The following is a 70921-nucleotide window of genomic DNA, read 5'->3' on the forward strand; positions in this document are numbered from 1 at the left end:
ACTTTGATTATTGACTCTCCTTATTTTACCTCACTTTGGTGATTGCAAAATAACCGTACTATAATCAAAAGCCATACCCTTAAAATATGAATTGAATCATTTAATCATTCATTCCATATCATATAAACTCAATTCACATGAGATAATTCAATTCAACAGCAATTCCAAAAAATACGTGCACAATTATGTATACAAAATTACAAACTTAATTCATCAACTAAAAATAAACATAGTAAGAGTGCATATAACATTGATTCACGGTAGTGAGCATACAAATGTGAATTGACAATTCATCAACTAAAAATATCCAAAACATAATGCGTGCATAACAAGATTCAAAATACACACAGTATAACATATTCTCTCGAATCTATGGCATCAAATAATCATCATCCAATTTAATAACTAAAAATATCCAAAACATAATGCGTGCATAACAAGATTCAAAATACACACAGTATAACATATTCTCTCGAATCTATGGCATCAAATAATCATCATCCAATTTAATAGCATTTTTTAATTGATAAAGCAATTAATGTCACGTAATACATGAATAATTGAATCAACAAATCTTGAATTTATAATATGCTGATCATATTAAAATAATCGATTCAATCCATAATAATTTATCAAAAAAATAAATTCAAAAAAATGGTTTCAATAATACGAAAATACATGAGTTCTCAACCATGCTCTGATACCACATGTTGGAATTTATTTATCATAATATATTCAAGAATACATAATTGAATATGAATAAAGCAAGATCTTTGAACATCATGTATTTCACGTATTAACCATACACATAATGGATCGAAACTTACCTTTATGATCCACAGCGGAAGCGATTGGGGAAGACGGAGAGAACTTCCTCGGACTTTGGTGTAGTGGCGCAACTCCAAGGATTTGTTTCTCTCTCTTTCCCTCGTTTATGTGTTCACTGTAATGTGTGTGATTTGATGGGATCCCACACTTGTATTTATAGGCAGAGAGAGGACAAACACTAATTATAAAATATTAAAGCCCTTTCCATCAAAGTGGCTATTTAATTAGGACGTTTCTTTTTGACCAAGTAATACTAAAATCAAATTCTATTTAGGATTCTATCACATGTCACATATGTGAGACACAAAACTTACAAAGCTCACTCTCATTTTCTTTTCTTTGATTGTGTATGGGTGATATGAAGCTGATTTGAGTATGTGTGCGTGAGTACATATATAGATGAAATTGATCTACAGGTTATTGGGATATTAGCAGAAAATTAAATCCGCAACTGTCTCTCTGTACTCGTGGGAAATAAATGGGACTGCTCCCTCTTTTGGTTTTTGCTGACTTTTGTTGGTCCTTCACTGCTCCTTTCATTAAAATAATTGTCACTTAGTGAGTACTAGGTTGTCTGACTCATAGAAAATCTTGTTTTGGTGTGGCAGGAAGAGTGCAGCTGTCATTCCTATTTAGGGCACGGTGCCTTTCGTCCAGCAATAGCTCAGCCACAAACTCCTCCTGCCACATCATCAGCATTAAAAATCCTTATGTCACATCATCAGGACAAGCAAATAGCCCAGTAATAGCCTTGCCGCATCACCTCTAATTATATAAAACAAATAATTGACAATCACACAAAATACGGAATTAAATGTACGACACAGATACAGGAAAATTCAATAATATTATTTAAATTAAAAAAAAAGTACAATAAAAAAATACATTAATTTAAAAAAAATTACATTAAAAAAATACATTAATTTAAAAAAATACATTATTTAAAAAAAAAACACGACATCTGCCTCACTCTTCGTCTCCGCCGCGTATATATAGTGTTTCGAAAATTTTAAAAAAAATTAAATTCGTTCGCCGAACGTTCGCCGGTCCTGAGCCTGCAGTGGCGGCGAGCGTACCGGCGAGCGCATCGGCGAGTGCTCGCGAATCGGCCAGCGATAGCTGATTTTTTTGCCGAAATGGCGCTCGCTGGTTCCAATGGTTCGGCGAGCGCCGGAAATCGGTTAGCCTGCCCGCTCGCCGCCATTGGAGATGCTCTTAGGCAAGTTGTTGAACATCTCAAAACCCTCCATTGTTTTGTAATCAAAGTAAAGCCCTATTCATTTATCATAAGTACATTGCTGCAGCCTTGTACCTTAGGGAATTGATGATATTTGTTTTCATTTTCCAGTTTTGCTTATAGAATGGGCTGGGGTGGTGACGAATTATTTGTGAGTGGCTGGCTGCCCTTGGGCCTAACATGCCAGGTGTGGATGGCCGAAGCTGTGGGCTCTTTTAGGTTGGGAGGAAGAAGTCCAAAAGTATATTTGTAACTTAAACGATTCATTTGTTAAAGATATTCCTTTATCATGTATACGTCCTTGAACAAATCTTTAAATTATAGTTGTTGGTATATCGATACTTAAATATTAGGTCAAGCCTAAGAAGACAGGGTGAACAATCATCTAATTAAGCTCCAAAAGAAAATCTTAGAACCGCATGCGTTTACATTTCAATTTGTCCCGAATGGTTTAAAGATCTACTTTTAGTAGATTTGAGCTCTCGATTCATTAATTGATGTTTTTGTATGGGTTTTGGTATGTGTTTTAGGTGTTTTTCGATTAATTGATGTTTTTGTACGTGTTTTTGGTATTTTTCGGTCAACATTTTGTCGATTGTACATTAGGAAAACTGATTTTGGTGGATTAGTTACATCATTGCTAATTTTTTGGTCAAGCCTTATAAAAAATGTTGCGAATTCTTTCGAGTTTGACTCATTTTGGGTGATTTGAATCGGTTATTATTGAATACTCCCTCCGTTTCTTGTTAATAGATGCATTTCTTTTCAGCACGAAGTTTAAGAATAGTGTTTTAAATTGATGGTGAAAAAAGTAAGAGAGAGTAAAGTAAGAGAGTTGAAGAGAGAATAAAGTTGAAGAGAGAATAAAGTAAAATGCAGAATTACTTTTTGCCAAAAGTAGAAATGACTCAATTAACTTGGAACTTTCCAAAATAGAAAAATGACTCTATTAACATGGAACGGGGGGAGTATCATTTTTGTCAACATTGAATTTTGATAGAGTTACTTTGGTCATTTGCAGTAGAATCCTATAGCAGAACGAAATTGACAACATGGTGAAGAGAGGGCGAACATCCAAGAGCCAACCAACCCAAAACACAAGTGATCGATAAGCTACATTATTTACTACTTAAATGCTACATTATTTCTGCAAAAAAGTACATTGTGTGCTACTTTTATGCTACATTAGGCATCGATACATTTTTTTTTCTGCAAAAATTTACATTATTTTCTACTCATGGGCTACATTAAATGGTTTTTACATTATGTGCTACTTTTATGCTACATTAGGCATCGATACATTTTTTTTTCTGCAAAAATTTACATTATTTTCTACTCATGGGCTACATTAAATGGTTTTGTAGTTTGGACTATATATAATTCATTTTTAGTTTACAATAGATGGCATTATCTTACCACATCGTGCTCTGTTACGTTATGTTGGTAATTGTTTACATTAGTAGCTACTCATATGCTATATTATTGTGTGCTATATAATGCTCTGTTATATTAATACGCGTTTTTACTTAAATTACCGGCTATATAATGTTACAGTAAATATGCATACAATAAGCCTTTACACATTGTTACATTAAATATTTACATTATTTTGCACTGGTGTGTTACATTATTATTTGTTATTGGTAGTAATTTGAATCTGTATTAACTAAGTAATATAGTAACATTTTGGCTAATCAATGTATCTGTTTATGAATAGATACAAAGAGGGCGCGAGTCAAATTCGATGATAGTGAGGAGTCCACTTGTATTGGATTTCCCTTTTATTGTGTTTGTTGTAATATGATGGAAACATAAAACAACGAATGCTTTGTAACTTAGTTTTTGAAAACATATAATGCTTTTGAAACTGTTAAATTAGATTTCAGGGATGTAAAAGAGGTGTGATGTACATTCACGTCTAAATAGTGTAACATTTATATATCTAATAATGTACATTTACGATCTAATAATGTAGACAGAGAGGATCCCAACATCATATGTTGGTGCCCCAATATTTTGATAATGTAAATATACTTCAAAGTAATGTAAATCTTTAGTAGTAATTAGTAATGTAGAATCACAATAATATTATGTGTAATATTATAATGTAACAACGCATGAAATAATGTAAGAGACATATACATTAAATCCCTATATTTGTACATTATAATCAGTACGAATTCAACGAAGACTAAGTCAAATACGAACTTTGATGTCTGTTTTGGTACTATGCCCTAGCTCCAGAGATAGCTTAACCCTAGGGGATTGGAACAATTGTAACACCCCAAAAATAGGCTTAGACGGAATTTGCTATTCCAATTAGAAAATCCGTGAATTAATTTTTTTTTCGATGAACAGTTTGATATAAAAAATGATAATAATTAAAATTCTATATTTTAAACTATAGTTTTGTAGGAAGTAAGTGATTGAATGGAAAGATGAATTAAGATGATGAGAATCTACATTAATATTTCAAAAATTGTGGAATAATATTGTTGATCGGTTTCTAAGAAATGTCCAAAAATTTATTAAAGTACTAAACTATTTTTATACCATCAATGAAGAATCAATATTGAAAATAAAATAGGAATATAGTATATACGTATGTGCGTGTGTCATTGTGTGCATGTACACTTAGATGTCATAGAGTATATATGAGATAACTATGTGCGTGTGTCATTGTGTGCATGTACACTTAGATGTCATAGAGTATATATGAGATAACTAATTAATGAGCATGTGCATGAAAGTATATATTAATAAATAAATTTGGTACATGGAAAACATATATTCATAAATATATGTGCATGGTATATAGATATGGAATCTTTAAATAATAACTCCCCATGAGAAATTAATCCCCAAGTTGGGCCTCCTAATGGTCAAACTTGTGACCTCTAAGATGACGCGGTATCCTTGCCTCCCTCCTCAACCACTTGAGCTAGGTTATGTGTTATATTGCATAATCTTCTTTAAATGGTTAACTATAACTAAGTTATAAATGATATGCATAATCTTTAAATTGTTAACTATAACTAAGTTATAAATTATATGCATAAGTTCTTTAAATCAAATGCTAAGATCATTCAACTCTAAATATCAATACATTAATACATTGTACAAAAAATATAAATAAGGGTATTAAGAGCATCCACAATGGGACGAATGTCCCAGTGGAATTTCCCAAAACACCTCCTGCCACGTCATAAGGACATCCCACTGCACTGCCACGTCATAAAGACATTCCACTACACAATGGCGGACATCCACAAAAAAATAATAAAAAATCGGGACGTCCGTCGTGTCAACCCGGAAAGCCGCGGAACTCCGGTGTCCGCAGCGGACGTCCGTATCCGTATGCATGCTGCCTAATGGCGGACGTCCGACACGCCGGTCCGACGTCCGCCGGGACATCGGATGCTCTAAGGTCAATTAACAACAAATTTGTTATAACTAACTTTTAAAAAATATCACAAAACTTTAAATGCATATAACTATCACAATTTAAATTATTTTTGCACACAACATATATCAAATTAAAGATAATTTTATAAGGATTCTAACGAGATCTAACTTGAATATCTTCCAATGTCAAATTTTTGAAAAAAATTCTTCAATTTTCGAATTTTTATGTAGCAGTTTAATGTCAATGTAATTATCATAATATGTATAAAATGTCAATTTGAATTTGTATTGACATATTCAAGACATCGTATTGATATGTTTAATACACTACATTGACATTTTGACCCAAAACCCTAATTTTGAGAGTTTTAATTATCCTTTTAAATTTAAATAATAAAAATAAATTTACACATGATAAATTATATACCACTAGATCTCTAAACATTTTATGATTTCTAATTAGTTGTAGATAGCAATTTAGGGAGAGTTAGCAATTGATCACACACACATGCGTACATGTGTTTACTTTGATCTAAAAGAAAATAAAAAATAAAAATATCCTAGAAATATGTAGAGAAATGAAACGTTGGCATGAGAAGATATTTTCTATTCATTTCTAGGAATATTCTGGAAGTATAATGATGGTTATAAATAAACATATTTTAATACATTAAATAAGAAATAAAGAAAATTCTAGAAAATTTGATATCCCTATATATATATATAGAATGTTAGCCTCTTATTTAAAGGGGAGGACACTTCGATCCCCACCTCCCCTACTCAAATTTTGAAATGCCCAAATAATTTTGAAATACCCAAATTTTAGAACAATATTTTGAGTTTGAAAATTTGAGTGTCAATAGCTTGTATAGTTCAAGAAGCTGATGGGTAATATAGTACATGAAGTTGTATAATTGTCACTTGAATTACCATGTGTTATTTCTTGTTCATCAATAAAATAGCTAGTAATTTAAATAGTATATATAGACTAATACAGAGTATTTAATATTATTATATTTTGAGGTATGGAAAGTTGTAGTTGGAGTTCACGTAGAGCGTGTGCTCACAGTGAGCGTGGATAATAGAGGAGACCGGGTGGAGGGAAGGGAGAAGGGTTGTGCGCACATCACTGTGGCGCGGAACCAAGTGTTTGTCTAACAATGGGTGGCACGTAACTATCTCCATTCGAAAATTTATCAGACAAATCGCAATATTCAGCATATACTCACCATATCACAAAAACACTAATACTGAAAATGATGATGTTCGCAGACATATTTACAGGTACTGAAAATGTCATGGAATAGAATGAAACAAATAAAAGACCAGTAACCAGAGTTACCACCAAGTTTGATTTATTTTCATACTAAGGCACTGATCAGATTCAGTTTACCTTACGACAGTGAAGAGGGACCTCGCCTTCATCAGCATGATGAGCACGGAGATGCGAAAGCTTGAACATAGCCAACGTAAATTCCTTGAGGAAGTTGTTAGCATCTTTTGCAAATGCTGAGACCCAAGACCTCGTAGCGTTTGTAGCTGGGAGCTGCTGGTCCAGGGGCGGAGCCAGGATTTCAATTCGACGGGGGCAAAAATATATCTAAGAAGAAATTTTAAAAGTTTGAGGTGGGGCATTTATAAAGGAAATCAAAAAATTTTAAAAATTACTCCATGAAATACTACTTGAAATATATTGAGGAGGGGCAAATGCCCCTTATCCCCTCCTAGTAGATCCGCCCCTGGCTGGTCCCCATCAGACTACTGTAGAACGCATCGCCAAAACCGTTTTGAGCTCTTATCTTCAGTGCTTGCTCCCCCGATTGATGGCTGCATCGTGATCTTAAAAGCCACAGATAATCTTTACTTGTTGAGTGGTCTGATGTTTTTGTTCCGTTGAAGTTATATAGCCGGTCTTCGATGAAATTGCAATGAAAATTTCCGATGTTGTGCGTACCTAAGACCAAAATAAGAATTTCAAGAGAAATCACATAACGTTTATTATGATTTACTATTCCTAACAATATATAGGTAGTTAAAAGGCTTGCAAAGTAGAGGCAACTCGGCTATTAGGCGTTAAGTGATAATCCCAAATTCGAGATAAAACTAAATTAGTAGATCGAGCGACTATTTCTCTGGCATCAAATCACTTGGCTGCTGCAAATGACTTGAGCGCTTCCCCGAAATTTGGCTTATGCTTCCGGTTAAAATAGGATAGACTAGCTTATTGAATTGGATACTCGAGAGGGAAGAAGTAGTAGACATGGTTGGGGATTGTTTTTGTATATTATTCATCAATGGAGCACGCCTCTTAATATAGAGAACGACTCTAATTACATATGGTAAGGGATCCTCTAATTTTGGTGGTGCTATCAATTACAATTAAGTACAAGATCCTTTCCTAAGTTACATGATTTGATTTCCCCATGATTTGATTTCCATATTCTAACACTCCCCCTCAAGCTAAGTGACGGCATCTCCGATGCTTAGCTTGCTTATTACTTCTTCAAACACCTTCGGGTGGACAACTTTGGTGAAGATATATGCCAGTTGATCTTCTGAGCGGACAAAGGGCAACTCAATAATCCCCTTCTCTATCTTTTCTTTGATGAAGTGTCGATCAATCTCCACATGCTTCGTTCGGTCGTGCTGGACTGGATTTTCGGCTATGCTGATTGCCGCCTTGTTGTCACATAACAGTTGACTTTTCTAAGTAGGTGGGAAGCCTATTTCTGTCAAGAGTCTTTGTATCCATAGGATTTCAGTTATTCCACTTTTTGCCCCTCGAAATTCAGCTTCGGCACTAGAAAGTGAGACTACCTTCTGTTTTTCACTCCTCCAAGTAACAAGGTTGTCTCCTATGAACATGAAGTACCCGGCTGTTGATTTTCGATCAATCAGATTGCTTTCCCAATCTGCATCGGTGTAGCCAGAGACTTCCAATTGTCCTTCACTCTTTAACAGAACTCCATAGCCAACTGTCCCTTTGAGATATCTCACTATCCTTATCACCGCATTCATGTGCTCTTCCTGTGGACTGTGCATGAATTGACTTACCACTCCAACTGCATATGCGATATCTGGCCTTGTATAAGCTAGGTAGATCAATTTACCAACCAAGAGTTGGTAGTGTTCTCTGTCCGCCGATTTTGCTCATTTCTCTATCTTCAAACCATGGTTTTGTACCATTGGTGTCTCTGCTGGCTTGCATTCTAGTAGCCCTATCTCCGTTAGGAGATCGAGGACATACTTCTTCTGTCGTAGGAATATCCCCCGTTTTGATCGCAGGACCTCAATTCCCAGAAAGTACTTCAAGTCTCCTAGATCCTTCATCTCAAATTCTTGGGAAAGATTTTCTCGTAGCTTCTTGATTTCTGCTGAGTCATTTCTTGTGATTATCATATCATCCACATAGATTAGAAGACAAGTCATGTTGGCACCTTCTTTCTTGAGGAAAAGAGTATGATCTGAGTTGCTTTGTTGGTATCCATACTTCTGCATTGCTTGGCTAAACCTTCCAAATCATACTCTGGGTGACTGTTTTAGACCGTACATCGTCTTTTTTAGGAGACATACTTCTCCTGGGCAGAATTCACTTGAATAACCTGGTGGGACCTCCATGTATACTTCTTCCTCCTTTTTCAGTTCTCCATGCAAGAATGCATTCGTAACATCGAGCTGATGTAGAGGCCAATTTTGATTTGCTGCAACAGACAATAGAATTCTTACTGTGCTCATTTTAGCCACTGGTGAGAAAGTCTCGGCGTAGTCGATCCCATAAGTCTGAGTGTAACCTTTAGCTACCAGCCTCGCCTTGTATCTCTCAATGGAACCATCGGCTCGCCGTTTTATGGTGAAGATCCATCTGCATCCGACCGGTCGTTTCCCCTCTGGTAGTACACATTTCTCCCAAGTTTTGTTCTTGAGAAGGACATCCATCTCTTTTTTCATGGCTTCTCTCCAGTGTTTGTGCTTTATTGCTTCCTCTACTGAGTTTGGTATTTCATCTTCATATAGGGCAGCCTCAAATGCTCGTGCCATTTCAGTCATCTGGGCAGTCATGGAGTAGGCAATGGGATAGCGAGCTTTTCTTCCCTTCCACTCCGGGGAGTATCTTTTTGGGGGCACTCCTCTATTGCTTCGCGGTGGAAGGACCTGCTGTTCTGATGTGTCTGGCTCATCTATGATGTTTTCCTCTCTACGCTCAAGGTCAGTATCAATAACAGTTGAGTCACTTGGATTAGAACTTCTTACCTCAGGATTATCAGTTGAGACGATTGCGAGTTCGTCACTAGGTTTAGTGGCCTCTGACGGTGTGGTTGAGGCCTGCTCTGTGTTAAAGCTAACCTTCTCTGTTGGACCCACATCGAGACTGGGACTTGGCGTAGGACTGGTAGGGATGCTAGGAAACAAACTTAGCGGGTCACTTACGATTTCTGTTGGTTGATTTCCCTTCCCCTGACTGCTAAGTTGGTGATAAAAATACTCATTTCGAAGAAATCACAGTTCATTGTGATAAACATGTGTTTGGTTTTGGGGTCGTAACACCGGTACCCCTTTTGTTGTTGGGCATATCCTAGGAAGACACCTTTCACGGCGCACAGTGAGAACTTGGATCTCTCGTGTTTAGGTATGTGAATAAAGGTAGAGCATCCAAAGATTTTTGGTTCAAGAGTGAGTGGGAGAGGTATTTGTGTATGGTTGGATAGGACTTGGATGAGAGATTTTTTGTTGAGTCCTTTAGTGGGTAGACGGTTTAGGGTGTAGACAGATGTGGCCATGGCTTCGGGCCAGAAGGATTTTGGGACTTTAGATTCTATAAGGTGGGCTCTGGTCATTTCAAGGAGTTTTCTATTCTTTCGTTCTGCTACCCCGTTTTGTTCTGGTGTGCGAGGGCAAGTGGTCTGGTATACAAGGCCCTTTTTGGCAAAAAATTATTGCATTTGGGCATTGACATACTCCCCACATTATCCGATCTAAGGATTTGGATATTTTTCTTATATTGGGTTTGAACGAAGGTGTAGAAAAGGACAAATTTATCAATGACTTCTGACTTAGATTTCAAAAAATAGATCCATGTCATGCGTGAACAGTCATCAATAAAAAGTATAAAATATCTAAACCCTTGACCGCCCGTAACAGGTGCTGGTTCCCACACATCAGAATGAATAAGGGAAAAAACTTGGTCCACACGGGTATTATTAGACTTAAAAGAATGTCGATGACTCTTAGCCAAAAAACATGTATCACAATCCATACGAGTAATTTTATCAAAACTAGGGAACAAAACTCTAAAATAACCTAGTGATGGGTGTCCTAATCGCCGATGCCATAGTCAAGCCTGTCTGTCCGCGGATCCGTGAGTCAGCATCGCGATACTTTGTTGAGCTACCTCATCCACATAGTAAAGACCACGTCGCTCAGTGCCACGCTCAACAATCGTCCCCGTCTGAATATCCTGTAACATGCAAAAACATGGGTGCATTAGTAAGGTGCAATTCAGTTCTTTCGTGACATGACTGACAACCAATAATTTATGGGACAAGGTCGGCACATATAGGGAGTTCGAGATTTTTAGAGCGGGTGAGATATGAATGGTTCCCGTTCCATGGACAGTAAGTAGTTCCCCATCGGCAGTTTGGACGTATTTTTTGTGAGGTTTGGACATCCCAGTGAAATCAGACTCATCAAAAGACATAGTAGCGGTCGCCCCACAATCAAAAATCCAATATGTATCCTTATATGAGGATTCTGACATACTACAGGCTGTAGACATATTCTCAAGGACTTGAAGTCTATTTTTGCAATTAATTTCAGGCTCAAATTAATTTTCTAGAGTCTAGGGGTCTTTTTCCAACAATGTGAGAATATATGGGGTCGATTTCTGATTTAGGATTATCTGGGGACCGCATAATTAAAGAGTGGGGTATTTTCTGATATTTTCCGGATTTAGGGGGACTCAATTGCATTAGATGAGAAGGTGAGGGACTCAATTGTATTAGATGAGAATGTGAGGGGTTTAATTTAGGATTAAACCCCTCATTACCTGCCAAAAACCTAGCCGACGCAATTTCATCCCATGTTTGCGCCGCCGCTGCATTTTCTGATCCGGCGGTTTCGCTCCTTCCGGTGGTGGTGGCTCCGGTGCTGCCCGTTGCATTCGCAGTGCCGGTAGCTCGGTCCCCCGCTCTCGGAGTGCTTCTGTTTCCCCTGTTCGACCAATTTCTCGAAGCTCTCTGTTTCTTCATTTGTCCCACCAATCGGGATAGCCAACGAGGAGAAAACGCTGATCTTTGGTGTGTTTTCTCCCTCCACAGTGACCGCACACAAGCCGGTTCTTATCCTCGTCGTTTCGCCGGTCTTCTCATCGGTTCGGGGTCTGCCTCGGTCGTCCGCCGCCACGTGACGCAAGTCCGATCCCGATTCCGCCGCTAGTTTGAAGGTCTCTTCCATCGGTGGCCTGGGGTTTGAGGTTTCCTTCGTTCGTCACTTCTCGTCGGACGATCGCGTAGGCGTCCCGTACTGAGGGCAGAGGTTCCCATTTGAGTATGTCTTTCCGGGTTGCTTCGTGTCCGTCATTGAGCGCCATTAGAAACTGGAAGAGCTTGGTCTCTTGTCTTTCTCGGTTGTAAATCGCAATGTCTTCTGGGTCCTTCATCGGATTCGGCTTCTTTCTATCAATCGACATCCAAATGCTTTGGAGTCTATTCCACAATTGTTCGAGGGTTAATTCCCCCTGTTTGATGTTGCTTGCTTTTCGGTGTAGGTCGTATACCTGGAGCGAGTCGCCTCCGCTGCCGTATGGCGCGGCTAGCCCCTCCCAAAGTTCTCGAGCAGTTGGGCATTGTGATACTTCATTCACGAGCTCGGGTTCCATGTTGTTGATGATCCACCCGAACACACAGTGATCCAATTTTTGCCATGTTTCATGGCTGGGATCGGATCTGCCGGTGGCTCTGAATCCTTCGAGATATGGGAGGTTAAGCCTTTTCCCCCAATCGTCCGTTTGATCAGGTTTGCCCACAGTGGGTAGTTATCTCTCGATAACTTGGTTGAGATGACTACTTCACCGAGGTTATCTGCACTCACGGTCGTCGGTCGTGGGGTGATTGGCGTGGTCTGAAGGTTTCGGAGGAACTCTACAAACTTCATTGTGATATCGTCGGGGACGTTCACCAACGAACTCTTGTTCCCATTGTTGTCCGAGTCTGACATCGTTTTTTCTGATGATTGCAGGTTTCTGCCTCTTGGTCTGGGTTCGGGATTGGTATTTGGACGATGATGATGTTAAAATCTGAGTCCCTATTGCTCAACCTGCTTTGATACCATATTGAATTGGATACTCAAGAGGGAAGAAGTAGTAGACATGGTTGGGGATTGTTTTGTATATTATTCATCAATGGAGCACGCCTCTTAATATAGATGATGACTCTAATTACATATGGTAAGAGACCCTCTAATTTTGGTGGTGCTATCAATTATAATTAATTACAAGATCCTTTCCTAAATTACATAATTTGATTTCCCCATGTATTGATTTCCATATTCTAACATAGAGGTTTTCCAGGAGGATCCACTATAACATACAATTCCGCTCTATTTCCAACTTAGATAGCATCAATGTATTTAAATGTTGTTTCCTTAGAGCATCTCCAATGGCGGACGTCCGGTCGGACGTCAGCGACGGGCGACCAGGAATTCCGCCATTGTGGCGTCGAAGGTCGGATACGGACGTCCCGTGAGAACGTCGGGTGTCCTCGGACTTGCGGGCGACGGGCGGGCGGACGTCCGCCATTGTGGAGTGGGTCGGACGTCCGGGTCGGACGTCCGGTAATTAATTTTTTTTTAAACTCTATATATACGGCTCGTTAAACTTCATTTCATTCGCACCACTTGTGTTAACAAGTTTCTCTCTTCTTTTACTACAAATTTCATTTCTACTTAATGGAGAACGATAGGAACTCCCCTGCCACGAGCGAGTCGCAGACTCCGGCGTTTCCCATCGACCTGGAGGGAAACGTTAGCAAAAATGCGATAACAGTTCCGACAATGTCGGGGATGGGTGGAATGGGTGGGATGATGTCCCCTTATATGTACAATTGGATGGGTGGGATGGGTGGTATGATGCCCAGGGCTGCGAGGATGGGGGGCATGACCCCAAATATGATGATGCCGGGGATGGGGATGGGGATGGGGATGGGGGGGCATGACCCCAAATATGATGATGCCGGGGCCGGGGATGGGGATGGGGGGCATGACCCCAAATATGATGGGGATGGGTGGGATGATGCCGGGGATGATGGCAGGGATGATGCCGGGGGGAGGGGGTGGCAGGGGCCCACAAGCGGACGATGTCTATCGGCCAGTTATCGATATGCTGTCTACTGATACCCCCTCCACTTATGTTCCGGAGACTCAGTTCACCAGCTTGGAAACTTTCTCTTTAGAGGAGTTGGGGCTATCTCCAGTCAGAGAGACTCCAGGCAGGGGGAAGGGACGTGGCAAGGGCAAGGGAAAAGCCCCGGGCTCTTCCTCGCGAACGGTGCCAGAGGAGGAGGATGAGGATGAGACGGGAAAGAGGACGGTATGGAGCCCGTGGGAAAATGTCGCGCTTGCGAAGGCTTGGGTTTCAGTAGTCGAGGATCCCTATGTCGATGCCAACCAACATATTGACAGACTGTGGTATCGCATCGCTGAAGCCTACCACACACACAAACCGGCTGGGGCGAAGCGTCGCGTTCCCGAACAGTGCCGAAAACAGTGGGAGCGGTTGAGGCCTAAGCTTAGTCGATTTGCGGGCCACTACCAAAACAATCTCCGCCAGGCAAGCAGCGGTATGTCCGAGGAGGATGTCCGGAACCGTGCCTTTGCTCAGTACCCCTACAGAGCCTTGAAGTTCAAACAATTCGATCAGTGGGAGGCCTTTCTCGTGGTGAAGGATTCCCCAAAGTTTTGTGGGGGAGTCGAATCGGGCTGGGCGAAGCGGACGAAGATCAACGCTTCTGGTGAATACAGCAGCAGTGCTGGTTCGCACGAGCTCCCAGAAGCCGACGAAGTGTCCCCGCTACCTCAATCAGATTTTGGCCCCGTCGTCGCCCGGTTGGGCAAAAGGCTGCGCAGCGGAGGGCTAGGGGAAGCAGCAGCGGGTCGTTCGAGGTCCAATCGGAGGCCCCTGCTCCCCCAGAAGATATCGACCGACTCGCCCGCGCGTAGTTAACGACTAGCTTGGTCCGGACCATGCATAGGTGGCATAGCACGACCGATCCCGTGTACAAGAGGATGTTGAAGGATGCCATCGATGGATGTCGGCGCGATTTGGGGATGCCACCCATTGGAGATGATGGCGCCGAGATTAGCGGCGGGGACGACGGGGCCGGCACAGGCGACGGGGGCGGCACGGGCGACGAGGACAGCGCGGAGTGAGCAGGGGATATTGGACTATGTATTTTTCTTTTTTTGAATGACTATGTATTTTGTTTTTTTTCTAACTATGTTTTTTTTATGTTTTATGACTATGTATTTTTGCCCGTATTTTGCTTTCCCGTATTCCGTGTCAAAATTATAATTCCGTTTTTACGTAATTACATTATTGTGATTTTTTTTATTGCGGGAAGTCCTAATGGGAAGGGCGGATTGTGCAGGGGATGTCCTAGTGACATGGCAGTGGGATGGGAAGTCCTAGTGACGTGGCAGGAGGTATTTTTGGGATGTCCGAGTGGATGTCCGAGTGGGACATCCGCCAATTAGAGATGCTCTTATATCGACTTGGCAGAGCGTCTTCTGAGCTACATCAGGAATATTCCACACACAAATCCCAACGCAAAGCACAATGGTAAAGCAACAGAGTATCTTGTTAGTAGTGACCATCTCTGAATGTGTGTGTGACTTTGTTAAAATATAAAGTATAAATCGAAACATAATTTTGAATCCGACTTATAAAATTGGAATAAAAAAATTTCAAGCAATCAGTTTCACTTATCTTTTTCGGGAATTATTCTTAGGAGATATACTATTTTATAGTAAGTCTTTAGTTAGGAACAAGTAAAAAAAGTTAAATGAAAAAATAAATACTACCTCCGTCCCATAATAAAAATTACATTTTGTCATTTCGGTCTGTTCCACAATAAAAGTCACATTTCACTTTTATCATAAATAGTATGTAGGCTCCACATTCTACCAACTTATTTCACTCATATTTTATTATAAAACTATACTATATAAGTTGGACCCATAGTCCATTAACTTATTTTGGGATGTTAAAAAAAATAGTATCATTTCTAAAAATGGAAAGTTTTCCTCTCAACTTTTTCCCACTTTTTCTCTCATCTCTCATACTTTACTTATTTTTTCTCCATATCTGTTTCTTACTTTACCTACTTCTTCTCATTCTCTCTTATTTTACTAATTTCTCATTAAAATTAGTATAATCCTAATACTACCTCCCGTATTTTAAAAATAACAACTCTTTCCATTTAAGACGTCTCTAAAAATAGAAACTTTCAAACTTTCTATTTTAGGAAATCTTTAAACCCTTATACATCAATTTATTTACCACTTATATCACTACAATAAAGTGGACCCCACAATCACTAATATTAATTCCATTACTTTTTCTCTTCTTTTATCTTACTTTACCAATTTTTCTCTCCCCCCTATTACTTTACCAATTTTTCTCTTCATCCCTCTTCCTTTACCAATTATGCATTAAAACACTTGTAGTTTCAAAGGTTTTTAATTTTAAAATATGTAGGTAGTATAAGAATATCTATAGATGTAATAGAAGCAATTAATTAGATACTCATTTAATAAAAAAATACTCCCTCCTTCCATGAAAAATATATCACATTTGTCTACGAAAAATAGACAAAGTTTGAAAAATGACAACACATTTGCTACCTAACACAATTAAACAATATTAATAATTCTACTAACACGTCATATCTCTTACTTTTTTCCTTTTCTCTTACTTTACCAATTCCACATGTGACACTTAATGTGGGACGGAGGTAACAGTTGATAAAAAAACTCATGCATTCTATGTTCTTCCATTGTATCATAACAAGCGCTCACATTTTGGGTAAATTCCACGAATGTACGTCATGGGAGATAATATCCGTCATTTGTACCCGGAAAAAAAATGTTTCTAGTGATGGGAAAGACGCGTGAGCCTCTTGCGTGTTTTGAAACACGAATTTCACCCGGCCGGGTGATTTGAAAGTTAAAATCACCCGACCGGGTGTTCTCTCTGGACTCCTCATGTCTTAAATATTTCACCCGGCCGAGTGTTTTGAAACTGGAAATTCACCCGATCGGGTGTTTTCAAACACGCATGAGCTTGATGCGTGTTTAATTAAAACACGCATAAGAGTAACGCGTGTTTTGTATACACGCAAGAGACTATCGCGTGTTTGGTTTATCAAAGACGCGAGAGCCTCACGCGTCTTTCCCATCACTGGAAATGTTTTTTTTCGGGTACAAATGGCGGATATCATCTTCCATGACGTACATTCGTGGAATTTAGCCCTCACATTTTCGTGACTGTAGGAATGACTGGTATCCGAGGTGTACTTTTCATTATACAATCAAGAGTCAAGGTAAAGATTGCATTGTTTATAAACAGTTTGTGCATATATTTTATTTTCGTCTAAGTGGTGATAGGTAAAATATTTACTATATGTTTGTAGGGGTCGTGGTCAAATTGATCTGAGAGTTGAGTCGTTTGTCAAGATGTTAAATCAAGCTCTACGAAATGGCTAGCGACGAATTTAAGGTGGTGAGTTAAATCTTTTCTGGAAACTACTGCATTATGAAAAATTCATTTCTCCCACGTTCTACTTTGAGGAAACCTTGACATTGAGAGAGTAACGTTAATGCACTTATTGAAATGAAGCACAAAAACGTACGTGAAGAATCTAGATTCTACTGGCACCTTGAAATTTGAAATAAGTTCACTCAATATATGAATTATTAGGACAATGTGGATTTCATATCTCCTATAGTTTAGAGGCTTTTGTAGTTCCCCCACCTTCACCCTGCTTTTCACTATAACCTCAACCTGCTCGATATCTCATGATTGTTATGTGAATTGCCAAATATTATGTTGCTCATCAATAGTGGCAGATCGTGGTGGAAGTGCTGCTGGTGTTGGCTGTTGAAGTCGACATCAGAGGGAGGGAGGGTGCTGGTTCATCCGAGTGGTCTGAAGGTGGTAGTGAGAATGCATATATATCCAACATTGCGAAAGACACAAAATTGGCCTCTTCACCTAATACATGAGTTTACTATTTAGCTCATGTTTTTGGCCTAATGTAGGGTTGGATAATATATGACTTTAATTTGTTATGGAACTAGATGTACAGTTATACATATTCAAGTAAAATCTCAACCTATTACCATTATAATAAGTTCGGTTACGAGAATTTTGAACTCTAATTATCATCCAATTTTCCTAAATTGCAAAAACATTAATGCAACCCAACTAACTACAAAAAAACATCCTTCTTCAGATCTTTTTAACAATCCCCGCCCCACCCAAATCTCACTGCTTAAATGATTCACAAAAAGGGTATTGGTTTGGTTGAAATACCACTAATCATATACGTACAACTTACTTGGCATAAGATAAGGTTAACAAAAAATTGATACTAGTAGTAGTATTTTTTTGCAATGGCCTTTCGTCAAATAATTAGTTGATACATCACCATCCCACGTCAAATCCAACCATAGCAAAACCAATTAAAATTATTCCAAAAAGTTTATATTAAAAAGAATAAAATGAAACTTTGCAAGTGACGATACCCAGCCTGTACTTTATCATTGCTTCTTACCAAACTGTAGTTACAACGGCTTGTCTTAGATTCAATCTTAAGGCAAAACCAGCTCCACTATCCTCTTTTCTGTCGAGAGATTTCGGAATAAGGGGTTAATTTCGCTGACCTTTCGAAATTTAGGATTCATTTTGCTGACCTTTCGTAATTTGGGACGGTGACATGCGTATTTTTCAGAATAAAGGATTTTTGATTTCTTCTACTTTTTCTATTCTTTTTTAATATTATTTTCCTCCAACCATTTATCAATTGTCTAAATCACCCTCTCAAATATTTTACCTAATTTCTACAATATCAACGCCATTTCTGTGATCACTCCCAAACACCCGCCTTTTTTTGTTCCAAGCCTGCTTCTCCTCTCCCCTCCACGGCGCCTCTGCTCTTCACCGCCTTCATCGCCTCTTTTCCTTAATCCAGACCTGTCTCCACCCTCCTTCACGACGCCTCTGCCTCCGTCTCTCCAACTCAAAACAGTCGTGATTCTATAAGGATGGTATATGGTGATTGCTAATTGTCTTGAATAAAATTATTATTCCAAGGGACTAATAGGAGAAAGATAAAAAAACGGCAGGACAAATCGTTGTAGAGACGGCACTGATTTTATAGAAATTAGGTAAAATATTTGAGGGGTGATTTAAGTAATTGATAAATAGTTGGAGAGAAATAATATTTAAAAAAATAGAAAAAAGAGAAAAAATCAAAGATCCCTTATTTTGAAAAATACACATGCCACTATCCGAAAGATCAGCAAAATTAATCATAAATTTCGAAAGGTCACCCGAATTAACCCAACCCCGAAATCTCTTTTCTGTCGGCAGCTCTCCCCACCCCCTTAACGAGATTCAGACCAAACAACAAATCCACACTGTAGTCAATGCTACACTGAATTTCCCAAGACTCAAACTTTTTTCTTTTTCCGCGCCTCCCTCACCGCCACACCATTTCCCTTCTTGCTAGTGCGTGCTGTCTCTTGGTTTCTTGGTGGGGGTTTCAAAATTCAACTTACACTCGAATTGATTGAACCCCCGAAAATATGCTAGTCCAAGATCGCATTTTGCCCACTTCTGATTCGCCAAAACTCCACAATCGTCGCAAACCCTTTTCCATTACGTCCAAGAATCTCGATCTATCCACGTGGGCCTCCGAGAATCTCTACAAGATCGTCACGATTCTCCTCCTCATCGCCACCGTCGCCGCCCTCTTCTTCCTCCGCAACTACTCCACCGCCGGTGGTGACGCCGCGGCGCTGCTCTGCCTCCAGTCCACGCAGTCCCGCACGATTCATCCCAAGTTTCCGAATATTAATTGGAACTCTATCGACCGCATTGTTGACAAATCGACGCCGTTTGCTAACTTTCGATCGGAGAAATGGATCGTTGTCTCTGTAGCGGATTACCCTTCTGATTCTTTGAAGAGAATGGCTAGGATTAAAGGATGGCAAATTCTTGCCATCGGGAATTCTAGGACTCCCAAAGATTGGGAATTGAAAGGTATTGCATTCAATTCTCAGCTTATGTTACTGATTTGAGCTGGATTTGCTATTTCAGTTCCCAAGTGTTTCCTTGTTAAGTTTTAGATGGCATTGATCCTTTTTCTCTGTGTATGTGTTATAATTCTCAGCTTAAATTAGTAGTTGAAATTGAGCTAGTTGGATTTGCTTTGTTAAGTTCTAGATGTATGTCATTGATGCTTTCTATCTGTGTGAATGTGTGTTATGATTTAGATTTGTAAGTTAATATCGCTAGATCGAATCTTTTAGGATATTGAGCTGTATTCTGTTGCTTCAACAGGGGCGATTTATTTATCATTGGAAACGCAAGCTCAATTGGGGTTCAGAGTGGTTGATTACTTGCCTTACGATTCATATGTTCGTAAAACTGTGGGTTACTTATTTTCCATCCAACACGGTGCTCAAAAGATCTATGATGTTGATGATAGAGGCAACGTGATAGATGATGATATAGGAAAGCATTTTGATGTCGAGTTGGTTGGTGAGGGTGCTAGACAAGAGGTTATTTTGCAATATAGTCATGAGAATCCCAATAGGACCGTTGTGAACCCTTATATACATTTTGGGCAGCGATCTGTTTGGCCGAGGGGGTTACCGTTGGAAAATGTGGGTGATATTGGCCACGAGGAGTTCTACACAGAGGTCTTTGGGGGGAAACAGTTTATACAACAGGGTATTTCCAATGGGCTACCTGATGTCGATTCTGTATTTTACTTCACTAGGAAGGCTTCATTGGAGGCGTTTGACATTAGGTTTGATGACCGTGCCCCTAAAGTGGCATTCCCTCAGGGCACAATGGTGCCTGTCAATTCATTTAACACGATATTCCATTCGTCTGCATTTTGGGGTTTGATGCTTCCTGTGTCGGTTAGCACAATGGCCTCTGATGTCTTGAGGGGGTATTGGGCGCAGAGACTTTTGTGGGAGCTCGGTGGATACGTTGTGGTATATCCACCCACTGTACATCGGTATGACAAAGTTGAAGCATACCCTTTTTCAGAGGAGAAAGATCTTCATGTGAACGTGGGGCGTCTGATCAATTTCTTGGTGGCGTGGAGATCTAGTAAGCATAGTCTGTTTGAGAAAATCTTGGAGTTGAGTTACGTTATGGCCGAGGAAGGCTTTTGGACGGAAAAGGACCTGCATTTCACTGCTGCTTGGCTTCAGGATCTTCTTGCTGTCGGTTACCAGCAGCCTCGTCTGATGACGCTCGAATTAGACCGGCCAAGGGCAACCATTGGTCATGGCGACCGGAAGGAGTTTGTTCCTCAAAAGTTACCATCTGTGCATCTTGGAGTTGAGGAGATCGGAACAGTGAATTATGAAATCGGGAACTTGATTCATTGGAGGAAGTATTTTGGGAATGTAGTGCTCGTGATGTTCTGCAGCGGACCTGTTGAGCGTACTGCATTGGAATGGAGGTTACTATATGGCAGGATATTCAAAACAGTTATTATATTATCTAAGGAGAAAAATACAGATCTTGCCGTGGAAGAAGGCCAATTGGACTATGTTTACAAGTATGTGATTCTGAACTCTGATTTCCTCTCTATTATGTACTCCACTTTTGTTACTCTTTCCCCCTTAATTTGTATGTAAATGGACATCATATACCACTACACGTGCAAAGGGCCGCAACTTGGTTAAGAAACAGCTCGTCTAGAACTAGTCTTGTCAAACTTCTCATTGTAGGCTACGAGGCTTTCTTTTGTTGACTTTTTCTTTGCTGAAGTAGAGGGCAAAAAATCTTAAGCTCACTAAACTCAGTACAAAGCAACATTTGGCAACATTCACCATTTTTTAGCTTACATTTTGTACGCTTTTAGTTATTGGTGAATGAGGGAAGCTTGTGATCTTCTTAGTTCTCATTTAGATAATCTCTCTATTGTTTTCAGGTATTTGCCAAAGGTTTTCGACAGATACTCCAGTGCAGACGGCTTTCTGTTTCTGCACGATGATACCATTCTTAATTACTGGAACTTGCTCCAAGCTGACAAGTCTAAGCTCTGGATCACAAACAAGGTAAATATTTGATTTTTCACTCAAGTACACATTGATTGACTTAGAAAAACTGGTGATCTCGCCCCATCTTATATTAATGGATGTGTTTAGGTGTCCAAGTCGTGGACAACTGTCTCGGTTTCTGGGAACTCGGATTGGTTTGTGAAGCAAGCTGATATGGTGAAGAAAGTGGTTGCTGCAATGCCTGCTCATCTTCAAGTCAATTATAAAGAGAGTGTAAAAGATCACCAAAACCTCGTAATCTGCAATTCGGAAGTATTCTACATCCCTCGACGTTTTGTTGCTGACTTCACTGATCTTGTCAGTCTCGTGGACGAGATGGACGTCCATCACAAAGTTGCTATACCAATGTTCTTTTCAGCAATGGATACACCTGAAAACTTTGACTCGGTGCTCAACTCAATGAAGTATAAGCAGAAGCTACAGAGCAACTCGACGTTGTTCTACTCTCCCGAAGCCCCTGCCATTCACCCCTGGAGTGTGACGAGCGAGCACGACTTCATCAAGCTGATCAGAATCATGGCAGCCGGGGATCCTCTGTTGATGGAGCTCGTCTGATGTCGAAAATAAAGTTAGACTTTTTTCCTGCTATTATGTATTCAGTTTCATCGACAATAAATACATACTACACAAAGTTTTTGTTTGTACTAATATTCTTTCAGGAGGAAGAAGGCTTCCTTTGTAGATTTTTTATTTTGGAAGCATTGCTTAGGTGTAGATCTTGCCTAGAAACAGTTAGTTTTGCTTTGGTATGTTTTCTTGGAAAATGTAATGTGTACATTCGATTTAATGTTCATTCTTATAACATATTACATGTTGCTTCCATCAAATTTTTTAATTTTGGTCTCCAAAATGATTAGAGTCATGCAGCAAATGCTTGTTTGATAAAGTTGAAAATTTATGTGAAATCAGTATCTTGACATTGCTACAAAGAAGCAAACCAACAACCCTGTGGAAAATCAATACAATGCGGGCAATTGGCAAAAGAATTCAAGCAGACAGAAGAGCCTAATGTTATTTGCAGTGGAGAGTAACAGTTTTGTTTTGAATGTAAATCTCAACGATCAATTCCTTCAATCTTGTCTTCAACTTCGGAGTAAAGCTGCCTTAACCTCTCAATGTTCTCTTCAGAGGTCTCCCAGTATCCTCTCCCGTTGGCCTCCAAGAAAGTTTGCAGCAGCTTCCTGAAGGAGTTGGGGTTGGTGCTCATCAGCCTGTTCAGCATCTCCTCGTCTTGGATAAACGTCGTGTTCGCCTCCTCATACACCCAGTTGTCGACTTGACCCGATGTTGCACTCCACCCTACAGTGTTGGTCAGCCGCTTCTCAATCTCCCGGACCCCCTCGTACCCGCTCGACAGCATCCCCTCATACCACTTGGGGTTCAGCAGTTTCGTCCTCGCGTCCAGCCTCACAGTCTCCGACAGTGTACGTACCTGCACCATCACCACGCCAAGCCAGCTCAGCCAAAATAGAGACAGTTTTCATGGTTATGGTTAGAGCAAATGGAAACTAGCTATTACCTGTGCATTGGCTGTGGTGGTGTCTGCAATGTATGCACTCGGCTTCTTGCCGTCTTTCCGGAGGTTCTGCACGAGGTTCGTGGGGTCCGAATCAAAGTAGTGGCTAACGTCGGTGAGGGAGATCTCCGAGGAGTCGAGGTTCTGGAAGGTGGCGTCGGCCGTGCTGAGAGCCATCTCGAAGATCTTACGCTTCTCAGTCATGCCCACACCGGGGGCGTCACTGTCAAAGGCGAACGACTTCCGGCTCAGGTACATATCCTGCAGCTGCTTCTCGTCATTCCACGAGGAGTTCTCGACGGCAAGGTTGATGTTGGAGGAGTAGGAGCCGGAGGCGTTTGAGAAGATGCGCGACGCAGCCTCCCTCACCTCAACTCCCAGCTCCTTGGCCTGCTCCAGCGCATGCTTCCTCACGTAGTTCTGTTCCACTGGCTCATCCAGCTCCGCCACCATCTTCACTGCCCGGTCGAGAAGATTCATCTACAAAATGTAAAGCCTTGTTAGCAAATCAGGTCGTGTAGTGTGATCGATTACACAGCAAATTTTAGACTCTTGGATACCTGGTTGATGAAGAGGTCTCTGAAGACACCGGAGCAGTTGACAACGACATCAACCCTAGGCCTCCCGAGCTCCTCAAGGCTGACTATCTCCACACGGTTCACACGTCCAAGCCCATCAGTCACTGGTGTGACTCCAATCATCCAAAGAACCTGAGCCAGAGATTCACCATATGTCTTGATGTTATCAGTCCCCCATAGCACCAAAGCAACCGTCTCCGGATACTTCCCTCCATTGTCAATCTTCTGCCTCTCGAGCAGCCTGTCCACGACGACCTTAGCGCTCTGCATAGCTGCAGTGGTTGGGATGGACTGTGGGTCCAAGGCGTGGATGTTCTTCCCTGTAGGCAACACCTTCGGGTTTCTGATGGGGTCCCCACCTGGCCCGGGCTCCACATACTTCCCTTCCAGCGCTTGCTTCAAGCTCCCAACCTCGTTGTCCGCCACAATCAGCCTCAAGCATTCTCCCAAGAACTGGAATAACACTCTCAGCTTCTCTCTGTCTGCCCTGTAAAACTTGGTGTTTGATAAGTATTGAATCCATGGCTCATTCACACCAAAGCCAAGGATTGACGTCAGCTTATCAGCTACCTCGACAACCTGGCCTTTGCTGTTGGTGGATCTCTCCACAAATGCAGTGATTGCCCCACGTGACGTCTCAGTGATCTGCCGGAGGAGCTCCACATCGCGTAGGACTCCCTTGTCGCTTCCTCTGTAGATATCTTCGATATCTCTTCCCACAGTCTGAGCCAATATAGACGGGAGAGATGTAATCTCCTCCTCTGCTCGGTCCAATGAAGCAATGTTAGCTAGTGTTGCCACAGCCTCCATTGCAGTTGGAGGCTCACCAATGACATGAAGGCCACAGGGTAGCAGCCTTGATTCAATCTCCATGATCTTTGCATACACCTTTCCTACGACAAGATCACGCTCTTTCTGAGCAAGCTCGACTCCCTCCTCGGGTAGATCCACGTCCTTGTCAAGATTGCACTGCTTGGCAGTGCTGATGATGGAGCTCACAATCTGCTGGCCACGGCCCGAGTCCTTAAGAGACTGGTACGACGAGATCAGCTCACTGAGCTGCTTGAGCCCTTTGTAGAGGCCAGCATTTTCGGCAGGAGGGGTCAGGTAACTGATGGTGTTTGCATAACTACGCCTCTTGGCCACTGTAGCCTCAGATGGGTTGTTGGCAGCATAGTAGTAGATGTTAGGGATGTTCCCGATGAGGCTGTCCGGGTAGCAGGCATCACTCATGCCTACTTGCTTCCCGGGCATGAACTCAAGAGACCCGTGGGTGCCAAAGTGGAGGACCGCGTCCGCCTTGAAGATCCTCTCCACATACGAATAGTATGCAGCGAATCCATGGTGGGGGCTGGCGGATTTGGAGAAGAGGAGGCGCATGGGGTCTCCCTCATAGCCGAAGGTTGGCTGCACACCAATGAAGACGTTTCCGTACTGCTTTCCATAGACAAGGAGGTTCTCCCCGTCCGAGTTTAGGTTACCGGGGGGCTTCCCCCAGTTCTCCTCGAGGGCAGTGGCATACGGAGTCAGCTTCTGGTACTCACGGACACCCATCTTGTAGACCACGTTGAGGTTGGGGCTGTTGAACTGCGCCTCCTTGTCGTGGATGATCTCCTCGATCAAGGCTTCGGAAGTCTCTGGAAGGCCGTCGACATTGTAGCCGTCTCTCTTGAGCTCTTTGAGCACAGAGTAGATGGAAGTGAAGACATTCAAGTAGGCTGCAGTTCCTACATTGCCTTTGTCTGGTGGGAAGCTGAATACAGTGATTGCCAGCCTCTTTTCTGCCTACAAAACAGATATCGTGATCAATATTATGATGAGCATCTTAAGCTCAATAATAGAGCCAGCATCTCTCTCTCTCTCTCCAAACTACTCAAGAAAGAGATAAGTAAACTATGCTGATTGATACACAAGGCCTAATTTGTTGAGGTTCTATGAACAAACTACTTTGATCACCTTATTCTACTAGTATTGCACATGACAGCAAGCAATACAAATTTATAAGAAAAATACTACTACTACTAGTACTACTTAGTATTTTAGTGAGTAGCATATAAAATAAAATCAGTAGGTACCTTTGTTTTCCTCTTGAGCTCAGCCCATCTGATAGCTCTGGTGCACAGCTGCTCCACTCTCTTATGAAGAGCATGTGATTTCCCTGTCCTCGGATCCCGGCCCGAGAAAACAATAGGCTCCATGCCACCATCAAGCTCAGGGAGAGCTACCTGCAGAGCCACCTGAATAGGGTGCAGCCCCAGGGTGCTGTTGAGCCACTCCTCCGTCGTCTGGAACACCAACGGCAACGCCACAATGTAAGGCACGTTGAGCTTCATCAAGGCCTCCACGGCCCTCGGGTGGTCCTGCCTGGCAGGCCCCCCAACAAGAGCAAAGCCAGTAAGCGACACAACCGAGTTGACCATTGGCTTCTTGGTCACCGGATCAATGAAGTACCTCTCCACAGGCCCAGAGAAGTCGAGCCCCCCAGCGAAGATCGGTATCACCTTGGCTCCCCTAGCCTCAAGCTCCATGATCACAGCCACATAGTGGCTCTCATCACCAGTCACAATGTGACTCCTCTGCAAAACCAGCCCAATCACAGGTGCATTCTTGCTCTTGAGCTGCTCATTAGCATCTCTTCTCGTTGCATACCAATTCAAATACTCCTTCACATCATCATACATACAAGGAGCCAATGGGTGCCAAATCCCACTATCCAAGTACAGAACAGGATCCGAATACCCGATATTCGCCCCTTTCAAGGCCGGCACATATGAGCCCGAGATCATCTTCAAGAAGTTCACCAAATTATCTGGTGATCCCCCGAGCCAAAACTGCAGGCTGAGAATATACAGCCTTGCATCTTGAGCCTTATCACTAGGCAGATACTTCAAGACCTTAGGCAAAGTTCTGACAAGCTTCAACATGCTATCAGCAAAGCCTGCATTCGATTTGCCCTTCTTCTTGAAGAGCTGGAAGAAGGGGCTTTTCGATTGCCCGAGCTGAGACATACTGAAAGATCCGAGCTTGTTCAGCCTCATGACCTCAGGCATTGATGGGAAGACAAGCACAGCATCGAGCCTGTCTCTCTCCTTCTCCACAGCAGCCTTCACCTTCAATGCGAGCTCCTCCACGAAGATGAGTGATCCGATGAAGATGTTGGCATCTTCAAGGTCCTTGCAGAAGCTGTTGTAGTTGTTCACGTCTCTGAGCTCCTCGACGAGGTAGCCCACGAGCTCGAAGGAGGCGTACTGGTTGCTCTTGTTGAGGGATTGCACTGCTGCTGTGAGGGAGGATTGGTACTGAGCCTCGAGGACAACATACACGACCTTGACGGTGGTGAGGTTCGATTTCTCAGGCACGATTCTGCGGACTTCCTGCGTGGTCTGTGTGAAGAGGCCGTTGCCAATGGCGGCGCATTTGAATTTCTGGTTGGTTTTGGTGGCGCTTCTCTTGGGGAGGAAGGAGTGGAGGAGGTAGTGCTTTTGTAAGAGGGATGGGACCTTTACTGCTTTGGAGTTTGGGAGTGTGAATGGCGATGAAACCAAAGAAGACGCCATTGCTGCAGGAAACAGAGCACTGTGTTTCTTGATTGAAGAGACTGATAAAAATGGAGTCTTGATTGTATTAACAGTGGGAGAAAACAATGGGGAAATTGTGTGTGTATATATATATATATATGTTAGTTGTTCTTGAAGGAGGAGAATTGATTGGAAAAAACGGAGTGCGGAATGGAAATCTTGAACGAAATTCAAGAATTTGTGGTGTTAATTTGTTTCTCAAACTCTCCCTTTCTCTTGGGGGAGGGAGTGTGGTTAGCTTTTTATAAAATTGTGGTAGTTTTTGAGTTGATGGTGAGAAGAGGGACACGTTTAATAGCATCAGCACTGGCGCGGAATTCCCTGCGGAATTCTCAAAAACACCTTCTGCCACGTCATACGGACTTCTCACTGCACTGTCCCGTCATAAGGAATTCCCACTGCACAGTGGCGGACATCCCCAAGGATATCCCGAAGTACTTCCCACAATTAAAAAAATTAACAAATTCACAAATTAAACAATTTCCGGAAGTAAGAAATTTACGGAATTAAATAATCGACACGAATACGGAGAAAATGCAACTACTTTATTTTAAAAAAAACATACTTCATTATAAAAAATACATAATTACTAAAAAAATTACATTATTAAAATAAAAACCGGCTTCTCACTCCTCGGATTCCCTGTCGCCGTCCCCGCCGCCGCCGTCCCCCTCGCCGTCACCGTCCGACATGTCTCCGAACCCCAAATCGCGTTGCATACTGTTGATGAGGGGTTTAAGCGACCGCTTGTAATGGGGTCGGTCGATTGGCGTCATTCAACCATTGCACGTAACAAGGTTTCATGTGCCGCGATGCGGGCGAATGAGAGGTTCTCGGGATTGTTTTGGGCGGATGCTGCCGATTGGGCCTCGACGGATCCGCTGGTGCTTCCCCTCGCCATCCGCGCCGCGGACTTTTGCCCAACCAGGCGCCGGCGGCGGGCCGACGATGTGGGTGTAGGGAACTCTGCCTCGGCGGGGGGAGTTCCGTGGAACCGGCACTGCTACTGTACTCTCCGGAGTCGCTGATCTTCGTCCGCTTCGGCCAGCCAGATTCAACACCCGCAGTGAACTTGGCCGAAGACTGCACCACAAGATACACCGCCCAATATTTGAATTCCCCGAAGCCCAACTGAGTATCGGGGAACTGCTGATGAGACAGGAGCTTCACATCCTCGGCAAACATGCTGCTGGTTGCCGAGCGGAGGTTGTTTGTGTAAATGCCGTCAAATCGGTTGAGCTGCCTCTTTAGCCGATCCCACTGTTTCCGGCATTGCTCTCCGTTGTGAGGCTTCCCCCCCCCTGGCGGTTTGAACTGGAGGCATCATCCCCGGCATTTTGGCACTCGCCCCGGGCATCTGGGGCATCATCTCATACTACTGTGTGTACATGTTGTAGTACCCGGGCATCATCCCGATGGCATTTGAGATTGGGGCATCATCCCCGGCATTCCGGCACTCCCGCCGAAGGGAAAATAAGGCACCAGTGACTCGCTAGTGGGAGAATTGCTATCGTGGTGCTCCATTGCTCTTCGAAATAAATGTATTTTTAGAGAGAGAGATACTCGTTAATACAAGTGGTGCGAATGAAATGAAGTTCAACGGGGCGTATTTATAGAAATTTAAAAAAAAACATTTAATGCAATAAACGGGAATTCCGCGCGGACGTCCGTGGGAGTCAACGCAATGCCGGACGTCCGCGCGGCATCGCGACGGAATTCCGCTTAAACGCTGCAGAACTGCGTTGTCCTCGGCGGAATTCCGTATCCGTGCCTACCATGCACAATGGCGGACGTCCGCCGCGGAATTCCGGCATATCGGTCGAAATTCCGCTGGGACGGACGCCATTGTTGATGCTATGAGGGGGGTTGGCTTACTTGTACTTTGTTTATCTTGTAGAGCATTTATGATGAAGCTCCTCGCGCTCTGATTGGTTGAGCTGGATTACATCGAATTGCAGATGCAAGAAAGTGTGGATGAGAGAGGGACTACGGGTGCTTATTCTTGTGACCCTCCTTCAACAGGCTTGATATCTTTTGGGTCCCAGAATACTTTAATCTTTTGTTTTATTGATGAATGCATGATTTATTTTCCACCATAACTTGATATCTTGATGAAATCCTTTTTTTTAGTGAGTCGAACATGTAACATAGTTGTTCAATACACAGATACACTTGGCTCAGCTTCAGTTTCACGAGTTGTTTTTAAAACAAGTTTAATTTTAATTTAGCTACTTGTCAATTTTATTTCAGGCCACTTGTTAGAAATGTCTACGAGCACTAGCAACAGCAGTAACATTTTTAAAGTTTGTAATAATCTTTGATTAACCAACCATGATTACCATCATAACTTTACAAAACAACCACCTAAAATTGCACGACTTAATTTAAGCAAATCCACACAAGTAAAAACAAGATGTAGTAAAATTGATCCCAATACCAATATCCATAAGTAGAAGATGAATAGCTTTTATATATTGGGGTCAAAGTCATGATTTCAAATTGCAGGCAATGGGCCGCTGCCGGTCTAATCAACAAATAAAACCCATTTGGGTTCGTTCGACTGTATGCTGTGTGATGTTTTGAATTAGTTCTGCAGTTGTCAAAAAATAGGCTCATCTGTTGAGGAAACAATGTATGTGTATGTTTCCTTCCCTCACAACTTATGTAAAGCAGCAGCATTAACAATTTTCACATATGATTCAAATTTGGACGAAAATACAGCAATTTTCAATTTTTCATACAAACTTAATATAGAAACATTTGCTGGTTGTTGCTACAGTCATCCAACAGCGTGTCAAATTTCACCTCACCATTAGGTATTGAACCCATACAAGTTACACAACAATCTACTTCACACAAGTCTAAAATGATTTCACCAATTACAATGGAATCTGAGAAAAAAATTCCTCAAGTTTACTCTCCCCAACTAGCACTCCAAGTTTTTGGGTCAAGGCTGTGTCGACTGCATCAGCTCCTATGCTCTTTACGACATCAAGAGAGGACATTGCCATGTACTCGTTCAAGTTGTGGGCCGTTCCATCTGTCACAGACAAAGACAGTTAAGGATACCATTGCAGAAGAATTGAGCATGTTCACTGCAAGAAACTACCCTTCACTTAGGGTAGGAAATACACGCATTAAATTGCTTCGACTCTGCTTAAGTTCAGGGGAAGGTCTTGTTTTCCATGGGATTATGTTCATTTTCAACCATTGTGAATATGATTACGGTTATTCACCTGTTCTTGAACAATTAGAAATCAGAATAATGTCATAAAGCAACTTCTTCAGTTTATCACATTTAGATAATGGTGCCATCTTATGTCCATGGTTATAAATAATTGACTTTGGAAGCAAAAGGCTATGAAGGTGATTCACTTGGTTTTTGCATGGTTTTAGAGAGTATTTTTACTTGGTTTTGATCATATATTGTGTACTTTGAGGTATGGTTATAGCTACTTCTCTACTATGTTGGTATTTTGACCATTATGTCAAGAATGTGTAGAAAAATGTACAATATATGTGAATGTGCAACAACTTTGGTTCAAGACAGTTTTTCTGGAGATTTTGAGGTCCGATTAGCCCATAATGCATATCATTCTCTTCGTCTTTGAAAGATCTTCGCGTGGATATCTTAAACATCTCAATCGGAGTTCGGTAGAAGAAGTTATGGCCGTTTTACAGAGACTGCACGGAGCTGTGGCATAGCTAGCGACCAGCCAGGTTCGCGTGCAAACGAACCTGGCAACCCGCCAGTATCGCAAAGGAAAAACGCCGTAGGCAGCTGGCCACTCGCCAGCTTCGACACACCGAACCTGGCGACCCGCCAGCTTCGTCGGACAGCTTATTTCGCGCCCAAAGTCAACCCTAAGTATATAGTATATGCTTAGGAAACGCCTCCCAACACAACTTTTACGCCTCCAACCCCAAAAATCACAGTTTTCCGCCTAGGAAGAAGAGAAGAACGAGCCGAGGACGAGTATTCATCGCAAGATTGAAGACGAGACCTCCAATCCGCCCAATCCAATTCCAGGAGTTCATATTTTTGTTTTATTTTTGTTCAAACAATGTTCTTGAATATTTCTTTGAATATTTCTTTGACTTTTGTGATGAACATGAGTAGCTAAACCCTCCGCAGAGTTCTACGGGGAGATACAATGATTCTTATGTTTAATTTATTTCCTTTTTCTATGCCTTGGCTCATGTGGTTATTTTGATTTCTTCTGTGCCTATACATTTATTTGACTGATCACCTTATAAATGCATGTGGATTTTACTACAAGAACTGAGGAGTGAGTAGTTTAATTTGAAAAAAGAAATTGACGTCTTTGCCAATATAATCGAGAGATTTGAGCCTTTGAATGAAGCTAAGTATCTTAGGAGCTATTAGGAGTTGTTGCCTTAATTCTAGGAAGGAGACTTCGGTTCTAGGTAGCAATCTACAAATTATATGCTTCGAGAGAAGATATAGTTTTACTTTAGTGATAACTTAATAACCCTTGAGACCCTTTGTTGGCATAGTTTGGAAATTAGTTGGGCATAGGATAGTTGTTATCGATCCCGTAGGATTCTACCTTCCTCATCCTTGATCTACATCCGTTACCTTTCTCTTGCTTTTATTTGTCTAAGTTGTTTTTATTTGCTTTAATTATTGTTTATGCTCTGCTTTCAAGTAGATTTAGAAAACCAAAGCCTTCCGATTCTTCTAAATAGTAGTTAAGATTGGTTCGTGGTACTAAAATTAACACTCATTGTCTCTGTGATACGATACTCTTGCTTACTATTTGCTACAGTAGCCCCGTACACTTGTGGGTATACTAGTGTTAAAAATAAGTTGAGTCAGAAGGACTTCTACCTTCAGCAGTGATTACATCATATGAAGGTGGCGTGGCAGTCCAGTTTCCAGAAGGATCTTTCATGTGCCGTCTGTCTGATGCGAATGACTTCAAGAAGATCGGAGCATGTACAATCCGGAAAACCCTGAAATTATTATCAACGCAGCATTCTCAATCAATCACAGATTCACAGAGGACCCCCAACATGCAATGAGACTAGGATTGGAAAGCATTTTTGTGGACACAACAGGCCTCAATTTGTGTTGTATTCGCGAATATACCAGCAGTGATTTGAAGAGAAATGAACACCCAGTTATGCTGTTATTCTGTACTTCTTTCTATGCACTCGATAGAGTTACAGATTCAAACATATAACTCACCTCTGGAACTCAGAAAACAGCTGAAATGAAGGCCGAATAGTTTCTGCTACGTACGTTGGTAGTGGAGATGGAATAGGAAGATTAGAATCTAAATCCCACACCAGATCAGGCAAGCTGGTTTCTTTCCTTCTCTGTAACAGACACCAAGAAACAAGAAGTGACAACAATTATTCATCTAGCTATCCACACAAAGACCTACATTGTTCGTCATACAGTTCGTCCATCCTCACAAGATAACACGAATCAAGACTCTTACTTGTACACAGATAACATGATAATCCCACAGAATCACCCCATCTGCTCTGTGGCTCGCCCTCTGGTGCCATAACGGAATCTGATAAAGAACTCTCCCATTAAGCAATGCAAAGATCTCAAACAAAGTGTGCCCTTCTATAATTTCAGTAGTCCACCATTTCAGACAATGTCTAAGATCTAACAACATTTACTTGCCTGATTCTTTTCATTAGAAATGAAAACTACGAAGAGGTCTGAACCATCGGGTTTAGCTGTCCCATCCTCACTCAGCTTCTTACAAAGCAAGTATATATTCTCTTCACTGACAAAATAAAAATAAAAATAAACAAAACTCACAAAATTCGTTTTTTAGCTCGTAGAAAAATCTGATGAATTCTTAAGCTGACTGACATGAATACAAAATAAAGTTCATAATCAAAACTGATCAAAACAGTTTATTGGCATTTCCTTATTGATTACACATACATATATTGAATAATGCAATCAACTAGTAACGATAATGATAATCCAGAACACCATACACGAAGTAAATTCGCACAAACGAGTATTCAGAGAGCAGTAGTAGAAAACAGTAATCAAAATTTACCAGTAATAAGGAGTGTGCTGGAAACGAGCAATTCCCAAAGGGGCAGCAACTGGTGTTGAAGAAGAAGACGACGATTCCAAATTCAAAGTCGCCATCTTCAGCTTCTCACAGTATTTTTCCCCAATTTATATCACAAGTAAATGGGCTTTTGTTTCGAGTAAAGTAAACAGCCCAATCATTTCTTTTAACATATCGCTAATGTGTATCTGTACACTAGCCCAATGGACTCGCCTGAAGAAATCTCCTCCTCAGCCGGCGACGGCGGAGATGTTCACCGGCGAAGGACGTGCACAGACGGATGCGGCCGCCCTATAAACGTGTGCCTCTGCCACGCCCTCCCTTCAGCTCCCGTCCCCACGGCCACGCAGATTGTCATCCTCCACCACCCCCACGAGCGCCGCCACAAGCTTGCCACCGTCCCCATCCTTGCCAAATGCCTCCGGAACTGTGAGATCATCGTCGGACGCAAGCTGAAATACGGGCAATCGGAGCTTCTGGATTCTCTCCACGATCAAGCCATAGAAAACCCTAATTTGCCTCTCCCTCGAGCTGTTTATCTCTTCCCTGGTATGGTAGTTCCGCTCAAACTGAAAAAAGCTTTTTCCTTTCTTTATTTTTTGCTCTCTTGTTTGAGCTGCTGCAGTTGAATGTTGTAGGTAACTTGTGCTTCATGGTTGTACATTGTTTTGTTCAATCTTGAGAAGCCTAAAACCATCTTATCAGCTGCTCTCTGTGTTTTTTGCCATAACTAATTGGATATGTATATATGTAACAATGTAGCATTTGATTTATTTAGTATGGCAAAAAAAAGCGTCTTGATTCTTGAATTTGTTTTTAGGTTTAACCAAACCATTTGAGAACTTATGTTTGTGTGGAATGACCCTCCACCATCTGCTTATTATTTTTAGCTCCTGCTTATTAAGAATTTGAAATTTTTCATGCAAGATTATAGCTTGAATGATATAAGCCATAATGCTTGAATTTTTATTTTTTTGGGGGGGGGGGGGGGGGGGATTTGTTTTTTACTGCTTTTCTATGCTATGCACATAATATGTATTAGTGTTTTCTGGTTTTGATGGGAGTGTGTGTGCAGGTCCAGATGCACTGCCATTTGGAGAAGTCAGTCGTATGCATTCCTCTCTCGATGATGCAGGCAGGGAGGGTCTTGTTCTAATTGTTTTCGATGGAACTTGGAAGCACGCCAAGGAAATGCTGGTTGCAAGTCTATCATTTATATCCAACTTTGCTGTGCCAGTTTGTTTAGATTTTGATGCTGCAGCAGATGGTGGCACTATTTTTGACTCGGAGTTGATTCTAAGGAAAGAGCCGTTTGCTGGGTGTGTGAGCACAATGGAGGCGGTTGCCAGGTGTTTACATGTACTTGAGCCTGATGGCCCTGATATTGCGTCGAGGATCATTGAAGTTTTGAGAGCTAATGTTAGTTTCCAAGCTTGTTACTTGAAGCCCTTGAGGCCTAGAACTAAGTTACTGAAAAATAATGCAAGGCAAAACGAGATAAATGAGAATGCTAGAAAATCTCTGTTCCCATAATGTCATCAAATTGTTATATTTATGTGGCAATGATGAATTTGCTTCTCAAGTCTCTGTTTCATTGCTCCTTTTTCTTGGTAATTGTAGTTTCATTGTTGTATGTTTCCACACATCATATGGATAATTAAGATTTCAGCTATGGAAATAAAATCTTGGGCAATAATCTAATGTTTGCTGCACGAAATACGTATAGTATTTGCTAAACATTTCACATCAGTACCTTGATTCCTGCTTCAAAAAAACTTCTCTTAGTTGCTTATATAATATCACTATCGTGTCTTAATTGGTGATGGAAATCATGTGATATGTGGGCATATAATAAGCTTCATGCCAACTTACCCTTTTGATGAAAGGTTTCGAATATCTTTCTGTTGCCACCTACCTTTGCAGTCTAATTTGCTGATTAGGCAGCATTATGAATTCGAAAGCATGTATATTTCACTCCCGTTACACATGGTTGACATTTCGTACATACGTTACATAAATTCGCATGTTTGCTTAGCTGGACCTTTCATGAGGTATGGTTGTGACTTGTGACTGATTAATAGTTAAAACATCTTCCTTTATTGAAGCTGAGGGCCTGCATTAGATAGGTGGTGGAGGTGGTCCTCATTTTGCTTTTATCTTTTGTTTCCTTTCCTTTATCCCATGATAAGTGTGTCTCTTCTTCGAAGTTCTGGTGTAGCCATCTTTGTTGTCTCCATGCTCTGGTACACTGCCTCAGCAGCTTGCCACTGCTGCCTACACGAGGAGGTCAAGATAACAAGCTGAGATGGCTCGTTTTAGGAAGTCTTGTTGCATTCCTGACTTGGGTTTGTGTCGGAGTTCTTGTAATACTGGCTTTGGAAGGAAATGTAGATCAGTAGATGGATTGGTTTGGGTGGAGATGATATTTCTTGAATTACAAGATTTAAGCACTAGCACTAGATAGTAGATTTCTAATTAGCTGATCATGTTTCTTATCTGTTTTATGTATTTTTCTTGTATTAGATGTTTTTGCTTATTTAACATTTACTACTAAATTACTAATGCATGCATCAAATAAGGGAGTAGTATAGTATACTAGCCAGCTTGTAATGACCCACCACGCTCTCCTGTCGCCAACATCCAGTTAAATGTGATTACACTCAATAATGTGAGTCTACTTATAGAAATACTATGGCCTAAAGCTAAAATTAATATAACGGTAATTTTACAATAAATCAAATTTTAGTACTAATAATTTCATAAAAACACGATAATCGCTAATCAAAAGAAATACGTACATCAATTAGTAAAAAATCCATATTTGATTTAGTATTCATATACAGTTCATCTAGATGAATTAAGTATGTAAGAATATGAAATTATTGAATTGTAATATTAGGTCAAATCAGAGTGATAAAACTTGAGAAAATAGATGTAATTAGTGTGGTCAAAAGAGAAGCATGAATGCGCAGTTTTTGTTGTTGGGTCCGTAGGAGACGTCATTTTCGGACTGCTAAAGCCGCCGACCAAGCTGTCCAAACTAAGAGCATCTCCAATGGCGGACGTCCGGTCGGACGTCCGCGACGGGCGATCGGAACGTCCGCCATTGTGGCGTCGAAGGTCGGATACGGACGTCCCGTGAGGACGTCGGGTGTCCTCGGACATGCGGGCGACGGGCGGGCGGACGTCCGCCATTGTGGAGTGGGTCGGACGTCCGGTAATTAATTTTTTTTTTTAACTCTATATATACGGCTCGTTGAATACAGCAGCAGTGCTGGTTCGCACGAGCTCCCAGAAGCCGACGAAGTGTACAAGAGGATGTTGAAGGATGTCATCGATGGATGTCGGCGCGATTTGGGGATGCCACCCATTGGAGATGATGGCGCCGAGATTAGCGGCGGGGACGACGGGGCCGGCACGGGCGACGGGGGCGGCACGGGCGACGAGGACAGCGCGGAGTGAGCAGGGGATATTGGACTATGTATTTTTCTTTTTTTAAATGACTATGTATTTTGTTTTTTTTTCTAACTATGTTTTTTTTTATGTTTTATGACTATGTATTTTTGCCCATATTTTGCTTTCTCGTATTCCGTATCAAAATTATAATTCCGTTTTTACGTAATTACATTATTGTGATTTTTTTTTATTGCGGGAAGTCCTAGTGGGAAGGGCGATGGGAAGGGCGGATTGTGCAGGGGATGTCCTAGTGACGTGGCAGGAGGTGTTTTGGGGATGTCCTAGTGGATGTGGACATCCGCCCACTGGAGATGCTCTAAGAGTGTCCACGATGAGGACACTTTGATATACAAGCCACAAATCACATTATTTTATCAATGGTTGACATATTTTAATTCAGTCTACAATAAAAATTATCGAGTATAATAATTAGAAAAATACACATAATTTAATTATAAAAAAATTAAAACACATAATTTATTCCCACACAATTTTGTGTTTTAAAAAAATTAAAACACATAAATTAATACACACACTCTCTCCACTTCATCTTCCCCAAATTTCTATCTCTCTCTTCACTTCATCTTCCCCAAATTTCTGTTTCTCTCTTCACTTCATCTTCCTCCACATTTATAAACCTCCACATAGAACAAATGAGGAAAATAAATTTAAAAAAGAAAAGAAAATCGAATTCCGGCGGCCGCGGCTCAATGGGCCGCGCAATTACTCGTCTGAGGGCTATCCTTTCCACGATTGGAAAATTCGAAACCAATTACCACATTAAATTAGATTTATGGAGTAAATATTCATAATTATAAATGAAAAATGAAAATGGAAAATGAACTTTACAGATTATTATAGAAAAGAAACAACAATTCTTGTAATAATAATTTGTGTAGTTAGTTATACTATTTTTTCCAATAGAACAATAGACATAGTTTTAGGTCCGATCAAATTTATTTAAAAGCGCATATTTAACAAATAAAATAAATTTCAAATTTACTTTTAAAATGTCGCTTACAACAACGCGGCATATATATTGATACTATTTGCAGTTGCAGCACCCCGGATGAAGATCTCAACATGCCCTATTGACTTGACATAAAGCAAGAGTCGTGTGGTAAAATTGGGGAAAATGTGAAACAACTTTATCACTTCCTTTTGTAGAATTACACAACAAACATTTGATGGAGGAGTTTATTATGATTTCTTGGCGGATTTGGTGGGGCGCGCAACCAAGCAGCATGTAGTGAAAATTGTGTTCCACCCGGAGTAATAGTTGACCAAGCTCGGGAAACGCTTGTAGAATGGCAAACGGCACAACGTGGAAAACATACATTCCTTCCCGTAGACGCCACAGCTCCTCGCGAACCTCCACAATTCGCAACTGGAACAGCCCCATCCGAAAGCTGGCGGTGTTATACGGATGCAGCTACATTCGCAGAGTCCAAGATGATCGGCACAAGTTCTTTATTGCTATCGCATGATAATTTATTTCTTCATACGTTTTCATCTTGTCAATATGAGATTTTCCCTCCCCCGTGTATCTGAAGCGATAGTCGTACGTGCTATACTTCAATATGTTTCTCAACAATGCCCTGGGCCAGGTATCATATACACAGATGCATAAGGGGTAGTCTTCTCCAATCAATTATGAACACATCACCCGATTGGTGCGAATACGGAGCCGTCGTATCGAAATGTCAACAATTATTACTACAAAGACCTAATGTGGTAGTTGCTTGGGTTCGTCATTCAAACAATATATTAGCACATATTATAGCTTGTAACTCCTTTATGTATCCTCATTCTAATGTTTTGGTCTTTTATTTTGGATTGTATCATTGAATACTTTTAGGGCCCGTTTGGTTTCCATGTTAGGCATAGATACACCTCTCTATCTACCCTATTTTTTGTGTTTGGTTTCCATGTTAGCTATCTTCACAACCCGGTTGTTGCATCTCATTACCCGATTCAGGAGGAGTTATGTAGTTCGAAAATGGCGATAACTCCATCCCTCGTTCACCATGCGATAGGGAGCTGCAATTACAGGTGAAGAATTCAAATTTCACCCAATTGTCTTGATTACCCCTCTATTTACTCATCTCCATCCATATTTACACCAAACTCAACCACCAATTGCTACTGAGTTTTCGAGAATTTGGGGTTTGTTCAACAAAAATCGTAGTTGCCGTAGGTGCTTGTGTTGTTTACAAGGTCGTATGGGCTGAGGCAATTGCGTATTCTCACCACGTTTCGCTACTATTTGTAGGTTGCAATTTAATTTCCGGGAAATACTTGCGCCGACGATTCATGGAGAATAACGACGCTGCTAACCAGGTAAGTTCCTCACTTTAACTACTATGATGTCAAATTCGTTTCATATTGAGTGGAAGTGGCCTTGACGATTCGTGAGTCGGTGCTCGAAATTTGTTGCGTTAATTTTGTAGCTCGACATTGACAAAAGTTGCAGCTTTGTATCGGATGGTATAGATGGCTTGGCCTTCACAATTTGTGTCAATTGCCTGACCTAATGTTCTCTGATATTTGCGAAATGTTTTGGGGGGGGGGGTCATTATGTGAATGTTGTTGCAGATAATAGTCGACGATTAGATGATGTGTCAACTATCTCTTAATGCCTAATGATTTATGCATCCGTTGCATAGGGGTGTTGAAGATTCATCATTATAAACGATTAGATGATGTGTCAACTATCTCTTAATGCCTAATGATTTATGCATCCGTTGCATAGGGGTGTTGAAGATTCATCATTAGGTTTTTATGTCCATTGTTCTGAGGTTGTGGTGTATAAAGCAATCTGTGGAGCCTTAGCTGGTATTTGTTCATGTAGGTTGCTATAAATGAACCAACCGAACTATTGATCTTACTTGAGGAAATACTAAGGAATCATCGGATAAACATGCTTCTTGTTACCATGCTTATCAATCTAGCCAGATCCAATGCATACAAAAGGAAACGGGGGGGGGGGGGGGGGGGGGGGGGGGCAGATTAACCCCAGAGGTAATGATTGAATCCATCCCGGCTCATGTGAAGCAGCTGGATAGGCTGGTCTGGGTTTCTGATCGGTCCTGTGTAGACAACTTGCGGATGGATAAAAATACTTTTGGAAGATTGTGTCGCATTCTACGTGACCGGGCAGGATTAGTAGACCAAAAATTTGTCACCGTTGAGGAACAGGTTGCCATGTTTTTGTCCATTTTAGCTCACCACAAAAAGACTCGGGTTGTAGGCCACGATTTCATGCGTTCTTCTGAAACCGGAACCGGTAGGTGATGACTGCACGGACTCAAGATGGAAGTGGTTTAAGGTATGCATAATCTAATGTCTTTCTTATTATAATTTATACGAAACGTAGTTCAGACGTCTCAACCAACTAATGTTTGTAGGGTTGTCTTGGAGCTTTAGATGGAACCTACATACACGTACGCGTGCCCGTAGCTGACGCTCCACGTTATCGTAATAGAAAGGGGCAAATATCGACCAACACCATTGTGGACGAAGAAAAGGGATGAATGTGGGCTAATAGGACAAACGCGTGACCGATGCAGCTATGATTGTTAGTACCGCAGCATATGGGAGTGTAGTATCTGTATTGAAAGGTGTAAAAGCATATTTTTTAGAAAACTTTGTTTTAACTGATTAGCATTTGTTGTTCATGTATCCAGACATTAGTTGAGCTTACATGCCTTGTTGGGCACTATAAATCATCCTAATAAAGGATTCATTAACATCGCATTTAATATGCAAAACATACAGCCAAACCCCATCAGTGCAGTCTCCACTGTAATATCGCGGAACAAATAACATACCTAAAACCGCTCATTCAACCATAGATTCTTCATTCCACGTATTACAACAACATATTACTACGTAGACAAAAGTGTTCGAGACTGTTCGGGGGCCAAAAAGTAGGTACTTAAGTCGCGGATTTGCGCGATGTGCCTGCAGGACTCCATGACGCGCAAGATGAGCCTTTCGCCGATGAGCCTGCAGGACCCATAAGTCCAACAAGACCTCCAGCAATGCTTGGTGAGCCTTGTTCGAGGTTGGTCCATTCCTCATCGGCGTACCATTGTAGATGGATGAACAAACGGCGAATTGACTTCGTCGGGGTCAGTTGGCGAAGGAACATGCTTCGCACGAGTAGGGGCATTTGGTGCGGGGGAATCGGTTATCACAATAACCTCCGTTGTGTCGGAGATGGCTATCACCGCTTGCGACGTCTCCTTCTTCTCATGCCGCATACCAAACATGGTCGTCAGGCGGCTATATTCCACCTCGTCTCGGTAATAGTAAGCGCCGGCGAGGGGGTTTGTCTATACAAAAAATAAATAAAGTGTTAAAACCGGTAAGCTGGTTAAACGACATGATAAAAACACTATGACAACACATTGTCAATATGGAATGTACGGTATACCCGAAATATAAACTTCCAGGATTCGTTGTCTGCAACAATCCGTTTCTCATCGAGGTCCCAGCGGACTCCCGGCATGCTAACTACTTCGTTGAAAGTCTGGAGGCGAACTCGGAGTAGCTCCAACCGACTGACAATATCAGCACAAGTAATTGCAGTAGGAAATCGAAGATTGATTACCTTACATGCCTCGTTGAGCACCGAATCCGTCACACCGTCATCGCAAGATGCGCTGCTATTTCGCAGCGTGATCACAGTAGATAGTAGTAACGTATCCATTGCTGTGTTCCACTTGCCCCTGTAGAAGAAGGTCGCTTGATTTGGGATTAGTGGGTTCATGTCGAGGGACCTGAATGGCTGTGTAATTCAAAATTTTATTGTGTGGATATGCACTCAAACGAGGGTAGTTTATGTAGTTGCTAAATGTAAACACCCATATGTAGGTCGAATACAATTGTTTTGTAGGCTTATTAACTGAAGTTAGATAAAGGTCATTTCAATTTATACTTGACTTCCAAAGGCAACTTTGCATGTTCATTTGTATGGGTTAAAAGCGCATGTTCTCCACCTTTTTTACCGCATTCATTTTCTTACCCACCCATATGATGACGAATTTAATATAGCTTGTATTATAAATTGAATCCCCAACCACCATAAAGTTAGAGGCAGAAGCTGTGCCTAGCTCGTTTCACACGCCATCCCTGGTTGGTCAAACACATAATCAGACAAAATAAAGTTTCAGCCTAATACACAACCCATTTGTATTTGTAGTCATTATAGACGACGATGTTGACGGAGGCCACGACCCGGATGCCGATTCGTCCGAAGAGTACGTGCCTTCGAGGACTGAATCTGAAACAACAATGGACGAAGGCTATGTGGACGATAGCGGGGCACTAAACATGGACGGTATCCCTACATTCGCAGTTACCCTCACCTCGAGTAACATCAATCGGAGCCTTGAAATCCCCTACGGCTTTTGGCGGCACCATATCCCTATGGGGGCAATACAAGCAGGGGTGAACCTGATTACACACCGAGGGATGTGGACATGTTCTCTCGAGCACAACTCGAGTAGGATATGGGTGAACCATGGTTGGCGTCGCTTCAAACACGACCACAATATTGTGATAGGGGTGTGTTGCCATTTCAAGCTCGTTGATGCATTTGTGCCACAATTCCGAGTGTTGTTTGATCGTCCCTAAGTTCGTTGAAACTAGTCGTATTATATGTATGCACTACTTAGTATGGTCCCGTTTTCAAGTAGATTTGATAAGGTTCCTTGTGAGGGAAACCTTCCATGTGCCCAAGAAATACCCAAAGCGGTGTTTGATTTCAATTTTTTTGTGTTTTCAAAGATAAAGTAAAGATAAAGAGCCTAGCCTCCAAAAACTAAACTCAAAATGGTCTTGGATGGAGAGAAAGAAGGTGAGAAGAAAGTGTAAAGAATGAGGAATCCTCTTTGAGGACCTATGACCTCCCACAAAAAGATGTGGGCAACCCTAGGCTACTTTCACCCAAAGCAAATACTCCATTGGCTCCACATTCATGACTACACAACCATAAATGCATACCTATACTTGATTTAGCCAAATGAACATAAAACAAGCAACCTACAATGTAGGAATTTGGATAGAAATCTCACATGGGAGATGCTCTCAAAGGAGTCTTCATAATAACATTCATCCAAGTCTGCCCTTAAAGTCTTACAAAGAGGATATTTATAGTTAGGGTTGGAAACCCAAGAAAAGGGCTAAAAAACAAGGAAAAACGACTGTAAAAGTTGAATCGCCCGGCCGGACGTTTTGGGAAAGTGAAATCGCCCGGTCGGGCGAACTTTCTGGATTCGGCGCTGCTTCTTCAAACGCCCGGTCGGGCGTTCTGGGATGGTGAAATCGCCCGGTCGGGCGAACTTTCTGGACTGTGGACGATGCTCAGCGCACAAACGCCCGGTCGGGCATTTTGGAGGTGTGGATTCACCCGACCGGGCATTCCATCTGCCTCCTCAATTCCCCTCCTAATGAAGTTTGAAACGCCTTCCCGAAGCCTTTGTCTCATTGATCTCGTGACGGGCCTTCCGGGCAGCTTAAGGGGAGTCGTGGTTGGGTCAGCCCGGGCCTTGGACTTCCCGTTTGTATCATCCTCTCCCTCTTGAGAAGGATTTGTCCTCAAATCTGGGTCGTCCCCTACAAAATCAAACGGGCTCAAGTCAGCCACATTAAAAGTACAACTCACGTTATACTCACCGGGAAGATCAATGATGTAGGCATTGTCGTTCACACACTCTAGGACCATAAATGGGCCATCCCCTCGCGGGGCAAGCTTGGATCTTGCTTTGTCGGGAAAACGTATTTTCCGAAAGTGTACCCACACCCAATCTCCAGGGTTGAACAACATTTTCTTTCGCCCTTTGTTCACCCTTTGAGCTACTTGTTCCCCCATCTTGCGGATTCGTTCTTGCACTCGAGTGTGCACGTCTTGTACAAACTTGGCCTTCTCCACCCCACCTACATCAACCATATAAGACAAAGGCAAATCGGCCGTGGACAAGTCCAACGGGGTGAGTGGATTGAAACCATAGACAACCTCAAAAGGGGATTGTTGGGTGGTGGAATGTATGGTCCTATTATAAGCAAACTCGGCTATAGGCAAACATTCTTCCCAATAAGTTTTATTTTCAAAAACCAAGGCACGGAGAAGAGTTCCCAATGAGCGGTTTACAACTTCCGTTTGACCATCCGTTTGGGGATGTGCGGTGGTAGAGAAAAGGAGTTTGGTACCCATCCTACCCCAAAGTGTTTTCCAAAAGAAACTCAAAATTTTGACGTCTCTATCACTTACAATAGTTCTCGGGACCCCATGGATTCTTACAACCTCCTTAAAAAATAAACTAGCAATGAATTTGGCATCACTTGTCTTCCGACATGGAATGAAGTGAGCCATTTTGGAAAACCTATCCACCACCACAAAGATGCTATCATTTTTCCGAGGAGACATTGGGAGACGTAGAACAAAGTCCATGGACAAGTCTACCCAAGGATGTGTAGGAGTAGGCAAAGGGGTGTAATGACCATAATTGTTAGATTTAGACTTGGCTTGCCTACACTCTAAGCAACTACTACAAAACTTTTCAACATGCTTCTTCATGCAAGGCCAAAAGAAATGCTCACTTAGTATGTCAAAAGTTTTAAGCAACCCAAAATGACCCATTAGGCACCCTAGGTGAGCCTCCTTAATCAACAAATTTCTCAAAGAGCATGAAGGTATGCACAACCTATTCTCTCTAAAAAGATGGCCATCCAACTTATAGTATTTATCAAAAGCACCTTTTTCACAAGCTCCGTAAATAGAAGAAAAGTCATGATCATGCTCATAAAGGTCTTTAATAAACTCAAATCCAACATAATTGGAGGCACACATAGTAAGCACACGCTTTCTCAAACACACGGTATCACTCACAAGTAAAGTGCCATCATGCAAGGTCTCAAAAGGCTTCCTAGAAAGAGCATCGGCAACCACATTGTCCTTTCCCTTCTTGTACCTAATGACATAGGGAAAAGTCTCTAGGAAAACACTCCATTTAGCATGCCTTTTATCAAGTTTATGTTGACCTCCTAAGAACTTAATAGACTCATGATCCGTGTGTATCACAAACTCCTTGTGCATCAAGTAGTGTTGCCAATTCTCAAGGCAACGGACTATAGCATACAACTCCTTGTCGTATGTGGGGTAGTTCAATTGGGCTTGATTTAGTTTTTCCGAGAAGTAAGCTATGGGCTTACCCTCTTGCATGAGAACTCCCCCGATCCCCACACCACTTGCATCACACTCAAGTTCAAAAGTTTTATCAAAATTAGGGAGTGCTAGTAAGGGAGCATGCGTGAGGTCATTTTTCAAAGTACTAAACGCTCTCTCTTGCTCCTTCCCCCACTTAAACTCAACATTTTTTTTGACAAGGTGGTTCAAGGGTGAAGCTTTGGTGGAAAAATCCCTAACAAACCTCCTATAGAAGCTAGCAAGGCCATGAAAGGACCTAACCTCACTCACATTCCTAGGTGTTGGCCATTCCCTAATGGCTTTCACCTTTTCCTCATCTACCCACACTCCTTCCTTTCCCACAACAAAACCAAGAAACACAACTTCCTCAACACAAAAAGTGCATTTAGGCAACTTGGCATATAAAGTATGCATTCTCAACACTTCAAGCACATTCCTAAGATGACTAGCATGCTCTTCAACACTACGACTATAAATCAAGATATCATCAAAATATACCACCACAAATTTCCCAATAAAAGGACGAAGCACATGATTCATCAAACGCATGAATGTAGAAGGGGCATTAGTTAAACCAAAAGGCATCACACGCCATTCATATAAGCCAAATTTGGTTTTGAAAGCGGTTTTCCATTCATCTCCCTCTTTCATGCGAATTTGGTGATATCCACTAGCCAAATCAATTTTAGAGAAACATATAGAGCCACAAAGATCCTCTAACATGTCGTCTAACCTAGGTATAGGGTGTCTATATTTGATGGTGATTTTGTTAATTGCCCTACAATCTACACACATCCTCCAACTTCCGTCCTTCTTAGGTACAAGAATGACGGGTACGGCACAAGGAGATAGAGATTCACGAATTAGACCTTTGGCAAGAAGTTCCTCGACTTGCCTTTGTAGCTCTTGTGTCTCCTTGGGGTTCGCCTTGTATGCGGCCCGGTTTGGGAGTGATGATCCCGGTAAAAGGTCAATTTGATGCTCGATCCCCCTCATGGGAGGGAGTTCACTCGGGAGTTCCTCCGGGAATACATCTTCAAATTCCTGCAACACACTTTGGACAATCAAAGGATACGGGTCAAGGTTAGTAGCTAAGCATAAATCCTTACGGACCATGAGGAGAACGAAGAGGTGATTGTTTAGTGCCCACCCAAGGTCGGTTTTACTAGCTATCAAACATTCCTTTCCCCCTCTTGTTTGTGGGTGCTCTCCTTTGGGCGCTTTTATTTTTCTCTCACCACCCCCACTCTCACTTGGCTTTTTTAGCTCACATTCTTCTACTAGCCTTTTTTCTCTATCTCTCTCTCTTTCCTTTTGTAGATGTTGGCTAACCTCAAACACGGCACTAGGTAGCAATGGCTTCAAACGAACCTTTAACCCGTTGAGCATGTAGAAATACTCATTCGTGAAGCCATTTTTGTAGGCCCTTCTATCAAACTCCCATGGCCTCCCTAGCAAAACATGACATGCCGTCATAGGAATGATATCACATAGGATTTCTTCCTCAACTTCCCCAATCTTCAATGGAACTTTGCATTGAGCCTTCAACCTCAACTCTCCGGAGTCCCCTAACCATTGCAATTTGTAGGGGTTTGGGTGTTTAAGTACCTTCAATCCCAACTTGGCCACCAACCGGTCACACACCACATTTGTACAACTCCCTCCATCTATGATGACCAAGCACGTCTTGGACTTCACCTTACACTTCATATGAAAGATGTTGCACTTTTGCTCCTTATGCTCCTCAAGGTTGGGTTGTACATTGAGCATTCGGAGTACAACCATAGCCCTTAAGGGTGTATCTTCTTCTTCGCCACTAGAAAAAGCTATGTCGGTGTCCGGGCTCACTTCTTTAGTGCCCACACCCTCCCCATCTTCTTCATCTTCCTCACTATACACGCTACCATCTTGCCCGATAACCATTACCCGTTGGTTTGGGCACTCGCGTGCATAATGGCCATACCCCTTGCACTTGAAACATTGAACCTTCTTGTCTTCCATAGGGGCTATAGCTTTAATAGGTTGAGTACCCGGTAAAGCCTTCGCGATCGGCCTCCCTTGGGTGTTTGGATTGGCCATGTTTTCCACCTTCTTGCCGGGAGCACTCCACTTGCTAGTCCCCGTCCCTCCGGTTTGGCTAGACGCCCATTTAGCCCGGCTAGAAACCAACTCCTTACTTTGCCTCTCAAAAGTGTCGGCAAACCCAATCACCTCATCCAAGGAAATTCCCCTCAATGCCTCCACTTGCACCTTGTGCTTCAAGTTGATGTTAAAGCCATGGATAAATCGATCTTGAGTCGCCTCTTCTCGCTCCTCCACCCCTACCTTGCTCATCAATGATAGGAGTTCATAGTAGTACTCCATTACGCTCTTCGTCCCTTGCTTCAAATCTTGAAACTCCCCTCGAAGTCGGAGGAAATAGGACTTTGGTACAAAGGTAGTCCTCATGAGCTCACACAACTCCGCCCACGAACCCACTTCTCCTCCCCTAACCATTCTTCTCCTCCTCATCATATCATTCCACCATGTATCCGCATTGCCACGAAACTCGGCTATTGCCACCTTCACCTTATCACCTACCGAAAAGTTATGGAGTGAGAAAATTTTGCTCATTTGTGACTCTCATTCCAAGTAGGCCTCGGGATCAAACTTGCCGTGGAACTCGGGAAATGTGTGCTTGATAGACTTGGTGGGATCATCGTACCGCGGCTCCATCTCCTCCTCATAGTTTCTATATCTTCCATGCCTACCATTCCACCCATGGTGCCCCATGTTTCCATTCCCTCTTCCGCCCATCATGTTCCCGAACCTACCATTCCTATTCCCATTCCGTCCTCCTCCTTGTCCCCCACGCCCCCCATGATCGTACCAACCATATGGCTCTTCCTCTCCATTACTCCCCTCGGAGGCATTGTGATGTGTGTGATTGCTCCTAGGGGTGTTTGACCTTGATAGTTGCACGGCCTTCAAAGCGTTGAGCTCGTCGTGGAGAAAAGTTTGGTTTTCATGGATGGATGCTTGGTTCTCCTTGAGTTCCTTCAAATCCCCGAACATAGCATCTTGAGTGACATGCATTGTGGTTTGGCCTTCTTTTAGATCCCTCAAATCCGTCATAATTTTTTCCATCAAGTTTTTCAACTCATCCCCCGCCACACTAAGACTCGTGCTCGCACCCGGTTGCGGATCCCCCATCGTGGTGGATCTAGTACGAGGTGGCATTCACAATGGTACCTACAATAAGAAATAAAAATAAACTAGGATCTAGTCCTAAGGGTTAGTAAAATCCACACTCACACACACAAGAATGGGAGATTTTAGTAAGAACTCACTTCCCAATTGGTAATCCCACCCCCAATTCACTCACCAATGTCACTCGGAAAAAGACTTAGAATATAGTGAGGGCTAGGTTCACTCACTCTCAATATCCAACTTCCTAAATGCAAGTGCTAAGACAAATCATTCAAGGTATACACATAGGCAATATAACCAAGCAAGTAAAGCCAATCAAGCATGTGAAAGTAAGGTTCAATGCCTAAGGAAGCTAACAAACAAACTTAGTTGAGCTGAAAATTTATGTAACACTTGGCTGATCTTTAGGAATTTTTTTGATATGGCTACCCAACCCCAAAATTGATGAAACTTGGTAGATAACAAGATTAAAGGGTTTAGAATGAGGGAAAAATATCCCCAATATAGCAGGTTTTCGAGAAGACCCTCGATTTTACGTTTTCCCCAAATCTGTCAAACTAGGGCACAAAACAGGGCAGCAACTTCACACATTAATTTGACCTATCAAATGATAGAATTTTTGGCTGAGATTTTTCAAGAAAATAGTTCATATATCATGGTTCATGCACACCAAAAATCAGCTCAAACCTACAACAATTGACCAATAAACAAGCAAAGACTAAAACAAAAGAAATAAGGAAAAATAAGGAAAATGAAATTTCATAGAGGTTTAAAATCAAACACTTGGTAGGCACCTAGGCTCTAGATACCAAATGATAAGGTTCCTTGTGAGGGAAACCTTCCATGTGCCCAAGAAATACCCAAAGCGGTGTTTGATTTCAATTTTTTTGTGTTTTCAAAGATAAAGTAAAGATAAAGAGCCTAGCCTCCAAAAACTAAACTCAAAATGGTTTTGGATGGAGAGAAAGAAGGTGAGAAGAAAGTGTAAAGAAGGAGGAATCCTCTTTGAGGCCCTATGACCTCCCACAAAAAGATGTGGGCAACCCTAGGCTACTTTCACCCAAAGCAAATACTCCATTGGCTCCACATTCATGACTACACAACCATAAATGCATACCTATACTTGATTTAGCCAAATGAACATAAAACAAGCAACCTACAATGTAGGAATTTGGATAGAAATCTCACATGGGAGATGCTCTCAAAGGAGTCTTCATAATAACATTCATCCAAGTCTGCCCTTAAAGTCTTACAAAGAGGATATTTATAGTTAGGGTTGGAAACCCAAGAAAAGGGCTAAAAAACAAGGAAAAACGGCTGTAAAAGTTGAATCGCCCGGCCGGGCGTTTTGGGAAAGTGAAATCGCCCGGTCGGGCGAACTTTCTGGATTCGGCGCTGCTTCTTCAATCGCCCGGTCGGGCGTTCTGAGATGGTGAAATCGCCCGGTCGGGCGAACTTTCTGGACTGTGGACGATGCTCAGCGCACAAACGCCCGGTCGGGCGTTTTGGAGGTGTGGATTCGCCCGACCGGGCATTCCATCTGCCTCATCCATTCCCCTCCTAATGAAGTTTGAAACGCCTTCCCGAAGCCTTTGTCTTATTGATCTCGTGACGGGCCTTCCGGGCAGCTTAAGGGGAGTCGTGGTCGGGTCAGCCCGGGCCTTGGACTTCCCGTTTGTATCAAGATTTCTTCTAGTATCCATGTGTATGCGGTAAGGCAGTTTGTGTACGCTCTTCATGGCAAATTTTCAAGTGGATTGCTATGATTGTGAAAATGAATTGATGTAATTTGTGGTCTTTTTTGTGGGCGTAGGCAATTTAGACTCATTCGCCATATACACTTGTGCTTATTTGAACGTGGCAACCCCGTAACGAAATCGAGAAAAATAACAATCCATCCAAATGAGTCGAGTATGGCATGAATTTTATTTCGTAGCATACCACATACTAATGAATACCGTACCTTGAATTATCGCCTCAAACACGATGGCTCACTTTATGTTAAATTAACGCATAAGCGCATCCACACACATTGTATACCCACTGAAACATTTAATTAATGTGAATATATTAATATCATGCAAACCAACCCCTCCTAATTTCTTGCAGCCTTTGCATATTGAAGTGGCTTGTCATAATAGTAAATGGAGTAGGTGTTGTTATAGGAACAAGGCTAATAAATATGCTTGCCAATTCCTCACCATTTTCAACTGCTTGAAAGCTAGCTATGGCGGATGAAGATGCATACGCCGCATACCACAGGAGTCTGTCGTTCATCAAAGTGTTTTCCGGCCATCGCAACAAAGAGGAGTTGGTATGCTTCTATTTACATGTTCGTGTTCATACATTCCCCAAATATAATGGGTTACTTATACATATACTTGGATTGCTTACGTGTAACGTCTACCTCCACAATGGGTTGCGGAGTATGGAAATGACCTGCCGGTCGATTGTCAACTCGTTATGCCGAATGGAACCCGCTGGGAGGTCCGGCTGGTGCAAATAGCCAGCGGATGCCATTTCTGCGTTGGTTGGTCGGACTTCCGGCGTGGGAATAATGTCTCACATGGTGAGAAACTAACCTTCACCTTAGTCGATGTGGGAATTTTCCACGTAAAAATATACAAGTCAGGGACCGGTTGCCCGCCACGCTCTGATATAGACATTGAGTATCTTGTTTAAAAGCTCCGTTTTTCTAATTTCAGTTTCAGATAATAGTCCAATGATTTGGTCATACTCGTATGTGTGAATTAGGACTGACGGAAGAAGAAGAGGACAATGAGGTCTACACCCCTGACATTGAATCTTCGGACGATCATCCCCCATCCGGTGTAGAATCCGATTCGGCAGACGGCAGTCAGTCATCCGATGATAGGGGTGCCCCTGATGAAGACGAGTATCCCACATGGACGCTGAAACTGACGAGGTCACACATCAAGCGAACTATAGAACTCCCTCACGAGTTCTGGCAACTACATTTGCGTGCCGCCCCACAGCAAAATGTCGTGCATTTTCTAGTGGATGGGCAAACATGGCGAGTCCTACTCAAGCATAGCCCGGGCAAGATATGGGTGAAGCATGGTTGGCGCGGCTTCAAAGATGCAAACGCTTTGTTCCCTGGGGTGCGTTGCCACTTTAAGCTCGTCGATGCGCAAGACATCCAGTTCTATGTATGGTTTGATCGTCCGTAAGAAGCGTGTGTTTTTACGTTGGGCTGAAGCGTGTTGTTGTTGGTGTGGTTTGATGTACGTTTATGTTTTTGAACACTGTGTTGTGCCAAGTTTCCTTTGTGTAATAACATAACCACCTAGTTATATAACTTAATTGCAATGTTTTGGAAAATCACAAACAAAAGTTGTTCACCTGGAATGTTATTCCGACGGGAACTCAACAAGGCAATCTAAAGTAATCTTTTTTATTAGCAAAGCTGAAAGCAAATCCACCAATCAACACATTCAACATTGCGTTTACAATTTCAGCAAACCATAATCGCAATAACACAACAAAACAACAATTGTCAGTGCACCCCCATGTTAGCCGCAAAAAATGGGATGCAACATTACAGCTTGGATCAAGGTTTTAGCCATGATATGTTATAAAATAACAAAAATAGATACAGACAACCATTTTCAAAACATCCCATCCGTTTCTAGGAGGTCGAACACAAACGCGGCTCGCGCCAAGTCATCCAAACCCCTGAACTGATCCATAAGCTCAGGCTCCTTCACTAACTTTTTTGCGGCATAAAATTGTTGCTTGATGGTAAGACCGGGCATCCCTTTCAGCTGATTGAAGACTTCAGTTCTCTTTGTGCTTAGATCAAATTCATAACCAATTCGGGTAGAGATGTCCTTCAACCGCTCATTCGTGTCTTCGTGGATACGAGTCATCAACTCTAGTACGCTGTCCATCTTGTCCTCAGTCTTCCTCTTCTTCGGTGCTTTGCTTTGTACCCTCGAATTTGCACGAACAAGAGCCGGTGTGGAGGTGCTCTCATCAACCATCTCTGGCAGAACACCGCTCGGAAAAACTTCATCAGGGAAAAGTTCCTCTAATGTGATTGGGGAAGACTTCGCTGAACTATCACCTACGTTCACCTTTGAACCATAAATCTTATGCACCGCCTCGCCAGTGTCCATACCCTTAAGCCCCTCTGCACGGTCCTTGCCGAAAATCTCCTTCCAGTCATTGAGCATAGGCCACGACTTATTCCTCATATACCGGGCATTGCTATCTTTCTGCCACATATTGTAACACAAACACAAATTAGAGATTGCACACCACCAATGAAGCATAAGCAAAAGTAGATGTCTTATATTTGTATTTTTAACAATTCGGTAAATGATTTAAACACATACACGAACACCTACAGCTTAGCATATGTGAACAATATTACCTGCATGACTTGTGACCATTGTTCATCGTCGATATCGAGCTTGTACTCACCATCCGCATTGAAACCAACTCCACTTCGGTCAAGTATTTGCATTAGCGAATAGTAATTCTTCTTCCAAGTAGTGATTTTCGACTTTATGTGAGGGTGGACAACAATATCAGTTTTTGGAAATTCACGTTTCAGGGCTTCCAGAGCACGGGTTAGATACCCTGAACGGAAACCATTATCCGACTTCCAGCCGGTGGCAGCCAACTCCTTCATAGCCGCCAAAAGGATGGCCTCCTCGCGTTCTGTCCAAACCCTTCTAGCGCCGGGTGCTACCACTCCTCTGTTCGTGATCATATCAGAGCAACCTTCACATAAAAAATGGTTAACTACCACGTGTGTACCAAGAACAAACAATAGGGGGTAAGGCGAAGGCAATACCCTCTGGTAATGGGCTGCCGTCGGTGTCATTACCGCTGTTATGTTGAGACGCCATAACAGAAGATTGTAGCTGCGACAAGATCGTCGTATGTCTTGCAACAAACAAACCAATTAAACCAAAATGTACTCATTTAACTATATGTTGCTGCAAATTCGACTTCAAACATCAATCACAAAACTACCGAATAATTGGCAGCAAAACAAGTAAGTAATGCTTGAAATAAACTTATTGCTGTAATCTAAACCATCAAGTTTGCTTCCGATTCAACACTTTCGCGTTTCGGACAGAATCTGCCCATCAGTGGGACCTTCAGTACAATAAGGCCATATACGGCTAACCCGACGAATAATACTTGGTATCCTTCTGCGGATGGAACTCCAGGCGAGCGAAGAAGCTTCAAGACGCCGGTCACCACCACGAGTGTTGATTTGCTATGAAATTGGGGATCGGGCATTAGGGTTAGAGATGAAATCGGTTTTCAGCGCCAAAACTTTGACTAAGGGCAATATTGGAATTTTGAAATTTGTCTGAGGATAAATCCGAGAATGAACATTTGTATCTCTATTTCCGAATCGGTTACCAAACGGCCATATCAAAGGGGAGAGGATACGTATCTGTACAACCAAACACCTGCCCGAGATTATTAACACAATCTTCAATCCAGTTATTGGAGGTTACAATCTCCTAACATATGTTGGCCCAACATGGAAACCAAACGGGCCCTTAATCATCATTGTTCCTTCAAAAAGTAAAAAATTTATTTTTCAGTATAAAAATGAGTTTTATTTTTATTAATAGGAGTAGTACAGGTGAGACGACTTCCCCCGAAAAAAAAAACTTTGAACACTATAAACTTTAGCATGTTAAATTTATATTCCATCTATTTCCTGGAAAAATATATTTGATCAAATATTATTATATGGCAATTGCAAAATAGTGTCATGCATTGATCATATACATGTCCCATCAAACATTAGAAAGGGATAATTACATGTTTCATACAAAATGTTTTACCTTTATTCAATTTAGTACAAAAAGTATTAAGTTTACATATTTCATAAAAAAGTTACATTAGTGTTTCAAATTAATACATTTCCGTTAAATATTTTAAACACCGTTAGTTAGTTTATAATTTGTCAAACTTATCATCATAATAAAAGAATAATCAGAGATTTAATACAATTAATCACTCTAAAAACATAACGGTCAACACCAATTCTTCCAGCAATTGATCGTGGTTTAAAAATTTTTATCTCTCAATATACTCTATTTTTTTATTATATTCTTTATAGAACAAAGTATAAAATAAGTCCATATTTCATCTTTACAAAAATGGCTAATTTGAGCTTCAAATAGTCAATAAGTCAATATTTAATTTTTATAAAATGATTCAATATCTTTTTAGTTGTATTCTCCATTGTTACATGAGAAAGCTTCGACAATAAAATGCAATTTGCTAATTTGATGGTGAATAGTGTTGATTTTTTTTCTATGTGTTTTTCATTTTTGTAAGTAATAAACTGTGTTTGAAATAATTAATGGAAATTTTAATTTAAAACATTTTGTACAAATTTGAAACATTGATGAAACTTTGTATATGTATGATGTAATTGGAAGTAATGGTGTTAGTAGGGACTTAGCGGAATGTATTAATTTAAAACACTAATGTAACTTTTTGTATGAAATACGTAAACTTAATACTACTTTTTGTACTAAATTAAAACAAAGGTAAAATATTTTGTATAAAACATGTAATTACCCCGAAAAGGGGAGTATAAAATCTGATTAAAGCTATATAAATAAATAAACAATGAAACAGTCAAACAGATAATGTAAAATACATTAAAAAATTGTACTCCATTTTAAAGTTTTTGGAAGAGTAGAAATTGACAGATATCAATTGTTTAAAGTTTTTGGAAGAGTGGGAGTGACAGATATACCCTCATTCATGCACTTCGAAAATATCCACATATTTAATAATCAATTTGGATACTTTCGTCCAATACCAGTATTTTTTATTAGACCATATATATTTAATACAATATACAACTAAAATTAATAAAATCTGAGAAATAAAATAGATTCTAAAATCATAAACTTTAATTAAAATTTGGTATATATTTTCCATAAACTTTAAAATTAGTCGCAAAAATCAACTTAGGGTTTAGTGAATTATCCATGAAACCATTTTTTTCTAAACTTATAGGAAATTCACTATAAGAGATAAGTTCATGATTTTGGTGATCAAATTTAAGTTGATGGGAAATATGAAATATCAAATTATGTCAAAGTTTGTGATATTATGGATCAATTAACTTTACCAAGCCTCCTATTTAAATTATGCGAAAATATAAATTTAAATAAATTGTATACATGTAATTCTTTATTTTATTTAATTCTGTGTTTAGGATATAATTTATGACTAATTTATCTTTACGTATATAATATGGATGTTTTTAATGTGTATTTTTTATCTATAAATTAAATATGTATATGTATATTATGTTTTTATATAAATTGATTTTTTTTTTTTTAAAAGTGTAATGTTAGATTTGAATTCTTAAATACCAATGAATTTATATCAAGTATACTTTCAAGGAGTTCAGAGGCAAAATAAAAAATACTACTTTATAAATAAATAAAGACCTTAAATATAATTAATGATTTTTCAGACACATGTAGTGATATTTTTTTGAGTTAAAGGACTTAAAACATGCGAACCTCTAAATTCACTCTAAAAAGAAATATGCATAGTCAAAATAAAATGAAATTATGGTAATCGTATATCACTATCCAAAATTCCAAATCACATTTGCGTTGGAATTTTATGAAAAGTAGCCAAAGTCACGGCACAAACTATTATCTTGTGATTAACGCAGTACGATTACAATATTAATCACTCCTTTAATCTAATTTACTAAATTTCACTGTCAAAACGTTTTATACTGAAAATGAACATTCTTCATTACCAAAAAAAAAATAGAACACAATCATCTTCTTTGCTGGGAAATGTGTGTGCTCTGTTTTTTTTTTTTGCAATTCTCTCCATATACTACTATCTTTCTGGTGTATATGATGCACATAATAATGGTATAATCGCATATACTGTCTGTCTGAATAAATTCAGCAGCATATCTCAAAAGCCCCACAAAGTTACTAAAGTGAGAAATTAAATCCAGATTCATAGTAAAAAAGAATAAAAGTGAATATTTATACTACAACGAAGCAATTATTAATTTCCCCGTTTTTGTGTTAAAATAAGCTTTTCGCTCAATCTCTCTCCACCTTTTCCCCATTTTGCCAGCTCTCTTACCTCTATTCTCATATCCCCACCTATAAACCTTTCTCTTTACATACACTTTCTCTCTCTAAAAACTCCGGTCATCAATATTTCGTAGAGAGCGACAGAGCTGAAGTTGAAGAGATCTCTCAAAGGTTTGCGCTTTGCTTATTGAAGTTGGACCAGACACCTTCCGTTTTTAGATCCATTTTATTGTTTTTTCTGTTTGGTTTCGTGAACTGTTTGCTAACTTTTATACTATGTGGCTAGCTCCGCGATTTTCGGATGTGATTTCTTTTGATCCGAGTTTTAGGGTCTTGTGAGATGAGTTATTTGCTTAATTTAATTCTTGCTCATCGTTTATTAGTTAATCGAATTCGAAAAATAATGTGAAAAGATTTACTTTTGCTGTAACTAACCTCTGCTAACGATGAAATTCCAACTGTTTCTGGATAGATTGCTTGCAATTCGATTCACCGGGAACTGAAATAGTTTGTTATGATCTCTTATTTTTATGACGCGATGTGATAGTGAGTTGAAGTTGGAAGCTTGAGATTTTTTGTGTCTCAAGATAATTACTTGAGGGATTGTGTCTCAAGCAGGACATTAGGATATACCGACCTATATCGAATGCAAATTACAGTCTGGTGTAGTCGGCTTTTTGCCTCAAGGATTGAATGATTACTGTTTTCAGAATGGCATGTGACCATTTTGTCAATGTCATATGAATTTTTCCATTTTCTTCTGTCTTTCTGATATTGAAATATGTGAACATGCTGTAGTCAATTCTATACTAGAAATCACAATATAACAATACAGAATTTTTTCCCAACTCTGCTGCCTATTTAAACTTTTAGTGGATAGAGATTAGGTCATGCATTGATACTGCTTGCATCCATACCTGTACGGATATCGTCCATTTCATACTAGATACTGAACTGCTAGACGAGGACTTCATTCTTACCTCGTTCAGAATTTTTTATTTGAGTGATACTGGTTGGCCAGGTTCTGAAACTTAACTTTCTGGTATCCATTTGCTATAGATCATTATCTTGGCTACAAGCCTACAAGCAATAGGGATCTTATGTCCTGGTGAATTCATTCCTTCCTGATTCACTGAACTGGTTTAGAGAGAATATTGAGAAATGTATCATTGGCTGGAAGTCTTAAACAATTGGATGCTAGCAATATAATCGTGCTATGAAAATGTAATGAGGAGGCTCTGGCAACTGGCTCAAGTTTATTATTTAGTTTGGTGTTTCAAAGAAAACCTCCCCCTTAACTAGTCAATAAAATGTACAAGCCTGAAGTGATACACTTTGATCACCCTGCTGCTGTTAATATGGTTAGTCAAGGGAGTTTATTATGTAAAACTCTTGAATTAGTAGTAGTTGGGCTATATTCCATTACTTGTGTGCTGTTGTTGGGAAAAATTGGTCTTCTATATATCATTACTCAAACCAGCCTAACATACTGCTGTCTTTCTCTTTTCTTGTCCTTAAAAGGGTTAGTCGATTTTTTCTTGCTTGCTTTATGTAAATTTTCATTCTCTGCTCTTATTTATCTTTTGAATGACTGCAGAGGCTATGATAGGAGAATTTAGAGTTTACACGTCATCGTTTTGCATTCAGCCTAATCTCTTTGTTCTGGTTACTGCTTTCATCATTAGGAGCTTGGAGATATTATCCCCTGTTTTGAAATTCAGAAGGATATCATACAATGTCTAGCTCAGCAAAAGCTTTGGAGCCTGCTTTTCAAGGAGCGGGTCAGAGAGTGTATCCTTACATATGGAAGCTAACTAACATGTCCAGCTTGATTGTATATTTAAATATATAATTTAAGACTTCTAAATATTAGCCATTTCAGACTTCAGTTCATTCAGTTTGATTTGTTAGACTTAATACCGAACAGAGGGACTGAGATCTGGAGGATCGAGAACTTCCAACCGGTTCCTTTGCCAAAGTCCGACTATGGTAAATTCTGCTGTGGAGATTCGTATATTATACTTCAGGTGTGCTTGTCTGATTCCTCATCTTATTGAGAAGACAACTTCGTTAAATCTTTTGGAATCATTTTATTTTTAAGGGATTTATGTTCTGGATCAACCTGCTTCTCTGTGCAGACTAGTTCTGGTAAGGGAGGTTCTTATCTCTATGACATTCACTTCTGGCTTGGGAAGGACACTAGCCAGGTATTGATCTTGTTCACATTTGTATTCATAGTATACTTTCTTTTTATCTGCTTTGGAACTCAAATATTTGCAATGCTTTAGGATGAAGCAGGGACTGCTGCTATTAAAACTGTCGAACTTGATGCTGCTCTAGGAGGCCGTGCTGTGCAGTACAGAGAACTACAAGGGCATGAGTCTGACAAATTCTTGTCTTACTTTAAACCATGCATCATTCCACTGGAAGGTGGTGTTGCCACTGGATTTAGAAAAACTGAAGAAGAAGAATTTGAAACCCGGTTATATATTTGTCGAGGAAAAAGAGTTGTTAGGCTAAAGCAGGTAGGATTAGAGCATTCTACTACTACAACATCATAGCGACATGACTAATTTTCCATGTCGTGAGCATCAAAATATAAGAGTATCATGTAGAAAATTTCCAAATAGATAATCAACTGGTTTTCCTTAAACTGCAGGTCCCATTTTCAAGGTCCTCACTGAACCATGACGATGTTTTTATTCTTGACACCAAGGATAAGATATATCAGTTCAATGGTGCAAACTCTAATATTCAGGAAAGGGCCAAAGCACTAGAAGTGATTCAGTTTTTAAAGGATAAGTATCATGAAGGGACGTGTGATGTTGCAATTGTTGGTAAGTGCAGTCATAATAATATCTAGTATATTCTGTGTCTTGTTCCTCTATATGGAAGTCTATTATTTTTCTACGGTTTTGTATTCATTTACTAATAGCATGCAAATGCCATTCCAAACTTCAGATGATGGGAAATTACAAGCTGAGACGGATTCTGGTGAATTTTGGGTACTCTTTGGTGGGTTTGCTCCAATTGGTAAGAAGGTTGCTACTGAAGATGATATCATACCAGAAAAGACCCCTGCCAAGCTTTTTAGGTAATTAGTTGTGCTTAATGGCGGTATCAAATCTAAATATTTCAGCATTCAACACATATAGCTCTCTTTTGGACGTAACATTCTATGAGGATGTTGAGCTATAAAATACTTGCTTATTGACCATATATCAGTATGCAAGTATATCAGTATCAGTTGTTTTCCTTGGAGGTTCATCTCACATGGCACATGCACCTAACATAATCATAATCATAATCGTCAATCCTGTAATGTGGTTCTTGGATTGGTTACATATCAAACAGTTTTTTTCTAGCATAAGGAATTGTTTGTTTTTGTTAGTTGGTTCACTTTTCACACGTTTCAAGCTTTAAAGTGCTTGTATGTGCTTTCTTATGTTAATATTGTTCACTGTTTAAATGTCTTCTTATTGTATGATTATACAGCCCCAGAAAGTAAATGCTCACCACTTCTTTCATTTGCCTCTTGACAGTATTGTTGATGGTCAAGTTAAGATCGTGGATGGCGAACTTTCCAAGTCACTTTTGGAAAATAACAAATGCTATATGTTGGATTGTGGTTCTGATGTATTTATATGGGTTGGCCGAGTTACTCAAGTTGATGAGAGGAAAGCCGCCATTCAAGTTACAGAGGTAGGGGACTGTAACCTCAACCTCACATGCTGGTATTACAACTAGTACTTGTAAACTCATATGCAAATCATATCTCAGGATTTTGTGGCTAGCCAAAATAGGCCTAAGTCAACCCATATAACTCGGCTAATTCAAGGTTATGAGACTCATTCATTCAAGTCAAACTTTGATTCCTGGCCATCAGGATCTGCTGCACCTGTTGCTGAGGAGGGAAGGGGAAAAGTAGCAGGTATATCCTGAGGGGTTCAGTCACATGCTACTGCAAAATGTCTTCCAGTATTTAACATTTCCAAGAATTTTGCAGCCTTACTGAAGCAGCAAGGTGGTGTCATGAAGGGAGCCAGTAAAAGTGCCCCTGTAAATGAGGAAGTCCCTCCCTTGCTTGAAGGAGGTGGAAAGACAGAGGTCTAACTTTGCGCTGGTCGGCTTAGTAGTTTGTTTCTGACATGGTAAAATGTGACATTTATTTTACATTTCCAGGTTTGGCGCATCAATGGTAGTGCCAAAACTCCTGTACCTACTGAAGATATTGGCAAATTTTACAGCGGGGATTGCTATATTGTCCTCTACACATACCATTCTCATGAAAGAAAAGACGACTACTACTTGTGTTGTTGGATAGGAAAAGACAGCATTGAGGTATTATAAATTGCCATTATAGTGTGAAAGCAATGCAAATTATTTGAGTATGTCAAGAATTTACATGTGTGTTTATGTGAAAAACTCGTGAGTGATTTATTGATGAGGCGGAACGCACAAATTCAGCGCAGTAGCTATGTTATTATACAAATCTGGCTAAAAGTTATTATGTCAATGTTCTGCATGATGGCTTACAAAACTGAGCTAACAGTTGGTAACCAAAATTTTAGGAGGACGAAAAGATGGCTGCAAAACTATCCAACACAATGTATAACTCACTGAAAGGGAGGCCAGTGCTGGTAATGATAAACTTCATGTTTGTGATCAAAGCAATTAGATATAGGAAATTAAGCTATAAACCATGCATCGTGCAGGGTATGATATATCAAGGGAAAGAGCCGCCACAGTTTGTTGCAATCTTTCAGCCTATGGTGGTCTTAAAGGTGAGTTTACTTCATCGAAGGAAAGAAACATTTGTAATAAATGCAAAGAAACCTTGTACAATTATCATTTTCCCCATCATTCTGAAATTGTTTTGTTAGGGTGGAATGAGTTCGGGGTACAGGAATTATATTGCTGACAAAGGTCTAAATGATGAAACATACACTTCTGATGGTGTGGCTCTCATCCGCATATCTGGGACTTCACCGCATAACAACAAGGCTGTTCAAGTTGAAGCAGTAAGAATCCTTGTTTGAACTCTAGTTATTTCTGTCTGATTTCTCTGTACCTGGAACATTGATTATTCACTTGTCTACAAATTCTTTGACATGCTTAGATCATTCTTCATCAGTAGTTGGACTGTGCTCTCGTTGCTGGATAATTTTTAGCTGAAGCTTCATTTGATGCTAACATAAACTTAAACCCTTGCGCATGGTGGGCAAGAAAGAAAGATAGGACTGTGTTCATGGACTTGAGAAAGTTATAGCTTTATCTAAGATTTTATCTTAAGGATCAAAAGTAAACAGTGGTCAGATAACAACTTACTGGCTTCAACTTAATGTCAAAACTAACTGTGAAGAGTTTATGAGTTGTCCTATGTGTTTATCCTGCTTGCCTGTACTGATTCTGCTTTTCTCAATTTGTCTTATCTTCTTAGACGGCAACATCGTTAAACACAAATGAATGTTTTCTTCTGCAATCTGGATCTTCAACTTTTAGCTGGCAAGGTAATCAATGCACCTTTGAACAGCAACAGCTGGCAACCCAAATTGCCGAATTTTTGAAGGTAAGCATTTTCTTGCAGTAAACTTCAAGATCTCAGGATCTTATTTAAAATTGATTTGCACATTTGTATAATATCATATGTCTGCTTGGTTTTTGAAACAATGTGGCAGAAATATAAATCGTGTGCTCATACTGTTGTTTCACTATGGATTTCTTTTGTAGTGTGGTTATATTATCTTAAGAATTAGTTTCTCTGTAGTTGGTGAGATATTTGTCTGAAAACATTGAATTCCCATATTCTATTAGAATCAACGTCTGGATGCTTAACATGAATCTTAAGTCAGCTCTTTGTCTTTATCATTTAAAATATCGTATAATGTTCATAACCTCAGCCGGGATCAACCATTAAACACACCAAAGAAGCAACTGAAAGCTCATCCTTTTGGTTTCCTCTTGGAGGAAAGCAAAGCTACACCAGCAAGAAGGTTTCATCCGAGGTTGTCAGAGATCCCCACTTGTTCGCTTTCTCCTTCAATAAAGGTACCAAGTTTCTTAGTGATACTATTTTGGACTAATGGCATCCTGAATGCAATAATTTTTGTCTGGTTCTAACCTTTTTCCATTTTGATGCACATGCTGCCACATGTACTCCCAGGAAAGTTTGAGGTACATTGGATGTAAATTGATTCAGAAGTTTGTTTTAGCTGTTTATACACTACAACTATGTATTCTGACATAACATATAATTCCACAGGTGGAAGAAATATACAACTTCTCTCAAGATGACCTTTTAACTGAAGATATATTGATACTTGACACAAATGCTGAAGTGTTTGTTTGGGTTGGCCAATCAGTTGACTCTAAAGAGAAGCAAAATGCTTTTGAAATTGGCCAGGTAGTAGAAAGTCTTACATTCAGTTAATTGTTATTTTCTGTTTTGTGGTTCATTGACCAGCGAAGCTTATGCAGAAATATATTGAACTGGCTGCTTCCTTGGAGGGGTTGCCCCCAAAGGTTCCATTATACAAAGTGACAGAAGGAAATGAGCCAAGCTTCTTCACCTCCTATTTTTCATGGGACCCCGCCAAAGCTAGCGTATGGCATCTCTCTCTCTCTTTGGAGTGCTATATGGTTATCTTGTGTTCTATTTCTTTTTGTAAACCAAATTTGTGACAAACTTTCACGCCTCACAATTTCTTAGAATTCAAGGTACATTTTTGTTTCTGAAGATATTGATTTTGATAGATGGTTACTCCTACTTGTGCTCATGCCCATTACGTTTCAACACTAAAAACCACCATTGTAGAGCTGATCTATGGATTGGTTGGATGAGCAGCCTGATTCTTGTTAAGGGTGGGGTCACACACACACCCAATATTTTTTTATTTTTACACTAGTAAAAATCTCATGATTAGTCGGAAATTTGCATTAGTCCCTGGCGTGGCTAGAATACGTCTCTCATTCATGCAAGTGCCGCGTTATCACTTTATCACACAACAATAAGACCCCCTCAAAAAAAATTCCTGCACCCACCACTTTATAAGCATAAATGCGATTTGCATGTCATTGTAATAATGCAAACCAAAGAATTCACTATTCTGTTTCAGCGGTAACTAGACCAACAGAGTTAGCCTATGTGAATGTGTTTTACAATGAGTGTCTGTTGGTTTTATCTGATGGTTTTACATAGGTGCCAGTTTTAACCAATGCTCTCTTTTTTGTTGATAACAGGCACATGGAAATTCGTTCCAGAAGAAGATCATGCTACTCTTTGGGGGTGGTGGTCATGCTGCAGAGGTGAAATTGAATAGTGTGCTGTTATGTGTATAAATGTTGAATTTCATCCTTGTGCAAATTTTCTCCTTGAATAACTGTTTCATTTGATTTTGGATTTATTTTTGCCTACATTCTAAAACATAAAATACATTTTCTATGCATACTACGATTGTTACTTGATTGGAGAATGACCAGGGCTTTGTTTGAACTATAATTGACTTGGTTTAACTTATCTGCTAATCAGGAGAGGTCCAATAGTTCGAACAATGGGGGGCTGACTCAGAGAGCATCTGCTTTAGCAGCTTTGAACTCTGCCTTCACTTCAACTTCAAGTTCAACTTCGTCTCCAAAAGCTACTTCGGCCCCTCGGTCAGGGGGGAAAAGTACAGCTTCACAGAGAGCAGCTGCAGTGGCTGCTTTATCAAATGTTCTGACTGCCGAAAAGAAGGGACCAGCAGACGTCTCTCCTTCCCAGCCAAGTAGAAGTCCACCACGAGAAGCTCGCCCTTCTGGTACTATAGGATGTCATTTCATGCATCATGCTCTCTTACCCGGCCAATCTATAGTCGTATAGCTAACACTTTGAAAATTTCAGTTTCAGCTCCAGTGAAGAGTGAAGATGAAAATGAGACTGAAGAATTCCTAGAGGACGTGAAAGTCAAGGAAAATGAGACAGTTGAGACCGCACCAGAAACCAACGGGGAGGACTCAGGATCAAAGCCAGAGGCTGCCCAGGAGGAGAACGGCTCTGAAAGTGGTCAGAGTACATTCAGCTACGACCAATTGAAGGCCAAATCTGACAACCCTGTGACCGGGATTGATTTCAAACGAAGAGAGGTTTGTTAGTTCTTGAATAGACATTTATCCACCTCATATCCACAGGCACTGATTCTTTCTTCCAAATTGTGGTGTTCAGGCTTATCTTTCGGATGAGGAATTCATGTCAGTAATGGGAATGACCAAAGATGCTTTCTACAAGCTGCCCAAGTGGAAGCAGGACATGAACAAAAAGAAAGTGGATCTCTTCTAGAAAACAGAGATGCAATTCAAAAAAACGTATTCCTGCTTCGCCTCAAAGCTTTTGGTTTGTCTCTCTCTACACCTATCATGATGCCTGGATCTGCACACATCTATATTTTAAGTGTTCTTCCTTACAAATCATCAAGTTTTCTTCCGGTATTTGGTTTTGATTATGTGATGTCTGCGCTGAAGAGTGATTTCTTTTTTCCTGTCTTGTCTTCAATATACGTTTCATGACTCCGTTTGTAGTCTGAAAAACAGGAAGCAGATTTAAATTCTTTGATTTGGTTGGTATGTTCATCGGAGTTCCTCATTCCCTTCATCCTTTTAATCATCTTATATTTGTCGAGTTAGAAGGGTGTATATGTATTTTACTTTGTACATTGCTCAATGAATGTAGATGAAGTTGTTTGTCATCACTTTGTATGAAATACTGTACGTTATGTTATGAACTCTCTATCTTTCTGCTTTCTTTTCCTTTTCCTTTTGAGAGTTTTGAGTGAAAAAAACCATTGATTTTGATCATTAGATTTATATTTTGCCATGCTTTCTTTTGTAGCAGAAGCTAATAAAGTCTTATCATTTTGTGGTTCGTTCGTTTGTAATTTGTTTACCAGACCATTTTGTGTTTTGGATATTACTCCTATTAGTTACTGTTTCATTCCCTTTTTTGTTACTACTTTATTTTCGTGTAGAATATTTTGCTCATATTATGCCAAAGTGTAACTATTAACCTTTAATCACGACAAAAAATGAGGTGCCCCAGCAATCGGAATCATTATTTGGAGATATCTTGATTTATGGTCCAAAAAATTTTAAATAATTGTTTGCAAAATGTCAATTGAAATTTAAGTGGTGTTTGATTTATTGCAATTAAACATATATGTAGTGATTCACGACTTCTTTTTTTGGAATTTTAAGTTGAAGGCTTATCCACAGTCCATACCAACCATCATTTCATATAATTAAGAGTTGCGCCATCGTAAATTCGTAATTATTCTTTGCTAATCATTCATAATCCTGCATGTTGGTTTGCCATTATTGCTTCCTTTATTATTGGCATCATTCATCTTTCTTGATTCTCTATCATCCACGGTTTATAATTATTTTATTTTAATTGTCTTGATCGGACAAAACAGGAAATAGTTAATAAAATTTCAATCATAATTTGGAAAATTGTCTGCAGTTGGACCGTGTAAAGAAAAAAAGCAATCTCAAGTAGGGGTACATTACATATGATATTTAAAAATCGAATAATCAATCTTAATTAAATTAAAATATCAAACTTAGACAAAATCTATTTCTCACAACTTGTGTTTGAGTGGTCGAACTAGTGACCCAATCAAAATCCAGCCAAATAACTGGAATAGATTAAAGGCAACAAAAATTGGAGCCATCTTAAATAATTGGAAGAGATTAAAAGTCCAAAATTTTCAAATAAACCTAGATATACATTAATCTCATTCATGTGCAGTCCAAAAATATTAGCAGTAGGCAATGGGTGGTGGTGTGGTCACGGGGGAAATTTAGCCGAAAAATGTGTAGAAATCACGTGAATTCAACACAAATCACAACCCCAAATTAATAGATTATATTTTATAGAGCAAGTATTTCATCAGTTTCTTTGCTACATTTGTCTCAATAGTTATGAATGCGGCATGCATTTCTATCAGTACCTTATTATTTGCATTATTTTTGGGGAAGTTTTCGATATATCTCCTCCAATTATTTCTGCATCTGCCATTTCACAAGATGTCATTTTAAACTATATAATTCTTCTTTCATCAATTTATTGCGTATACGATGGTGAAATATAGATGTAATCAAATACTAGAATATAGCATAAAACCTCATATAAGAAGAATATATTTTAAACTCTAGTCTCAAACTACTAGTGTATAAGTACGGCAGAGAAGAAAATGGTTATCTTGAATAAGACGAATAGAGTATGATTTACAAACAAAAATGTCTCAAACTATAAGCAATATGCGCTCATTTTGTAGGTTTCGAGATTTTGTTGTAACTTGTCATTATTTTTAAATATTAGAACCAAAACGAAGTAGTCTTTGAGTTATTTAAAAATATAAAATTTACAGTCACATCTGAGTACAAAATTTGGGAGTCAGAAAAACAAACGCAGATATAAACACGATAGTTTGAGGTATAGATAATAGTTTCTTATAGTTGGGAATATATTTGTTATTGTAAAAACTAAAAAACATTACTATAACTCAGGGGTGTGATCGAGTGGCCTCGTCCATCCTTAACCAAATTATCAAGGGATCAATCTTTGCTTTGGGTATGAAGCAACTTTAAATCCTTGGGTCAGTTACCCAAAAAAAACTAAAACATTACTATAATACTCCATCCGTCCCGGACTACTTGCACATTTCCTTTTCGGCATGGAGATTAAGGAATGCGTGTATAGCAAAGTCAACAATTGCGGCTGTAGGTGATAATTTTTACTAAAAATGGAAAGAGTGCAAATAACTTGGGATGCCCAAAAAGGAAATAAGTGCAAGTAGTATGGGACGGAGGGAGTATTATCTAGGATTGAAAGAAAAAAAAAGACAAAAACGACCATTTCATGGATATATCGTGGAACCTAATTATACAATCAGTATCAATCCTTTTAAACAATAGGTGCAAAAAATAATGTTTCCATGCATGTAATTGTAGTATATTTTAATTCCATGCAATATTGTTTGTCATTATGCGATAATCATTGATTAAATAGAGTATATGTAAAGATTTTATTTTTTTGAAGCGAATATGTAAATATTCTTGTCGCATACTGTATTTATATGCAACTTGTCCAGCACTGAAAATCATGTGAGGTGGTCCCATGGAAGATAGATGCATTTAGGCTTATCATGATTTTCAATATTTTCAAATTTATACTGTAGGAGTATTTAATTATCAACTCCATTGCTTTCAATCGATTATATATGCAGATATCCAGATTAGTTTTTGAAGACAAACATATGTACAACTACAAGTTTGATTTTATTTGTATTGAAAACTTAATGTATGTACCGTCCGAGCAAGAGTAGGGGTTAACACCGGTGCTGCAAAGACATAGACAAGGAACTACTCTTATATCTGAAGCAGAGAGGGATGTGGATGAATCGAAACACATTCGAAAGAGAGAGATTATGAAGATATGTAAATTTGGAATTGCATATTTAACTCATACCAACAAGGTGAATCTTGGACGAGTTGGACACTTTTTTTATTGGGTTGGACCAGCCCTCTATCGAACTGATCCAAATTTAAAGTCTAAATATATTGTCTAAATATACTGCTAGGGTCAGATAAAATTAGCCCACAGTCAGTGACTACGATTCTATCTTAAAACTAATTAATTATAGGAAGAATGAATTATTAGACTTATATAATTATTTTAGTATTTTCTTTATATCGATATGAAATCCTATTATATTACTCCTTCCGTCCCACTTTAGAAGTCTCACTTGTGTTCGGCATGGGTTTTAAGAAATGTAAAAGAAAGTTGGTGAAAAAAATAGTGGAATGTGAGTCTTATTTTTATATACTAGTTTTATAATAAAATGTGAGTGAAAAAAAATTAGTAGAATATGATGTTTATTACTACTTATGAAATATTTCAACTGGAACTCCTAAAGTGGGACATCCAGATATGGTTAACAGGGACTCCTAAAATGGGACGAATGAAGTATTTATTTATCAATTGCCAACATGAAGATGCACGTTTCGATATTAGCCTTGAGCGTCACATAAGTTGGATTCTAATTAAATTTTACACTAGTATGTTTTGGCCTATCATGAAAATTAGATTAATTAGTCTTCACTTATATAAAAGAGTTAAAAAATAATGATGTCAACGTGTGAGACAGAGGCAAGACGAAAGTGTGGGTGTAGCTATTTCAATGATATGCTCGAGATTGGTACCATATACTAATTAGCTAAACAATTTTGACTTCTCTTCCTACATCTCTGTCTGTGTCTCTCTCATTTACACCCATTTATACTAGGAGGAGACCTACAAGTCACAAATCCCATTAATCATTTTATAATTAAGTTGGATTTATTTTTAAAAAATATGGATGCCATAGATTGAGATATGTGTATTTATGATGAAGGTGAGCGAACACATCAAGTATTTCTCTCTTACTAGTTTTATTATGCTCATGTAAATACATACGTATAAATGATTATTATTGTGTGCCCCCTCTTTTTTTATTTCTTTTCTTTTCTTTTCTTTTCTTTTCGGTTCTTGTTCTCATCCAATAACATATATGGCTTCTTCAAAAAGATTTGGATCCTATGTTTGTCCCCCACAATGTGAGGATATTTCGACTCAGTTTTTCCCATTTTCAAATACTATGCAATTATCACTAATTGTGCGCCGAAAAAGAAGAAGAATAATATGAAAATTGGAGGGTAAGTGGAATTCATTATTTTTGTCGGTGGCCTTTTGTAGTTGATTTTTCGTGATGGAAATGCGATCATCATGCACTCGCTTTCGTAATCTTCAGCTTGTATCAATTTTTCTAAACAGCCTCAGTAATTATTTTCTATTCACAATGAATGCAATAACTTTACATGTTTATTATTAAAGTTCTCACAAATTAAATCGTATAAGTATTCATTTTTACTAGTCCCCTTCTTATTATTGCATTGCACTATATTAATAAAATTACTAAATTTGTTGTATAATTTATTGAACTTAAAAAATCGCCACCCTCCAAGATTCAAATCTATGTAATTTCGTTTTTTTAATTTAGTAAACTATACACCATATCTAGTTATTTTATATAACATGTGCAATAATAAAAGAGGAATTGCGGATTCATGATAAGAAGGTGATTTATTCGATACCCTCAAAGAGACCACCACCAAAATTATTTAAATATGAAGTATACTCCGTTTTACAAGTAAGATACAAGAATGTTGCTGATTCTCACGTTATTATATAATATATCAACCACTCCAGTCTCCAAGTTGAAGACAAGTCCATAAAATAAATTCACAATTTGTGAGAAGTTATTATTTTTAAAATTTATTTTTAATTAGTAGTGATCGAAAATACTACAATAGGATGAATATGAGGACTGGAGATCGATTACTTAATTGCCTTCAAAAAATTCAACGCTTTTGCTTTTATAAATGCTTAATTATTACTACGATTTACGAGATTTTCTAAGTTATCCTAATTCAATGTTGCTATCTTAGTAGTAACTCAACATTTGTGATCAAATTTTAATTTGAACAGATACTACTAATCTAATCCCGGACCTAATTTGACTGTTACCCATTCAAGGCGACAGTTGGTCACTGACACAACCATATTTACCACTTATTTCCTGACTCTGTTTTTTCAGTCAAATACTAAGTTTTAATGTAGTACTAGTAGCAATTTTAAGTAGAAACAAATTAGTTAAATAAATGTCGAAATCAATTAAAGCTGTAAATTAAAAACCACCAGAAAAAATAAACGAATCTTTTCAAGAATTTAACTAACCGACATTGAAAAAACATCTACAAGCCAAAAAAAAACAAGAAACAGTTCAGTGCAGTGCAGTGCAGTTGTTTAGCCCATGCAAATTAATTGAAACAAAATTGATTTTCTAAATCATCACTGTATTATCAACAAATTCTATAAAGTATTTAAAAGAAAAAACAAATTCAGTACCGACATTCACTATAAACTGTAGAATCTATTGGAAACGAGCATAATTGGGTGATTAAGGTGGAATTAACATCCAAAGTGGTATTCTTCCCACGCCTAATCAACCCATGCTTACTCCTCAACAAATTATGTGAACTCACCTCGCCCAGCGACTCAGTTGACACGATCAAGTTCACTTCCTTCAAAACGTAGTCGTTTCCAACGAGTTGGTTGAAAACACCCGACTCGCTCACCGGATTCTTCTTCTTGACTCGCTGCTGCATGGTAGCCCTCACAATATCAGTCAACATTTTGCTGCTTACTCTCCGAATCCCTCTCGACCCGCCCATTAACACGCCCGAGTCGACCCGAGTTTTCTCCGAGTTTCTCTTCCCATGTCTGCCCACGGCATTCACTAGGACCGACTCGGGACCCTGACTCCTGACTCGGC

The 70921-nt window shown here is 40.2% G+C and overlaps 7 protein-coding genes across 8 annotated transcripts in view; 3 read left to right on the forward strand and 4 right to left on the reverse strand.

Moving 5' to 3' along the window:
• The first annotated feature begins 19070 nt into the window (after positions 1 to 19070).
• Positions 19071 to 22638, forward strand: LOC121795095 (probable glycosyltransferase STELLO1). The gene is made up of 4 exons (XM_042193540.1): positions 19071 to 19784; positions 20085 to 21324; positions 21700 to 21826; positions 21917 to 22638. The coding sequence occupies exons 1-4, from the start codon at positions 19328 to 19330 to the stop codon at positions 22382 to 22384; spliced, it is 2292 nt and encodes a 763-aa protein (XP_042049474.1). The 5' UTR covers positions 19071 to 19327; the 3' UTR covers positions 22385 to 22638.
• Positions 22639 to 22691: 53 nt separating this feature from the next.
• On the reverse strand, positions 22692 to 27750 carry LOC121795088 (magnesium-chelatase subunit ChlH, chloroplastic). Its single transcript, XM_042193524.1, has 4 exons — positions 25999 to 27750; positions 23906 to 25708; positions 23349 to 23825; positions 22692 to 23261 (listed from the first exon to the last, which is right to left on the reverse strand). The coding sequence occupies exons 1-4, from the start codon at positions 27478 to 27480 to the stop codon at positions 22884 to 22886; spliced, it is 4140 nt and encodes a 1379-aa protein (XP_042049458.1). The 5' UTR covers positions 27481 to 27750; the 3' UTR covers positions 22692 to 22883.
• A 2429-nt stretch (positions 27751 to 30179) lies between these two features.
• Positions 30180 to 33695, reverse strand: LOC121795142 (protein N-terminal glutamine amidohydrolase-like). Its single transcript, XM_042193599.1, has 6 exons — positions 33555 to 33695; positions 33164 to 33269; positions 32970 to 33047; positions 32714 to 32844; positions 32354 to 32478; positions 30180 to 30541 (listed from the first exon to the last, which is right to left on the reverse strand). Exons 1-6 carry the CDS (start codon positions 33647 to 33649, stop codon positions 30381 to 30383), a joined length of 696 nt encoding a protein of 231 aa, XP_042049533.1. The 5' UTR covers positions 33650 to 33695; the 3' UTR covers positions 30180 to 30380.
• An 80-nt stretch (positions 33696 to 33775) lies between these two features.
• LOC121795135 (tRNA-uridine aminocarboxypropyltransferase 2-like) lies at positions 33776 to 35154 on the forward strand. The gene is made up of 2 exons (XM_042193586.1): positions 33776 to 34121; positions 34648 to 35154. The coding sequence occupies exons 1-2, from the start codon at positions 33776 to 33778 to the stop codon at positions 35103 to 35105; spliced, it is 804 nt and encodes a 267-aa protein (XP_042049520.1). The 3' UTR covers positions 35106 to 35154.
• A 12708-nt stretch (positions 35155 to 47862) lies between these two features.
• On the reverse strand, positions 47863 to 48432 carry LOC121796628 (bromodomain and WD repeat-containing protein 3-like). Its single transcript, XM_042195438.1, has one exon. The coding sequence runs from the start codon at positions 48430 to 48432 to the stop codon at positions 47863 to 47865; it is 570 nt and encodes a 189-aa protein (XP_042051372.1).
• Positions 48433 to 56525: 8093 nt separating this feature from the next.
• Positions 56526 to 65268, forward strand: LOC121795162 (villin-2-like). 2 transcript variants are annotated; one of them, XM_042193615.1, is made up of 23 exons: positions 56526 to 56687; positions 58114 to 58307; positions 58444 to 58543; positions 58655 to 58723; positions 58805 to 59041; positions 59176 to 59353; positions 59478 to 59610; positions 60059 to 60218; positions 60297 to 60447; positions 60523 to 60623; positions 60699 to 60857; positions 61088 to 61156; positions 61232 to 61300; positions 61400 to 61537; positions 61957 to 62085; positions 62417 to 62564; positions 62680 to 62690; positions 62779 to 62919; positions 62994 to 63119; positions 63756 to 63821; positions 64045 to 64312; positions 64396 to 64637; positions 64717 to 65268. In XM_042193615.1, the coding sequence occupies exons 2-23, from the start codon at positions 58252 to 58254 to the stop codon at positions 64828 to 64830; spliced, it is 2865 nt and encodes a 954-aa protein (XP_042049549.1). In that variant the 5' UTR covers positions 56526 to 56687; positions 58114 to 58251; the 3' UTR covers positions 64831 to 65268. The 2 variants fall into 2 exon arrangements, with proteins under 2 accessions (XP_042049549.1, XP_042049548.1); XM_042193614.1 differs by having other exon boundaries at positions 58202 to 58307.
• Positions 65269 to 70406: 5138 nt separating this feature from the next.
• Positions 70407 to 70921, reverse strand: part of LOC121797190 — a 1655-nt gene continuing 1140 nt past the window's right edge. Inside the window, exon 1 of the mRNA XM_042195936.1 lies at positions 70407 to 70921. This exon is cut by the window's right edge and continues 1140 nt beyond it. Within this exon, the coding sequence (XP_042051870.1) occupies positions 70488 to 70921 (434 nt within the window). The 3' untranslated portion in view covers positions 70407 to 70487.

This window comes from Salvia splendens, chromosome 3 (assembly GCF_004379255.2).
Source record: "Salvia splendens isolate huo1 chromosome 3, SspV2, whole genome shotgun sequence".
In the NCBI taxonomy this organism is placed as follows: Eukaryota; Viridiplantae; Streptophyta; class Magnoliopsida; order Lamiales; family Lamiaceae; genus Salvia; species Salvia splendens.

Coding starts and splice junctions, on each gene's coding strand:
- LOC121795095 (XM_042193540.1), top strand. CDS start 19,328: ATGCTAGTCCAAGATCGCATTTTGCCCACTTCTGATTCGCCAAAACTC. Junction 19,785..20,084: donor CAAAGATTGGGAATTGAAAG/GTATTGCATTCA, acceptor TTGCTTCAACAG/GGGCGATTTATTTATCATTG. Junction 21,325..21,699: donor CAATTGGACTATGTTTACAA/GTATGTGATTCT, acceptor TATTGTTTTCAG/GTATTTGCCAAAGGTTTTCG.
- LOC121795088 (XM_042193524.1), bottom strand. CDS start 27,480: ATGGCGTCTTCTTTGGTTTCATCGCCATTCACACTCCCAAACTCCAAA. Junction 25,709..25,998: donor AGCTCAAGAGGAAAACAAAG/GTACCTACTGAT, acceptor TCTGTTTTGTAG/GCAGAAAAGAGGCTGGCAAT. Junction 23,826..23,905: donor GAGACCTCTTCATCAACCAG/GTATCCAAGAGT, acceptor TACATTTTGTAG/ATGAATCTTCTCGACCGGGC.
- LOC121795142 (XM_042193599.1), bottom strand. CDS start 33,649: ATGGCGACTTTGAATTTGGAATCGTCGTCTTCTTCTTCAACACCAGTT. Junction 32,479..32,713: donor CTGTTTTCTGAGTTCCAGAG/GTGAGTTATATG, acceptor TAATAATTTCAG/GGTTTTCCGGATTGTACATG. Junction 30,542..32,353: donor TGATGTAATCACTGCTGAAG/GTAGAAGTCCTT, acceptor TGTCTGTGACAG/ATGGAACGGCCCACAACTTG.
- LOC121795135 (XM_042193586.1), top strand. CDS start 33,776: ATGGACTCGCCTGAAGAAATCTCCTCCTCAGCCGGCGACGGCGGAGAT. Junction 34,122..34,647: donor AGCTGTTTATCTCTTCCCTG/GTATGGTAGTTC, acceptor GTGTGTGTGCAG/GTCCAGATGCACTGCCATTT.
- LOC121796628 (XM_042195438.1), bottom strand. CDS start 48,432: ATGGGGGATCCGCAACCGGGTGCGAGCACGAGTCTTAGTGTGGCGGGG.
- LOC121795162 (XM_042193615.1), top strand. CDS start 58,252: ATGTCTAGCTCAGCAAAAGCTTTGGAGCCTGCTTTTCAAGGAGCGGGT. Junction 61,538..61,956: donor AGGCTGTTCAAGTTGAAGCA/GTAAGAATCCTT, acceptor TTATCTTCTTAG/ACGGCAACATCGTTAAACAC. Junction 63,822..64,044: donor GTGGTGGTCATGCTGCAGAG/GTGAAATTGAAT, acceptor TCTGCTAATCAG/GAGAGGTCCAATAGTTCGAA.